At 45.9% G+C, this 72,089-nt stretch overlaps 1 protein-coding gene across 2 annotated transcripts; it reads left to right on the top strand.

The window, feature by feature from the left end:
* The first annotated feature begins 19,098 nt into the window (after positions 1-19,098).
* On the top strand, positions 19,099-34,089 carry LOC143983114 (SERTA domain-containing protein 1-like). Of its 2 annotated transcripts, none has more exons than XM_077482421.1 (2): positions 19,099-19,255; positions 32,065-34,089. In XM_077482421.1, the coding sequence occupies exon 2, from the start codon at positions 32,069-32,071 to the stop codon at positions 32,840-32,842; it is 774 nt and encodes a 257-aa protein (XP_077338547.1). In that variant the 5' UTR covers positions 19,099-19,255; positions 32,065-32,068; the 3' UTR covers positions 32,843-34,089. The 2 variants fall into 2 exon arrangements, with proteins under 2 accessions (XP_077338547.1, XP_077338537.1); XM_077482411.1 differs by lacking the exon at positions 19,099-19,255 and adding an exon at positions 25,347-25,473.
* Positions 34,090-72,089: the final 38,000 nt, after the last annotated feature.

The following is a 72,089-nucleotide window of genomic DNA, read 5'->3' as shown; positions in this document are numbered from 1 at the left end:
TGCATCTAAAATTTTTGAGAAAAACAGATGCAAAAATACATAATCATGACAATGAAATATTTAACAGGCAATGATTGAATATATCAATAGGTCTACATTTAGATATTAAACATACAGTAACTCTGCACATTGCATGAAGATTTGCCACAAATTTTTGCATCCAGATTTAAAAACAAATTGTGTATCTGCTGACCTCGAGGGCGACCATATAAGCTCGAATGGAAAAAACACACACGTGATGGAAAGAACCAAACTACTCACAAAGCACATCAATTCACAAAGGGGCGCCCTTGGCAGCACCCCCAAAAAACCCGGGTGCCGGGCTCAAAGGATGGCTTGAGATGTTAAGGATAAAATACAAAAGGAAAAAAAATATAACTATAGATAATGATATCACGTTAGGGATGTAATAAAAATTTATCTAAGACATCTCCAGAAATGAAACCAAAATTACCAATGATTAAACATGAAGTTATACAAATACCTACCCGGCCAGAGCAGGCTACGGTGTATAGATGGAGGAGGGACCTGACCACTCTAAGCCCTTGTACACATGGTCGGACATTCCGATGGAAAATGTCCGATCGGACCGTGTTGTCGGATAATCCGACTGTGTGTGGGCTCCTTCGGACTGTTTCCGTCGGAATATCCGACGGACAAAGTTTTAGAGCTGGGCTCTAAAACTTTCCGACAACATGATCCGATCGGACTTTGTCCGATTGTGTGTAGAGAATTCTGATCGGACAAAGTGCCACGCATGCTCAGATCAAATTACGAGACCAAAGCTATTGGCTACTAGCCTGAACGTAGTCCCGCCGTAACAAAATAACGTCATCACGTTACGTACGATCGGATTTTCCGACAAGTTTGTCCGACCGTGTGTATGCAATACCAGTTTCGGACAAAATCCGTCAGACAAAATCCGACGGATTTTGCTGTCGGAATGTCCGACCGTGTGTACAAGGGCTTAGACATAGAGGGGTCACGGAGACCAAACAAAGGAAAATCCCTACTTCACCAGAGGCAAATGAAAATAAGCACTTCAAAAAGTAAAATATATATATAATAATACTAGTGAGTATTGGACTAAGCAGAGGCATGTGACTGCTCAACAGGAAAAATTACCCCATGAATGGTCCATATAATTTTATCTGAATGAGGATCGCCTGCTGTATAAAAATATACCGGGGTTATGGCAGCTATCTGCTATTCTTCATGATTTCCTATAGAATATAATGTGGATCATTTACTTATTCACATTTTTGTAAATATTTTATTCTATCTTTTCATGTGACAACATTGAAGAAATGACACTTTGCTACAATGTAAAGTAGTGAGTGTACAGCTTGTATAACAGTGTAAATTTGATGTCCCCTCAAAATAACTCAACACACAGTGAGTACATCCCTAAGTGAAAATGTCCAAATTGGGCCCAAAGTTTTAATATTTTGTGTGGCCACCATTATTTTCCAGCACTGCCTTAACCCTCTTGGGCACGGAATTCACCAGAGATTCACAGGTTGCCACTGGAGTCATCTTCCACTCCTCCATGATGACATCACAGAGCTGGTGTATGTTAGAGACCTTGCGCTCCTCCACCTTCCATTTGAGGATGCCCCACAGATGCTCAATAGGGTTTAGGTCTGGAGACATGCTTGGCCAGTCCATCACCTTTACCCTCAGCTTCTTTAGCAAGGCGGTGGTCATCTTGGAGGTGTGTTTAGTTCTATTATCACGCTGCTTCAGTATGTCACAGTACATGTTGGCATTCATGGTTCCCTTGACGAACTGTAGCTTCCCAGAGCCGGCCACACTCATGTAGCCCCAGACCATGACACTCTCACCACCATGCTTGACTGTAGGAACTTGTCTTTGTATTCCTCATCTGATTTCCGCCACACACGCTTGACACCATCTGAACCAAATAAGTTTATCTTGGTCTCATCAGACCACAGGATGTGGTTCTAGTAATCCATGTCCTTAGTCTGCTTGTTTTCAGCAAACCTTTTGCAGGCTTTCTTGTGCATCATCTTTAGAAGAGGCTTCATTCTGGGGCAACAGCCATGCAGACCAACTTGATGCAGCGTGCGGCTTATGGTCTGAGCAATGACAGGCTGGCCCCCCACCCCTTCAACCTCTGCAGCAATGCTGGCAGCACTCATATATCTATTTACCAAAGACAACCTCTGGATATGACGCTGAGCATGTGCAATCAACTTCTTTGGGCCACCATGGCGAGGCCTGTTCTTAGTGGAACCTGTCCTGACAATTCTCTCTTTCTATATATATATATCTGCTTTATGTATGTTTAATATAGAGCGCTGTAATGTGTTAGGAATATTCCTACAATAAAGGAGAATCCACCCCTATGGTCAAAACCACTTATCAAGTGCTGCACCATCCATCCCACTGATTCTCACAAGCAGATAAAAGTATTTTATAATACTTTCTAGGCTCTGAGGAAGAAGAAATTCCTTGAAACTAACTATCCATTATTTATACCTTGTATGGGCAGCTAACCATTAACTTTTTTGGGGGATATTTATTATAGCAAAAAGTACAAAATATTGTGTTTTTTTTCAAAATTGTGGCTCTTTTTTTGTTTATAACGCAAAAAATAAAAACTGCAGAGATGATCAAATACCAGCAAAAGAAAGCTCTATTCGTGGGAAAAAAAGGACGTTAATTTTGTTTGGGTACAGCGTCGCACGACCGCGCAATTGTCAGTCAAAGCGAAGCAGTACAAAAACACAAAAAATGGCCTGGTCATTCAGCAGCCAAATCTTCCAGGGTTAAAGCGGTTAAGGAAATTCTTTAGGGATCCCCAAGTCACCAGAACTAGTGTCCCCATTGGAAGATGTCGCCCTATTACTTTTCTGGGGACAACCCAAAAGTTGTGATTTTCTTTTACTTTCAATGATAATGGTAAACAGGACACATAGAGAGGGGGAATCTCCCAAATGGGGGCACAGACAGGGGTTCTAATTCCTCTCCACTCCATCCAAATAAATAAAAAAAAAGTTTTTCCTGCTATACTTTAACCTGACGTACATTTACTGCGGCAGTATGGCAGTTCTGTGCAGAATCACGTACAGTTACGTGATTCTGCAGTTCCGTGTCTGAAGCACGCACGCACGCCACCAGCGACCCGCTTCCACTGTTATTGGACACAGCAGGAGCCAATCAGCGAGTCCTGTGGACGCCATGTCTGCCAGGACCCACCGATCGTCCGAGGCACAGGCAGAATGCCGATCTGCCTATGTAAACAAGGCGATTCAGGAAGATTGTGCCCGCATATGAAAACAGTGGTCAAACCACACATGTGAGGTAGCGCCACAATCGGCAGGGTAGAGCGAGAGCAATAATTCTAGCCCTGGACCTCCTCTGTAACACAAAACATGCAACCTGTAGAATTTTTTTAACGTCGCCTATAGAGATTTTTAAAGGTAAAAGTTTGACGCCATTCCACGAGCGGGCGCAATTTTGAAGCGTGACATGTTAGGTATCAATTTACTCGCCATAACATTATCTTTCATAATATTAAAAAAATTGGGCTAACTTTACTGTTGTCTTATTTTTTTTTATTCAAAATTTAATTTTTTCCAAAAAAAGGGCTCTTGTAAGACCGCTGGGCAAATACAGTATGACAAAAAGAATTGCAATGACCACCATTTTATTCTCTAGGGTGTTAGAAAAAAAATGTATAATGTTTGGGGGTTCTAAGTCGTTTTCTAGCAAAAAAACTTTTTAAACTTGTAAACACCGACTATGAAAAAGAGGCCTGGTCTTTAAGTGGTTAAAGAAATTTCTAGCAAAAAATGCTAATTTTAATCTGTGTGCAAAGGATTAAAAACGCAGCAGTAGAAAAGTGAGTAATGTGTGCCAGAACACGTGTTAACGCGTCTGCATTACCGCAACACAAGTGTGAATGGGCCCTCAGATCATTTTTACATAAGGTCCAATAGTTGGTTCCTTAAGTGACAAGACCACTTTACAATGCTGCACCACAACATAAAGTATGTTCTTTGCTTTCTCACAAGGACAGGTCAGGAAAAAAACTGCAACAATAGTTACACAATCCTTAATCAGAATAAATTATAATGGCATGATTCAAGGTCACATGTGGAGGCTTACAAAAACCCCGGTCCTCCACATTCCTCTTCACATAGGACACATTCTAAACCCACTAGAAATTACACAGATTCATAAAACTAATAAGAATTAACTAAAAGTAGAACTAAAGGCAAACATTTTAAAAAAAATTTTTGGATGGAGTAAGGGAGGGTTATAACCCCTATAAGGTTTATTTTTGCCATCTGCGTCCCACTGTGGAGATTTCCCTTCACTTCCTGTCCCATAGAAAACAGGAAGTCAGGTAAGGGAATCTCTGGTTGTCACCAGAACTACTGGCCAAGGCTGTATCCTGGCCTAGGCCGACAAGGCCCAGGCCTAGGGCAGCACTTTGCAGGGGGGCATCATGGACAGAGTCCCTGCTGACTTGCGCTACACTGATAGTGTAGTGCCAATCTTATGGGGCGGACTGGGCTGAGAGGCAGATAAGTCTAGCGCCCTCATAAAGCGGCCGCACTGCTTCCTGTATGCGGGTGGCCGGCATTCCGCAACTGTGGGGGGGGGGGGGCTTCTCATTTTGACTGTCCTCTCATCCTGGACCACAAACCTTCCTCACTGTGCTATATGTTTTCTGCTGCGCCATTGGCATGGTTATATCCTCTTAGTCCTCTCCATAAAATTATTAGAAATGTGTGCTTAAAGTAGAACTATATTTTTCATTTTGGATAGAATAAGGGAGGGTTATAGCCCCTGTCAGTTTATTTTTTTACCATCCTTGTCCCATTGCAGAGATTTTCCTTCACTTCCTGCCCCATAGCCAAACAGGAAGTGAGGGGAAATCTATGCCCCGGCCCTCAGAACTAGTGTCCCCACTCAAAAATTTTAGGGCAGGTCTTAAACAGCAAGGGGTGCGGCCTTGGCAGGAAGGGACGGTCATATTTAAATTAGGGGGTACACGATTTTAGTTAGGCCTAGGGAGGCACAAAAACGAAATACACTACTGCTATTGGCCCTGTTGGAAGACTTACCCTCTAATACAGTACAGTTCTGCGGATAACCTAAATTTGGAGTTTTATTTTACTTTCACTTTTGTTGATAATAGTAAACAGGACAGATAGAAAAGGTGAATCCTACTAACAAGGACACAGACAGCAATAAAAACCTGACAGGTGTTCTAATCCTTCTCCACTTTATACAAGACTATAAAAGGGACTTCATTGTTGCCAACATTGTCCACAAATTTATAGGGTCACTTTTTTTGTCTGTAGGTAGAGTCTTATTATAATTAGGGACGGGGCATTTTTTTTTAGGCGTGGTGTCGCGGGAAAAGGAAAATGCACCGAATAAATCAGCGTGGCATAAACAAAATAATGGATGTGGCTTAAACTGGGTGTGGATCAAAGGGGGTGTGGTTTGAGTCTGAGATGAACGAGGGATGGAGGGACAGCAGGCCCAGATCCTACACCACAATAGCAATATGTGTATTCCTTAACCACTTTGAGACCACCCGCCCTTGTTTTACGTTGCTACTTTGAAGAGGAATACTGTTGTTATGGCAGCAGCTACTATAACCCCGGTATCCTCTTCTTCAGCGGGTGGTCCGCTTCAAGATAAAAATGGTCTCTGCAGCGGATTCATTGCAAGATCACTTTTATTGGCAGCGGGAGAGGAAGTAGCCCCCTCCCCGCCACTCTCTGATGCCCTCCGCCGCTTACAGGAGCTGCTCGGCAGCGCCTGAGGCGATCTTGTCCTGTCCCTGGCTTGGCATGGAGATGAGTGAGGGGAAGATGACCCCCACCCGCCTCCATGCTACTGCAGGGCGGAAGCGATGTCAAAACGTCACTTCCGCCTATAGCTCTTAAAGGGACATTTTTTTTCTTCAAATGGCATAACATTTTTATTTATTGTTTTATTGCAATTTAGTGTAAATATGAGATCTGAGGTCTTTTTGACCCCTGATCTCATATTTAAGAGGTCCTGTCATACTTTTTTTCTATTACAAGGGATGTTTACATTCCTTGTAATAGGAATAAAAGTGACACCAATTTTTTTTTTTTTTAAAGAAATTTTTTTTAAATGTCGCCTATGGAGATTTTTAAGGGTAAAAGTTTGTTGCAATTCCACGAGTGGGCGCAATTTTGAAGAGTGACATGTTGGGTATCAATTTACTCGGCGTAACATCATCTTTCACAATATTGGGCTAACTTTACTGTTGTCCTGTATTTTAACTCAAAAAAGTGTATTTTTTCAAAAAAACTTGCACTTGTAAGACTGCGTAAATATGGAGTGACAGAAAGTATTGCAATGACTGCCATTTTATTCTCTAGGAAAGAGATCTCGCAGCCGCAGCCATCTTTTTGTAGCCCGCTGCGGTATATGCCAAAAACAGTCCTGATTCCTGGGACAAAAGCAAAATCCTGGGATTTTCATTGGGGTGGACTGATCGGGACAGGGGTCCAAAAATCGGGATTGTCCTGGGAATATCGGGACCGTTGGCAAGTATGGGACATGCTGATCTGCTGTGTCCAATCAGAACCCAGTGCCCTGTGTTGACAATCAATACAGGCCTCTGAACAGAGAGAAAGATTGCAGAGCAAAGAAACAAATGGATCTGTAGTCAAAATCAGCACACATTCCACATAGTACACAATTAGGGTTGCCACCTGTTCGGGATTCACCCGAAAAGTTCGGGTTTTAAATCATGTTTTGGGTTTCAGGCAGACTGAAACCCAGACACATTATTCAGACCGGGCTATGGCTCCCCAAGTAACCAAAATAACCACACTGCGGGTGGCTGTCTGGGGGCAGGTTCGGCATCACTGAGGGGGCAGGGCGATGATGTCAGCAAGAGCATTTTGGCCACACCCACTATTCGCTATGACATGCTATGCGCACCACATTATTACTCTAATTGGGGTCCCAGGCCGCTTCAGTGTTTGGGTTTGGCTTGACAAAAAGGTGGCAACCCTATACACAATGTTAGCCTCACAGTTAATTTCTTGATTGCCCCTAGATGTTAACCCCTTCCCAGCCTGTGTCATTAGTACAGTGACAGTGTATATTATTAGCACTGATTACTATATTAGTGTCACTAGTGATATCAGTGTCAGTTAATCAGTTCCCACAAAGTGTCAGTTAGGGCTAGTTTACACTTCACAACATGGCTTCAAACATGCTTTGGTAAAATTCTGAACGCCAGCCAAAGCTCCTGTCATTGAATAAAATGATTAGCTTACAGTGCTGTTTACACCCTGCTTTTGCTTGGTGCTTCGATGAGGCTTTGGTGGAGCTTTGATGGGGCTTTAGTGAGGCTTTCTGGGGCTTCAAAGAGGCTTTGTGGGGCTTCAGTGGGGCTTCAGTGGGGCTTCAAGTGTGTTTTGCCATAGACTTCTATGAAGGCTTTGAAGACGCTTTGAAGCACCACTAAAGCTACATGGGGTATCATTTTTGAAGCAAAGCCGAAGCAAAGCAAAGCAAGGTGTAAACAGGACTGTAAGCTAACCATTTTATTTAGTGACAGGAACTTTGACTGGAGTTCAGAGAGCTTTAACCACTTACAGACCGCCCGCCGTCGTTATACGTCACTATTTTGAAGAGGAATATCATTGTTATGGAAGCAGCTAGCTACCATAACCCCAGGATCCTCTTCTTCAGTGGGCAGTCTGCTTTCAGATAAAAGTGGTCTCTGCTGTGGATTCACCGCAAGATCACTTTTTTCGTCGGCAGGAGTGGGGCCCCCCTCCGGCCACGCTCCGGTGCCCTACGGTGGCGGCAGAGGTAGTTGGATCCTTCTTCTGGCTTGGTATGGAGATGAGTGAGGGGAAGATGGCCACCCATCTCCATATCATTGCATACCATAGCTCTTAAAGGGCCATTTTTTTTTTCAAATGACAAAACTTTTTTTTTTTATTGCATTTTAGTGTAAATATGAGATCTGAGGTCTTTTTGAACCCAGATCTCATATTTAAGAAGACCTGACATGATTTCTTTCTATTACAAGGGATGTTTACATTCCTTGTAATAGGAATAAAAATTACACAATTTTTTTTATCTTTTTAAAAGGACAGTGTGAAAATAAAAAATATAAGGTAAAATAAATAAGAAAAAAAAGCTTGCGTGTGGCAGCGAACGCATACGTAAGTAGCGCCTGCATATGAAAACAGTGGACACATCGGACATTTTTGACACATTTTTGGGACCATTGTCATTTATACAGTAATTACTGCTATATAAATGCAGTGATTCCTGTGTAAATGACACTGGCAGTGAAGGGGTTAACCAGGGGGTGGCAGTGTAGGGGTTAAGTGTTCCTAGGGGTGTGTTACTAACTGTGGGGGGGTTGGGCTTTCATTTAGTGAACACTGATCTCTGCTCCAATCACATGGAGCAGAGATCAGCGTCACTAGTTGCTAGGCAGAATGGAGAAATGCTGTTTACACGGCATTTCCTCCATTCAGCCGTCCCGTGAGACGATCGCGGGTATACCCGCGGCGATCGAGTCCGCGGGTCCCGCGACCGGACTCACGGGGGTCCCGACCAGCGCGGGAGTGCGCCGCCAGCGGCGCGCTCCCGATGGCAGGGCGGCATTGAAGATTGGATGTACCTGTACGCCAATATGCCTGCCCGTGCCATTCTGTCGACGTACATCGTCGTGCGCTGGTCGGGAACCAGTTAAAACATGCAACTTGTAGAATTTTTCAAATGTTGCCTATGGAGATTTTTAAGGGTAAAAGTTTGTTGCCCTTCCACGAGCGGGCGCAATTTTGAAGCGTGACATGTTGGGTATAAATTTACTCAGCGTAACATTATCTTTCAAAATATAAAAAAACAATTGGGCTAACTTTACTGTTCTCTTGTTTTTTTATTTAAAAAATGTTTTTTTTTCCCCAAAAAAGTACGCTTGTAATTTGTTTGGGGGTTCTAAGTAATTTTCCAGCAAAAAAAAATGTTTTTAACTTGTAAACAACAAATCTCAGAAAGAGGCTTGGTCCTTAAGTGGTTAACAAAGCCTGTCTGAAGCCTTGTTTTGAAGCAAGTGTAAACTAGCCGTTAATGTGTGGTGGAGACGAAGCAAGTGTAAATGAGCCCTTACACTTGCTTCAAAACAAGGCTTCGGACACGTTTTGTTAAAGCTCTCTGAATGCCAGTCAAAGCTCCTGTCACTAAATAAAATGGTTAGCTTACAGTCCTGTTTATGCCTTGCTTTTGTGTGGTGCTTCGATGAGGCTTCAGTGAGGCTTCGATGAGGCTTTGGTGGGGCTTCGATGAGGCTTTGGTGGAGGCTTCGGGGAGGCTTCGATGAGGCTTCGGTGGAGCTTCGACGAGGCTTCTGTGGCACTTCGAAGAGGCTTTGGTGGAGGCTTCGATGAGGCTTCGTGAGGCTTCGATGAGGCTTTGGTGGAGCTTCAATTGGGCTTTGGTGAGGTTTTGGTGGGGCTTTCGATGAGCCTTTGGTGGGGCTTCCATGAGGCCTTGGTGAGGTTTCGATGAGCCCTTGGTGGGGCTTCAATGAGGCCTTGGTGAGGCTTTGATGAGGCTTCAGTGGGGCTTCAAGCGAGCTTTGCCATAAATTTCTATGGAGGCTTTGAAGATGCTTGGAAGCACAACAAAAGCAACATGGGGTATAATTTTTAAAGCGAAGCCGAAGCAAAGCAAAAGCAAGGCGTAAACAGGACTGTAAGCTAACCATTTAATTAAGTGACAGGAGCTTTGACTAGCGTTCAGAGAGCTTTAACAAAGCCTTGTTTTGAAGCAAGTGTAAACTAGCCGTTAATATGTGTTGAAGCCGAAGCAAGTGTAAATGAGCCCTTATGCCTCGTACACACAATTGGAATTTCAGCCAGCAAAAGACCGATGAGGGCTTTTCATCGGAAAATGCGACTGCGTGTATGCTCCATTGGAATTTAGCTGGCCGAATTCCCGCCAGCAAAAATTTGAGAGCATGTTCTTAATTTTCCCAATGGAAAAACGTTCTATCTGAAATTCTGATCGTTTGTATGCAATTCCAACGCACAAAAACTCACGCATGCTCAGATTCAACTACAAGATGGAATCTATTGGATACTGGCTATTGAACTTCCTTTTTCTAGTCCCGTTGTACGTCACCGCGTTCTTGGCGGTCCGAATTTGTTGTGACCGTGTGTAGGCAAGACAGCTTGAGCAGAATTCCGTCGGGAAAACCATCAGACCTTTTTCCAACCATAATTCCGATCGTGTGTATGCAGCATTAGTGTCCCACATGTCTGCCACAGTATCACAGTCCCACTATAAGTTTATGATTACCGCCATTACTAGTATAGAATAAATAATTAAATAAGAATTAAAGTATATATATATAATCGTTTGTTGATGCTATAACTTTCACACAAACCAATTAATATACACTTATTGGGATTTTTTTTTTTTTTACCAAAGACATGTAGCAGAATACATTTTGGCCCCTAAATTTCTGAAGAAATCTTTATATATATATGTATATATTTTATAGCAGAAAGTCAAAAATATTGTTCTGTGTTTTTCTTTTGAAAATTGTTAGTATTTTTTCTTTTATATAATAAAAAATTAAAAACACAGCAGTGATCAAATACCACCAAAAGAAAGCTCTATTTGTGTTAAGAAAATGATATAAATTTGTGTACAGCGTCGCATAACCTCGAAATTGTCAGTTAAAGTAGCACAGTGCTGGAAAGCAAAAAAATGGCCTGGTCATGAAGGGGGTAAAATCTTCCACAACAGATGTACTTTCACATGTAGCAGATAACAATATGAAACAATTTGATTTTATTGGATATGTTTTATAGCAAAAAGTAGAAAATGTTGTTTTTTTTCCCCGCAAATTTTCGTTTTTTTTCCGTTTATACAATAAAAAATGAAAACATTTAGGATTGGTGCTGTAGTGTAGACATCATTCTAAAAATCTGAACATGGAGAAGATCCACTAAACCACCAAAAGGGGGGGACTATTATGGGCTACCTTCGAATACACATTGGTACAATGTAATAGCAAAATACATAAATGTTATTTATACAAAGGATAAAAACAAATGCGAGTGGAGTATAATAAATTGCACAGATAGCTCAAAACATGCATTTGGCCGTGTTTTCGTTTATAAGCGTTTTTAAAGGTGCCCTATTTTTTGGACATTAAAAATCTCAAAAATAATGGCAAATGATGAAAAACCATTAAAAAATATATTTAAAAAAATTGCAATTGCTTGCAGTGATTCATAGACCATTTATATACCCTAATGAGCCCATGATCCAACACAATACACCACTTGCATTGCTGTTATCCGAAGTATAATTGCAATTTGACCCATACAGTGGTGTGAAAAAGTGTTTGCCCCCTTCCTCATTTCCTGTTCCTTTGCATGTTTGTCACACTTAAGTGTTTCGGAACATCAAACCAATTTAAACAATAGTCAAGGACAACACAAGTTAACACAAAATGCAATTTGTAAATAAAGGTGTTTATTATTAAAGGTGAAAAAAAATCCAAACCATCATGGCCCTGTGTGAAAAAGTGATTGCCCCCCTTGTTAAAACATACTATAACTGTGGTTGTCCACACCTGAGTTCAATTTCTCTAGCCACACCCAGGCCTGATTATTGCCACACCTGTTCACAATCAAGGCATCACTTAAATAGGAGCTGCTTGACACAGTAAGGTCCACCAGAAGATCCTTAAAAGCTACACATCATGCCAAGACCCAAAGAAATTCAGGAACAATTGAGAAAGAAAGTAATTGAGATCTATCAGTCTGGAAAGGGTTATAAAGCCATTTCCAAAGCTTTGGGAATCCAGCGAACCACAGTGAGAGCCATTATCCACAAATGGCGAAGACATGGAACAGTGGTGAACCTTCCCAGGAGTGGCCGGCCGCCCAAAATTACCCCAAGAGCGCAGCGACGACTCATCCAAGAGGTCACAAAAGACCCCACAACAACGTCCAAGGAACTGCAGGCCTCACTTGCCTCAGTTAAGGTCAGCGTTCATGCCTCCACCATCAGGAAAAGACTGGGCAAGAATGGCCTGCATGGCAGAGTTCCAAGGAGAAAACCACTGCTGAGCAAAAAGAACATCAAAGCTCGTCTCAATTTCTCCACAACACATCTTGATGATCCCCAAGACTTTTGGGACAACATTCTGTGGACCGATGAGACAAAAGTGGAACTCTTTGGAAGGTGTGTGTCCAAGTATATCTGGCGTAGAAGGAACACTGCATTTCATAAAAAGAACATTATACCAACAGTAAAATATGGTGGTGGTAGTGTGATGGTCTGGGGCTGTTTTGCTGCTTCAGGACCTGGAAGACTTGCCGTGATAAAAGGAACTATGAATTCTGCTGTCTACCAAGAGATCCTGAAGGAGAATGTCCGACCATCTGTTCGTGTACTCAAGCTGAAACGAACTTGGGTTCTGCAGCAGGACAATGATCCTAAACACACCAGCAAGTCCACCACCGAATGGCTGAAGAAAAACAAAATGAAGACTTTGGAGTGGCCTAGCCAAAGTCCTGACCTGAATCCTATTGAGATGTTGTGGTATGACCTTAAAAAGGCCGTTCATGCTCGAAAACCCTCTAATGTAACTGAATTAGGACAATTCTGCAAAGATGAGTGGGCCAAAATTCCTCCAGGACGCTGTAAAAGCCTCATTGCACGTTATCGCAAACGCTTGGTTGCAGCTGTTGCTGCTAAGGGTGGCCCAACCAGTTATTAGGTTTAGGGGGCAATCACTTTTTCACACAGGGCCATGATGGTTTGGATTTTTTTTCACCTCTAATAATAAACACCTTCATTTACAAATTGCATTTTGTGTTTACTTGTGTTGTCCTTGACTATTGTTTAAATTGGTTTGATGTTCCGAAACACTTAAGTGTGACAAACATGCAAAGGAACAGGAAATGAGGAAGGGGGCAAACACTTTTTCACACCACTGTATGTTGTTAGATTTGAACAAGCAAATTGTAGCAGGTGATGTGGCAAATGACAATCCGCAACTTGTGGCAGGTGACGTGGCAAATGACATGGCAAGTGGACAATCCACAACTTGTGGCAGGTGACGTGGCAAGTGGACAATCCAAAACTTGTGGCAGGGGACGTGGCAAGTGGACACTCCACAACTTGTGGCAGGTGACGTGGCAAGTGGAAAATCCACAACTTGTGGCAGGGGACGTGGTAAATGATGTGGCAAGTGGACAATCCACAACTTGTGGCAGGTGACATGGCAAGTGGACAATCCACAATTTGTGGCAAGTGACATGGCAAGAGACATAGCAAGTGGACAATCCACATCTTGTGGCAGGTGGCGTGGCAAGTGGACAATCCACATCTTGTGATAGGTGGCTTGGCAAGTGGACAATCCACAACTTGTAGCAGGTGACATGGCAAATGACAATCCACAACTTGTGGCAAGTGACATGGCAAGAGATGTAGCAAGTTGAAAATCCACAACTTGTGTCAGGTGACGTGGCAAGTGGACAATCCACAAATTGTGGCAGGTGACGTGGCAAATGACATGGCAAGTGGACAATCCACAACTTGTGGCAGGTGACGTGGCAAGTGTACAATCCACAACTTGTGGCAAGTGACGTGGCAAGAGACGTAGCAAGTGGACAATCCACATCTTGTGGCAGGTGACATGGCAAATGACAATCCACAACTTGTGGCAGGTGACGTGCCAAATGACGTGGCAAGTGGACAATCCACAACTTGTGGCAGGTGACGTGGCAAGTGACACGCTAAATACAAGTACACTGCTGCTTTCTCAGCTGCTGCTACTCACTCTGGTCTCACAAAATGGCTGAAATAGTTAAATAATAATGTTTTTTGAGCTTGGGGAGGGTCTTATGATGTTATCTTAACTAAACGCTTCTAGACGCAAACACGGTAAAACGTAGCTAAACACGGCATGCAAGTGCTGCTAAACAGGTCAAAAAAATTTGTTCAGAGGAGTTTGCCTCAGTGTCCCGTGTACATGGGGCTGTATAGCAGAGATTATTCCTGACCTAAATGTGCAAAAAGGCATATAACTACCGCCGCAAAGTAATAAACATTAAGAGCAGTTCAGTGCTATTACGACAGTCCAATGAGAGTGGGGGCCAAATGACAGTTCAGCGGGTGGGGGGGGCACCAAAGAGGTAGTGGTGGTCAAATACCACCTAAAGAAACCTCTAAGCGGCTTTCCTCGGTTCACGCTGACAGGGAGAGCCAATCGGTGGCTCTCCCTGGCAGAGGGGGGTCAGCACATTGATTAACAGCACAGCCCCCAACAAAAGGTACCCATCAGCTGCCAATCAGTGCCCAACACCTGCCAGCCTGTCCCCATAATAAACGCCTGTCAGTGCCCATAACAGTGCCGATCAGTGTCCACAACAGCGCCAATCAATGCCCAAAAAAGTGCCAGTGCTCCATCAGTAATGCCTGTTGGTGCCCCATCGAAGTGCCACTCAGTAATGCCTGTCAGTAGCTCCGCATCAGTGCTGCCTATCCAGTGCCACCTATCAGTGCCCATCATTTTTTTTTTCAAATTTTCGGTCTTTTTTCGTTTATAACGCAAAAATTAAAAACCGCAGAGATGATCAAATACCACCAAAATAAAGCTCTATTTGTGGGAAGAAAATTATATAAATGTAGTTTGGGTACAGTGTTGCATTTCCGCACAATTGTCATTAAAAATGTGAAAGCGCTGAAAGCTAAAAATTGTCCTGGGTGGAAGGAGGGAAGTGCCCAGTATGGAAGTGGTTAAAGTAGCGCCGTGCTAAATAGCAAAAAATGCCCTGGTCACGAAGACGGTAAAATCAGGGCGAAGCTGAAGTGGTTAAAGAAGAGTTCCGGGTATGGATATAGTATACTTTGTTACACTAACCCTGCTTGGACCAATGTAACTATGTATATACCATAAGTGGCTGATGCCCCTGGAAGTTGGAAATCACTTACGTAGACACCACTACTCCAGTGATCTCCACTTGCCTCCAGGTCCTGTGATTGGCTTCTCTGCACGGGCACCATTCAGAGAATGCTTTGCACTTTCTGAATGAATGCAAAGCATTCTCTGATTGGACAAGATGGAGAGTATGATGTCACCACACCGCCTGGATTCAGTGAGACAGGCTCTTTATCCCGAGGTGTTGAAAGCCCTTTGACACAAGTAGGGGACGCTGAAAATGGATCTTCCAACATCCAGATACAACAACATACTGGATGAGTTTGTCTCCAAGGAAGCTCAGGCCTTCACAGTGGACACTATGGTGACTTTGTGGGATCAGTTCAACTTGATCTGCACCTTTCCTCCTCCACAGTTCAAGATGGAGGGCATTCCGGTGGCTCGCATTGCACCCAAATGGCCAGGGAGGATGTAGTACTTGTACTCAGACTCCTGGCAGACATCGTAAACCCTTCCAGATCGCCCAGACCTTCTGTCCCAAGGACTGCTCCACCATCCTGCTTCTTGGTCACTTACTTTATAGGCATGGCTCTGGAAGCTCAGGTCCTCAGTGACAAGGACCTATCAGGTTGCAGTGCATGCGGTTTCAGCATGGCTGCACTTACTTGAAAGGGTTGTGCCTAGTACAGGGGGTATAATTATTGCCGTTGGATGTGTACATCCCCATCCGGAGTTTCACCCCTTTCCTGCCCAGGACAGTTTTCAGTTTCCAGTGGCGTCACATTTAGAATGACTATTAGTCCTGCAAAACATGCCCAAATCATTTTTTTCTCATTTTTCTTTTTTGAGACAGATAGAGCTTTCCTTCTTCGGTGCCCTGGCTCTGGTCATGCAGGGAACCCTGGTGCCCTGGTCGTGTAGTGAACACTGGTGTCCTGGTCATGTAGAGAACACTGGTGCCCTGGCCATGTAGTGAACACAGGTGCCCTGGTAATGCAGTGAACCCTGGTGTCCTGATTGTGTAGTGAACACTGGTGTCCTGGTTGTGTAGTGAACCCTGGTGCCCTGGTCGTGTAGTGAACACCGGTGTCCTGGTCGTGTAGTGAACACTGGTGTCCTGGTCATGCAGTGAACCCTGGTGTTCTGGTCGTGTAATGAACACTGGTGCCCTGGTCATGTAGTGAGCACTGGTGACATGGTCATGTATGTATTGAACACTGGTGACCTGGTCGTGTAGTAAACCCTGGTGCCCTGGTCGTGTAGTGAATACTGGTGTCCTGGTCGTGTAGTGAACACTGGTGCCCTGGTCATGGAGTGAACACTTTTGCCCTGGCCATGTAGTAAACACTGGTGCCATGGTCATGCAGTGAACCCTGGTGTTCTGGTCGTGTAGTGAACCCTGGGGCCCTGGTCGTGTAGTGAACACTGGTGTCCTGGTTGTGTAGTGAACCCTGGCGCCCTGGTCGTGTAGTGAACACTGGTATCCTGGTTGTGTAGTGAACTCTGGCACCCTGGTCGTGTAGTGAACCCTGGTGTCCTGCTCGTGTAATGAACCCTGTTGTCCTGGTCGTGTAGTGAACCCTGGTGTCCTGGTCGTGTAGTGAACCCTGGTGTCCTGGTCGTGCAGTGAACCCTGGCGCCCTGGTCGTGTAGTGAACCCTGGCGCCCTGGTCGTGTGGTGAACACTGGTATCCTGGTCGTGTAGTGAACACCGGCGCCCTGGTCGTGTAGTGAACACCAGTGCCCTGGTCATGTAGTGAACCCTGGTGTCCTGGTCGTGTAATGAACCCTGGTGTCCTGCTCGTGTAATGAACCCTGTTGTCCTGGTCGTGTAGTGAACCCTGGTGTCCTGGTCGTGTAATGAACACTGGTGTCCTGGTCGTGTAATGAACACTGGTGTCCTGGTCGTGTAATGAACACTGGTGTCCTGGTCGTGTAATGAACCCTGGTGTCCTGCTCGTGTAATGAACCCTGTTGTCCTGGTCGTGTAGTGAACCCTGGTGTCCTGGTCGTGTAATTAACCCTGGTGTCCTGATCGTGTAGTGAACCCTGTTGTCCTGGTCGTGTAGTGAACCCTGGTGTCCTGGTCGTGTAATGAACCCTGGTGTCCTGGTCGTGTAGTGAACCCTGGTGTCCTGGTCGTGTAGTGAACCCTGGTGTCCTGTTCATGTAGTGAACACTGGGGTCCTGGTCATGTAGTGAACACTGGTATCCTGGTTGTGTAGTGAACACCGACGCCCTGGTCGTCTAGTGAACACCAGTGCCCTAGTCATCTAGTGAACCCTGGTGTCCTGGTTGTGTAATGAACCCTGGTGTCCTGCTCGTGTAATGAACCCTGTTGTTCTGGATGTGTAGTGAACCCTGTTGTCCTGGTCGTGTAGTGAACCCCGGTGTCCTGGTCGTGTAGTGAACCCTGGTGTCCTGGTCGTGTAATGAACACTGGTGTCCTGGTCGTGTAATGAACCCTGGTGTCCTGCTCGTGTAATGAACCCTGTTGTCCTGGTCGTGTAGTGAACCCCGGTGTCCTGGTCGTGTAATTAACCCTGGTATCCTGATCGTGTAGTGAACCCTGTTGTCCTGGTCGTGCAGTGAACCCTGGTGTCCTGGTCGTGTAGTGAACCCTGGTGTCCTGGTCGTGTAGTGAACCCTGGTGTCCTGGTCGTGTAGTGAACCCTGGTGTCCTGGTCGTGTAGTGAACACCGGGGTCCTGGTCGTGTAGTGAACACTGGTATCCTGGTTGTGTAGTGAACACCGGCGCCCTGGTCGTCTAGTGAACACCGGTGCCCTGGTCGTGTAGTGAACACTGGGGTCCTGGTCGTGTAGTGAACACTGGGGTCCTGGTCGTGTAGTGAACACTGGGGTCCTGGTCGTGTAGTGAACACTGGGGTCTTGTTCGTGTAGTGAACCCTGGTGTCCTGGTCGTGTAGTGAACACTGGGATCCTGGTCATGTAGTGAACACTGGGATCCTGGTCATGTAGTGAACACTGGGATCCTGGTCATGTAGTGAACACTGGGGTCTTGGTCGTGTAGTGAACACTGGGGTCTTGGTCGTGTAGTGAACCCTGGGGTCCTGGTCGTGTAGTGAACACTGGGATCCTGGTCATGTAGTGAACACTGGGGTCTTGGTCGTGTAGTGAACCCTGGTGTCCTGGTCGTGTAGTGAACACTGCGGTCCTGGTCGTGTAGTGAACACTGGGGTCCTGGTCGTGTAGTGAACACTGGGATCCTGGTCATGTAGTGAACACTGGGGTCCTGGTCGTGTAGTGAACCCTGGTGTCCTGGTCGTGTAGTGAACACTGCGGTCCTGGTCGTGTAGTGAACACTGGGATCCTGGTCATGTAGTGAACACTGGGGTCCTGGTCGTGTAGTGAACCCTGGTGTCCTGGTCGTGTAGTGAACACTGCGGTCCTGGTCGTGTAGTGAACACTGGGGTCCTGGTCGTGTAGTGAACACTGCGGTCCTGGTCGTGTAGTGAACACTGGGATCCTGGTCATGTAGTGAACACTGGGGTCCTGGTCGTGTAGTGAACCCTGGTGTCCTGGTCGTGTAGTGAACACTGCGGTCCTGGTTCGTGTAGTGAACACTGGGGTCCTGGTCGTGTAGTGAACCCTGGTGTCCTGGTCGTGTAGTGAACACTGCGGTCCTGGTCGTGTAGTGAACACTGGGATCCTGGTCATGTAGTGAACACTGGGGTCCTGGTCGTGTAGTGAACACTGGTGGTGTAATGAACCCTTGTGTCCTGGTCGTGTAATGAACACTGGTGTCCTGGTCATGTAGTGAACACCGGTGTCCAGGCTCCTCCATAGCACATCTTTATGACTTGGCACAGCTGACCACTAGAGGACTCTGCTGAGGTGTTACCCTGACAACACAACCCGTGCCGCGCCTGTCCATCAGCGCAGCCCCGCCCCCGGCACCCATCGTGACGTGGACACGTGAATCATCCCCCCTCTCTCTCGCTCTCCCAGCCCACGCCCGCTTAGTCACACACACTCACACACACACAGGCAGCGAAGGGAGGCGGGTGCGGCACGCGCCAACATCTAAAACCACGCCCTGGACCCGCCTTCATTGGCCTCCGCTTCCGAGAGCCGACCAATGCGGACGGGCGGTAGGCGAGGCCTGGGGGAGGCAAGAGCTGTAGGAAAGCTATCGAAGCCGCATTCGCTGACAGCTGTGCGGAGTGTAAAGCTGTGCTGCTAGGGCTCCGTGCGAAGGGGGTGGGATGCTTCCCTGTGATTGGCCGCTGACCGTCTCTCGGAGGAGTCTGATTGGCTGCTGAGCAGCTGGGGCAGGTGAGCTGCGTGGGTAGGAGGGAGGGTAATGGCGGACGAAGGCTGAGGAGGTCTCCGTGTCCGGAGAGAGTGTGGACTGTCCGGAGACCTCCTCATCTGCCTCCGCTGGAGGTCCCAGCATGGGGGAGGAGGAGGGAGAGGCATGCTGGGGGTTGTAGTTGCAGCAGATGAGCAAGAGTGCCGGGGGTCACTGGTTCCCTGTCCATAGAGGTGACCACACACACACACCATACAATCTGATCGTCCGATCTTCTGTACATCAGACATGTAGTGTGAGGACCGGTCCGATATCAATGTACAAAGAGCTGTGTACTTCCAACAACACCTGAGATCGTTCACAAATTCTAAAATCAGATTGTATAGTGTATGACCAGCTTGTTCTATGCAATCTGCATGCTCTCCATTGGATCTGCTTACTATGCAATCTGATTGTACGATCTCCAGTAGATCTGCAGGTCATACACTATGCAATCAGATAAGCGGCTCATACAATCGAAATGCATAAGGAGATCCAATGGACATGATGCGATCAGATTGTATGATCTGCTGGCCATACACTATACAATCGGATTGTATGATCTCCATGAGAACAAGCATGTCGGGGTTGGCCTGATACCAAGGGTTGTGTAGTTTTGGTAAAGCCAAAAGAGGTTGTACAATCCGATTTGTATGACCAGTATAAAGGTGACCATACAATAAGCAATCTCCTTCAGATCTGCCATCGACTATGTAGTAGAAGGCATGGCCTGATTGGATACACATTGATTGTGTGCCTTAGGTAGGTCCTCCTTAAGCTGGAAAAAAAAGGAGATTGTACAATCGGATAGTAATGGTGTATGGCCAGATTTATTAAGCCTCCAGTGGCAGATCTGATTGTAAGGTGGAGATGACTATTTCCAGGACAATCGTATTATTAGGGAAATGTTACAGTCGAAAGAAATCTCTATAAAACGGTTATTGTGTTGCCAGTCCGGTGAATGTTACAAAGTGTGGTGCGGTGTCCCCCTTAGAGGGGGAGGGGCTCGGAGATCGGTGAAATGTACTGGATACAATGTTTTTAGAAATATATAGAAGGAAAAAGGATAACAAGTATAAATGACAGGAAGTTCTCCTCCCATTGGCTGGCTTTCAGGTGTGATCACCAATCAGGACTCAGATCTGATCTCTCCTCCCCTGGGGGTGGGGGTCACTCCGTACTCCCCCAGAGATCGGAGCAGATAACGGGGGGGGGGGGGGGGCACTCACCTTACAATCTCCTTTACAGCGACCAGATAAAACCGAAGTCCGTATGCAATTTGACAAAACGATTGAATCTGATGTAGATGGAGCGAGACATGAACAGCCGAGCGACCGCTTTCATCAGCCCAGGTTGCTCAGTCATGGTGGACAAAAAGTGTTTCTATTTATTTTTCCTTACATTTAGATTGTATTTGATTCCCAATGGTATGAAAAAATGCCATCGATGTGATCAGAACGATCGATTAGGCTATTTGTATTTTTTTTTTTTTGATAGAGTGGGGAGGGATTAGAACCCCTGTCAGTTTTTATTGCTGTCTGTACCCCCATAGAAAAGACTTGTCCTCTCTATTTGTCCTGTTTACCATCATCTCTGAAAGTGAAAGTAAAAGAAAATCCCACATTTTGGGTTGTCTCCAGAAAAGTAATAGAGGGGAAATCTTCCGACGGGGACACAAGTTCTGGGGGGTCCTCAAGATATTCCCTTCTCTAGGGATTTTTTTTTCTCACTTCCTATTTGGCTATGGGACAGGAAGTGACGGGAAGTCTCCGCAATGGGACACAGATGACAAAAAAAAAATCTGACAGGGGTTATAACCAATACTATTCAAAGGGGGGGGGGGGGGGAAGTTTTGCCTCTAGTTCTACTTTAATGGCACAACTGATTGGCTGGGGTCAGCAGAAGCCTGCCGCGATCTGTCGCTCGGTAATGCCGGTTTTGTCTCCCTCAATCGATGTCTGAGTCAATCGTTTCGAGTCCGTTTTATCCAATCAGGCAGACACGTACTGTGTACATAGCAGATGGCAGATCTAAAGAAGATTGTACAATCAGATTGTATGGTGTGTGTGTGTGTGGTCACCTTAAGGCTCACCATATCCGTTACAATCTGTGTGCAACTTTGGATTTACTTTGGATGTAATATGGGGACCTACCTGATCAATGCAATCAATTTGTAGTCAATCAGGCAGGACCTCGTACTACGTAGCTGTTGGTAGGTCATGAGAATATTGTACAATCAGATTGTAACGTGTGGTGTGCCAAATGGACAAACATGATTTTTGTTTTAATGAGTAGTTTTCATTCAGGAAATACTTGACATCACTTCCCAATTTTATTTAGAACTTTCAAATTTTAGTAACCTTCATTTTCGATATGGAGACTAGTATGTGGGGGGAAAAAAAAAAAAAAAAAAAAAAAATGGACGATCGTTCATCCAATAATCTTATTGTGTATTAGGTTTTAAGCTCAAAGCACACGTTACAATCTGATTGTACAATCTCCCTTGGATCTACCAACAACCTATGTAGTCTAAGTACCTTCCTCATTGGATAGATTAGGTTGACCCCCATATTGCATAGTTTTGGTAAATCTAAAAATTGTAAGGTGACGTTTAACCTACCCATACACTATACAATCTACTTTAGCTCAACTATAAAACAAGGGGATGTGCAATTTTAATAGAAAAGTATTGGATTGCATACATTTATCCCCCTATATATTGCATTGTTTTGGTAAATGTGGATTGTACAACCAGATTGTAATGTGTGTTAGAGCTACCAAAACTATGTCCAATGAGGACACAGCTGCCTGTCCCCATAGAAATGAATAGGATGGCGGTACGGGAATACATGGCACACCTGTGCCAGGAAAACACAGACCTGCACGGGGCTCTGTGATTGGACCCTTTACATTCATATGCCGGTGCAGATGGAGCAATCTCCCGCCGCGGTCTGTTGTAAGTACCAAAAGAGCCTGCATCTGATTGGATGTTGGTACTGTTTGGCGGATGGTTTTCCACCTTTTCAATCAAGAGATGTCGGGCAGGAGGCCGCCCACAATTCACCCGCTGAGCGGATTTCAGCTGGTCCATAAGAAACTGGCCAAACTCCAGTCGGTGTGTGTGACCAAATCTACACATTTCCAGCAATATAAATTACCGGGTTCTAACCCTTCCCTACTCTAGTCAGAAAAAATAGACATTTTAGGACTTATTAGGTGTCTCAGTTACTTGAGTCACCAGACCGAGTTTTGGCTTTAGGTAGTCGTTAGGTGGCTCTTTTCTTTAAGAGCTACTAGACCCAAGTTTTGCCTTTTTAGATACAATTTTAATTTGTATTTTACGACCTATTTTGTGACTTTACTTGAAAGCCACCGGACCAAGTTTTAGCTTTTAGATACATTTTCTTAAAGCGGAGGTCCACCCTAAAGTGGACCTCCGCTCATCGGAACCCTCCCCCCCTCCGGCGCCACAATTGGCACCTTTCAGGGGGGAGGGGGTGCAGATACCTGTACAGTACAGGTATTCTGCACCCACTTCCGGGATAGCTCTCTGCGGAAAGGGGCGTAGATTACGCCCCTTTCCGCAAGTGCCCGCCCCTTTCCGCAAGTGCCCCGCTGCCTGCTGGGAAACACACAGATCCCAGAGGCAGCGGGGACCGTCCTTATTGCACAGCGCGATTCGCGCATGCGCAGTAGGGAACCGGGAAATGAAGCCGAAAGGCTCCATTTCCTGATTCCCATACCCAAGATGGCGGCGGCAGGACCCGACAAGACGATCTAGAGATCGGCTTCGGGTGCCGACATCGCGGGCAGGTAAGTGTCACTATTAAAAGTCAGCAGCTGCAGTATTTGTAGCTGCTGGCTTTTAAAAAAAAAAAAACGCGGAGTCTCGGCGGACTCCCGCTTTAAGTTTTTAGGAGGCCGTTTACTTTGACAGTCAGGCCAGGTTCTGGCGATACATTCGAAGAAGTTATTAGGTGGTTCTTTCTTTTGAAAGCCACCAGACCAAAGTTTTGTTTTTTTTAGATACATTTAGGAAGTTAGGCGGCTCTTTTCTTTGAAAACTACTAGATCCAATTTTTGCCTTTTTTTTTTTTTTTTAATTAGTTTTTTTAGGACGTTATTTGGTAGCTTTGTTTGAAAGCCACCAGACCAAGTTTTTGGGTTTGGATACTTTTTAATTCACATTTTAGGAAGTTGTTAGGTGGCTACTAGACCCACATTTTGCCTTTTTTAGAGGCACGTATTCATTTCTAATTTACGACTTATTAGGTGGCTCTGTTACTTGAAAGCCACTAGACCAAATCTTGGCGTTGGATACACCTCTTCTGTATTTTAGAACATTATTAGGTGGCTCTTTTACTTAAAGGGGTTGTATACCCACAAAAAAATAAATAAAACCCTGTAAGGCAAAGGCATAATGAGCTAGTATGCTCCGCATACTAGCTCATTATGAAATACTTACCTTAGAACGAGGCGTCTGTATCTAATCCCAGTCCACGCTGAGGGAGCTGACGTTTTGCCCTCGGCGTGTCTTCTGGGTTCGTGGTTCCAGCGCTGTGCGTGTCCGGAGCCGCGATTACGCAGGAGTCTTTCTTTTTTTCCTGGCAAGGTCCACGAGCATCTGAGTTGATGTTAGCGGCTGCATGCAAAGTGAATATCTCCTAAAGCAGAGATATGCAATTAGCTGACCTCCAGCTGTTGCAAAACTAAAAGTCCCATCATGCTCTGCCTCTGGGTGTCATGTTTGTGGCTCAGAATCTTGCTATGTCTCATGGGACTTGTAGTTCTGCAACAGCTGGAGGTCCGCTAATTGCATATCCCTGTCCTAAAGCATACAGGTTTAGTAGATATACATTTTACCTACAGGTAAGCCTGTACAACCACTTATACAACCTATACACCTAGCCACCAGACCAAGTTTTAGCTTTAGATGCTTTTTAATTCGCATTTTAGGAAGTTTTTTTCTTTAAAACGGCCACCAGACCAAGTTGCTTCAGATGTACTTTTTAAATCCTTATTTTAGGAAGTTATGGAAGTTTTGGATACATTTTAATTAGTTGTTAGGGGGGCTCTTTTTTTTTTTTTTTTTTTTTTTGTTTGCAGGCCACCAGACCAAGTTCTGGCTTTAGATTCACCTTTTATTCACATTTTAGGGCTCATTGGGTGGCTCTGATACTTCAAAGCCACCAGACCAAATTTTGGCTTTAGATACATCTTGGGTAGTTAAGAGGCTCTTTTCTTTGAAAGCCACCAAACCCAAGTTTTTTTGTCTTTTTAGATACATTTTTTTTTTAATTTTTGTATTTTAAGCTCTATTAGGCGACTTTGTTACTTGAAAGCCTTCATACCAAGGTTTGTGTGTTTTTATTTATTTTTTAAAGGAAGTTGTTGTTAAGTAGCTTTTGTCTTTTAACTGCTACTAGATCCACATTTTAACTCGTATATTTTAGGACTTATTAGGTGGCTCTGTTACTTAATAGCCACTAGACCAAGTTTTTTTCTCTTTAGTTATTAGGTGGCTTTCTTCTTTGAAAGCCACCAGATCCAAGTTTTGCCTTTTTTAGATTTACTTTTTTTTTTTTTTTTTTTTTTTTTACATTCTCATTTTAGAAAGTTATTAGGTGGTTCTTTTCTTTTGACAGCCATCACACCCAAGTTCTGGTTGTAGATACACTTGGATTTCCATTGTAGGAGGTTATTCGGCTTCTCTTCTAATTGAAGGACACCAGACCGATGTAGGAATCAGTGACAAAAAAGGTCCTCAGCAGGCTCCTCTTGTGTAATACCCTTTGTAGAAGCTTCGAAGTGCTTCGAAGCTGGTTGATGAGTCATCGGGGGTCTTACACGGAAGCCGTAACAGTGATTGCTGGAGGAAAAATAGGACGCCTGTCTTAGAGCGAACCTTTCATCATGAGTCTCTTCCTGGTCTCCTATATACAAAGCTGCCTGTATGTTGTGCCTTTTACAGATGAGTAACTAGCAGAGGCAGTGTGGAGTAGTCTTGTGTAGGGAGGGGGAGCTGTTGGGCGCTTACAGGGAGTCCAGTTGAGTGTAGATTTGAGTGTGTGTGTGTGTGTGTGTGTGTGTGTGTGTGTGTGTTCCGTCGCCGTCCCCTGATATCATGGCTTGTGACACCAAGAGAACACCCTTCTCCGTCTTCATGATCAACTGTTCTATGGATGACCTTTAGGACTGGTGGGTGAGTATTAGAGGTGAATGGTGGTCTCTTTTGTATAGAGATAGTTTGATCATCCTAGATAGGATAAAGAAATCTGACTTCTACTATAGATCTATTGCCAGGGAACGTTCGGTCTGATGGCGAAGGAAGACTTGTGCAATACAGTGTGTAGAATCTGAGGTCAGCCGGGGATACCAGATACAGGTTATACAAGCCCAGCCAAACACACCGATACATGTGTAGGATGAGGCATAAATGAAGTATCAAAAAAAAGTTAATATCTCAAAGTGTAATAAATCCATAGTGATAGTTTAAAATATGTTATTGCGCTTATGGCGGACCCTTAGAACTCACTACATCGCACGCCATGTTCTACCCATGCATGGACTAACTGATGTGATAGTCATCTGTTGTCCAAATGATTAGAGATCCCTATGTTGATCTTTTGCTTCAACGAGCTTCATTGTAAGATATAAAAGCAATGATAACAAATGTTATTACGAGGACGATTGTTAGTATTTTATTGTAATTTATTTTAATATGACAATGAATATTCGTATTTTATTATTTACTATTTTTATTAGTAATAAAACGCATGTGATATTGCTGTGGTTTTATTTTTTTTTTTTACCACTGTTTTACAGTGTGTGTGTGTGTGTGTGTGTGTGTGTGTGTGTGTGTGTGTGTTTGTTTTTTTTTTATTTTTTTTTTCATAGGTCATGTGACTCAAAAATTGCATCAAAAACATAACATGGATGCGTTCTTGCCGCATTTTCCATGTATTTCAATGGGGAGGTGTGTTTTTGGTGGCTATTTTTATTTATTTATTTTTAGACCATAATGGAAGTGCAACAGACCACTGTGAGGACCTAGAATTTAAAGGGGTGCATTTTTGTTGCGCTAAAGGTGGCAATAATGGCCGATCATAAATTCATGATCTAAAAAAAAAAAATCGAACTGTGTGTGTGTGTATGTGTATATATGTGTATATATTCTGTATGATTATTAACTATTGTAATGTTACAACAATTAGTATTATTAATAATTGAAATAACATGAATGACTTAATATTTATTTAACAAAATGGAAAACCACTTAGCAGAGGATACTGCACAGTATAGACTGAGATGAGGGATGGATGAATGGAGTGTGCTATGCATTGTCTTATGCTCCCCAAATGCCCTCATTCCCTTGGAATTTGAGTCCTAGAGAAGCTCTGGCACGCTCCGATATATCCCCCCCTCCAGTAGACACAATTGCAGATCGGGACCTAGGTGATGGAAGCATTTCAGGTTAGGGATTGAAGTTGATGCAGAGAAGGGATTTAGTCTTGTGTGTGTGTTAGATATCTATCCATCTATCTCACAAAATTGTGTGCACCCCTCACATTTTTGTAAATATTTTATTATATCTTTTCACGTGACAACACTGAAGAAATTATACTTTGCTACAATGTAAAGTAGTGATTGTACAGCTTGTATAACAGTGTAACATTTGCTGCCGCCTCAAAATAACTCAACACACAGCCATTAATGTCTAAACCACTGGCAACAAAAGTGAGTACACACCTAAGTAAAAATGTCCAAATTGGGCCCAATTAGCCATTTTCCCTCCCCGGTGTCATATGACTTGTTAGTGTTACAAGGTCTCGGGTTTGAATGGGGAGCAGGTGTGTTAAATTTGGTGTTATCGCTCTCACTCTCTCATACTGGTCACTGGAAGTTCCACATGGCACCTCATGACAAAAAACTGAGGATCTGAAAAAAAAAATGTTGCTCTACATAAAGATGGCTTAGGCCAGTGATGGCGAACCTTGGCACCCCAGATGTTTTGGAACTACAATTCCCATGATGCTCATGCACTCTGCAGTGTAGTCGAGCATCATGGGAAATGTAGTTCCAAAACATCTGGGGTGCCAAGGTTCGCCATCACTGGCCTAGGCTATAAGAAGATTGCCAAGACCCTGAAACTGAGCTGCAGCACGGTGGCCAAGACCATACAGCGGTTTAACATGACAGGTTCCACTCAGAACAGGACTCGCCATGGTCTACCAAAGAAGTTAAGTGCACATACTCAGCATCATATCCAGAGGTTATCTTTGGTAAATAGATGTATGAGTGCTGCAGAGGTTGAAGGGGTGGGGGGTCAGCCTGTCAGTGCTCAGACCTTACGCCTCACGTTGCATCAAATTGTTCTGCATGGCTGTCGTCCCAGAAGGAAGCCTCTTCTAAAGATGATGCACAAGAAAGCCCACAATCAGTTTGCTGAAGACAAGCGGACTAAGGACGTGGATTACTGGAACCATGTCCTGTGGTCTGATGAGACGAAAATTAAACTTTATTTGGTTCAGATGGTGTCAAGCATGTGTGGCGGCAACCAGGTGAGGAGTACAAAGACAAGTTTGTCTTGCCTACAGTCAAGCATGGTGGCTCCTCTAGCTTCCTCCACCACCGTGTGTGTCTCCTCTTCCGCCAAAGCCTCAGTCATCCAATAGGATCGCCTGATGCTTTGGCCAATCTGGAAACGGGTCTCCCAGATCTGCCTCCTGATTGGCGGGGAGGAACTTTAATGTGATAATAGTGAAAATCACCCCGTTAAAAATGCCCCGCGGCATTGGAATCCATGGTCTAGTGCCACTGATGTGTAGATCAGTGGGTCGGACGCATGGACAGGGGAGGCCCGTGCACCCTCTATGGATGGGCCACCACAGACTGAGACATACTGAAGTGGAGCATGAGCCCCTCCTCCCTTCGGAGACTAGACCGCAGGGCAGTATTCCAACATAACGACCCCAAACACACCTCCAAGATGACCACTGTCTTGCTAAAGAAGCTGAGGGCAAAGGTGATGGACTGGCCAAGCATGTCTCCAGACCTAAACACTATTGAGCATCTGTGGGGCATCCTCAAATGGAAGGTGGAGGAGCGCAAGGCCTCTAACATCCACCAGCTCTGTGATGTCATCATGGAGGAGTGGAAGAGGACTGCAGTGGCAACCTGTGAAGCTCTGGTGAATTCCATGCCCAAGAGGGTTAAGGCAGTGCTGGAAAATGTTGGCCACAAAAAATATTGACGTTGGGCCCAATGTGGACATTTTCACTTGGGGTGTACTCACTTTTGTTGCCAGCTGTTTAGACATTAATGGCTGTGTGTTGAGTTATTTTGAGGGGACAGCAAATTTACACTGTTATACAAGCTGTACACTCACTACTTTACATTGTAGCAAAGTGTCATTTCTTCAGTGTCGTCACATGAAAAGATAGAATAAAATGTGAGGGGTGTACTCACTTTTATGAGACTGTGTGTGTGTGTGTGTGTGTGTGTGTGTGTGTGTGTGTGTGTATATATATGTATATATATATGTATGTATGTGTATGTATATATATATATATATATATATATATATATATATATATATATATATATATATATATATATATATATATATATATATATATATATATATATATATATATATATATATTTTATATTTGCTTTGTGATTTCTGAATGGCCACCAAATATTCCTGGGGACAGGCTGTAGTCTGTGCGAATGCTTTGTCATTGCGGCAGTGAGTGAGCCATCTGCTTCCAATCCTTTTGTATCAGTCCTGTAAGATATCTATTATTTATATAGCACTGACAGTTCTATGTGGAACTTTACAGATTATTCATTGATATTAGTCCCTGCCCTCCAAGGAGTTTACAATCTAAGGTCAGTATTGTACATACACATAGGGCCAATTCAGACAGGAGTCAATTAATCTAGTAGCGTGCCTTTGAAATGTGGGGAGGTATTCGGAGTACCCGGAGGAAACCCACACAGGCACAGGGAGAACATGCAAACTCCTCTGGTGCAGGGATTGTAAAGCATGGGGGTGAAAGTGAACTGCTCTGTTATAGGGAGCCATAGGGATTAACTTGCTGTATGTAGTAGTGCACAATGCATGCACTGGTGCATTGCTGTGCCATTCTTTTTAAAAGTCACCCCGATATGCGAACCGGCATACACCACCTGTGCTGCAAAGCAGAGCAACACCACACCATGATCAACATGCATTGTGATTGCTGTATGGCCCATTCACACAGACTGCATTGTCTTACGGTACCATAAATTTTGAATTGTACAGCAACTCTCCCCCAAACACATACTACCTTTTTTTTATTTTTTTTTTTATTTATTTTTTTCTTTTCTTTTTTTCACCTTGTGATCTGGGTAAGAAGTCAGGTTTTTTATTTTATTTTTTTTTTTTTTTTTTTTTTTCAAAAGCACAAGCTCTCCTGCAGATGTAACAGTGATGAAGGATGAGATAAACCATTTAACACTAGCAGGGGTGCTTATAATCCGCTTTTATTTATGTAAAATCTTTATCCCGAAAGGGTAAAAAAAAACCTGTTGCTCTAATTGCTTTTGGCCTCCTGTTTGCACCAAATCCGACCTTGAGATCGTACAGTTTCAAAGCCACAGGTCCGTGTGACTTGGCTGATATGTCTATGCAAGTCGCACATGAAATCACAAAAAAAGTGCAGAAACTTTTTTATTTATTTTTTCCCCCATGCAATTTGGACCTGTCAAATTACAGGACAAGTCGCACGAATGAAGTGTAGTGGAGATTTACTAAAACTGGATCATTCCAAGTCAGTTCAAAATCACATGCCAAGGCACACCACGTTTTGTGGCAATGGAACAGTTCAAATCACAGCGACTTTGAAAAAGGTTCCTGCGCTACTTTTCTGTGTTTTTTTTTTTTTTTTTTTATTAAATTTTTTTTTTTCTTTGCGACTTGCAGTGACCTCTGTTAAATGAAATCACACATCTAAATCGCACGATCTGTGGTTTTGTAATTGCCCGATTTTTCAGTAAAGCTCTCCTTGTTGCCTAGACTTGAATTGGACAGCGATGGTGTCTGTGAAGAGGTGATCAGTAACGGAGGTATCACTTTCATGTGGTTGGAAGAGGTGGTAATGTTTTGTTTGCCACGGTGTGTGTGTGTGGCCAGGGACTTGTATTTCTCTTTGTTACTCATCATACAGAAAATGAAAGAATTTGAACCATGTCATCCATGAGTCACTTTACAAGACATACACAAGATCAGTGTCTAGCGTGTAGCTCTTGCCTTTTCTGCTCCCTGTTAACGCAGAGCGTTGACTTCATTACAAATTGCGGCAGATTCTTAGAATATAAAATGGTTCATATGTTCCTTTTTTAAAGCGGGAGTCCGCTAGGACTCTGCCTTTTTTTTTTTTTTTTTTTTTTAAAGCCAGCAGCTACAAATACTGCAGCTGCTGACTTTTAAAATAGTGACACTTAACTGTCCAGCACGCCCGTGATGGGAATCAGGAAGTGGAGCCTTTCGGCTTCATTTCCCGGTTCCCTACTGCGCATGCGCGAGTCCCGCTGCGCAATGAGGATGGACCCGCTGCCTCTGGGATCTGTGTGTTTCCCAGCAGGCAGCGGGGGACTTTCGGAAAGGGGCGTAATCGACGCCCCCTTCCGCAGAGAGCTATCCCGGAAGTGGGTGCAGATACCTGTACTGTACAGGTATCTGCACCCCCCCCCCCCTGAAAGGTGCAATTGTGGCGCCGGAGGGGGGGAGGGTTCCGATGAGCGGAAGGTCCACTTTAGGGTGGACCTCCGCTTTAAATCGGACTTTCTCAACCTTTCCAACACAGAGGAACCCTTGGGAAAAACTTTCAGGGATCTACTAAAAATGACTAGATCTACAACTCATGATACATTAGTGTGATGGTCACTGGGAAGAATGGTCCTTACACGTGTGGTCACTGGGAAGAGTCTCCCCCTTACAGATGGATAAAAAGATCAATGGTATCATTGGGGACTTATCTGAGAGGCAGAAGCTTTACATTGCCCAAGGAACCCCCTAGAAACCTCACTAGCAGGGGTCTCCAAACTTTCCAAACAGAGAGCCAGATTACTGTCCTTCAGACCTTTTTTTAGGGGGGGCCAGATTTTGGCCAGTGGGAACAGAAAATGCTCCCGAAGTCACTGGGAGTAAACCATGCCTCAGGTTTGATTGTCAGCAGGAGTAAATAAGTTAAGTAGTGACTTTGGTCAGTAGGAGATGAAATGGTGTACCATCATTGGTATAGTTGGGAGAGATGGTGCCCCATCCCAATTGTCATTTGGAGGTACAGGAATAGTGCCCCACCACTGGTCTTGGTGGGCAGAATAGTGCCCCACCGCTTTTGTGTCGGGTGGGATAGTGCTCCAAGGATCGGGTAAAGGCAAGCAAATGTCCACAGTTTGAAGACCACTGCTCTAGAGCAGTGTTTCTCAACTCCAGTCCTCAAGGTGCCCCAACAGGTCATGTTTTCAGGATTTCCCTCAGATGAAACAGCTGTGGTAATTACTAAGGCAGTGAAACTGATCAAATCACCTGTTCAAAATAATGGGAAGCCAGAAAACATGACCTGTCGGGGTGCCTTGAGGACGAAATGAGAAACTCTGCTCCAGAGGAACCTTAAGGTTCCACAAAACCCTGATTGAAAAAAACTTGTTTAAATACTACAAATACTTAATTTTTTTTTTTCTCTAAATGCTTATCAATTCTTGATTAGAAGCTAAGATTTATCCCAATTTCTTATTTTTGCAGACCCATGTTGGCCAAAGGAATCAAACGTAAATACTCGGAGGTGGAAGGGGAAATGGGCAGCGGCCTGGAATCGGAAATGCCTGGGCGATACCAGAGCTCGTTGCCTGCAGTGCAGTCTAGATGTTTAATGAACATATCCCTACTGAAGCTCCGTCGCAGCCTGCACCACGTGGAGCCTAACCTCAGACATCTTGTACTGGTGGCCAACACCCTACGTCGCCTTCAGGATAATATGCAGGCAGAATCGAGCACTCTAGTAGGGTGGAAACCCATGGAAGACAACTCTAGAAAAGACTCTCCATTGTTGGTCACTGAGAACAAAAATTCATCTTCGGATATTCCAGGAGACGATGCCTTGATTTCCACCATGGATGCTTCTTTATACTCCTCCATTTCCACCATACTTGAGGATTTAAATAATTTTGAGGGGCTGAGCTCCTCTCCGCTGCCTCAGACAGAAGACGAACAGCTCTGCTCTCCTAGGGACTTCATTAGAGATGGGAGTCGGGAGGAATCTGTGAAGTTGACGCCTTCCTCCTCATTTTTAAGTTCCTCTACCTACCTTCTTGGTGACAACCTTGAGGATATTTTTGAAGACATTGACACATCTATGTATGACAGTGATCCTTGGGCCAGTAGCAATCTTTTAAACTTTAAAACATTTTCTACCATCAGCGATTCTGAGGAGAAATCCTTGTCAGATGGACAAGATTCCATGCTGGAGCTTAGTGACTTGGACTATCTGATGGATGTTCTGGTGGGAACTCAAAACTGCTGATGGTCTCAGTAGGACGTTTGAAGGACCCAAATTGTATCTTGTAACAAGACACTATTGTAAATAACAGACTTTTTAATTTATTTTGAGCAGATGAACTTAACGGTTTTCATTGGGGTGGGAAAGAGGAGGGGCATTAATGTCCGCCGTAATTTTCAGAGGATCCAAAAAAAAGTGTATGTGCAGAACACAAGTTGAGTTGCATCAATATTGGCCAAGATCAAATGAGTTATAACTGTAGCTACAGTTTTTATGCCTAAAAACTTCACCAGTTTAAGTTTTTTTTTTTTATTTTTTTTTTTTATTTATTCCCCCCCACTTTTTATAAATTTCTGCACCGGGTAAATACTTTTTTATTTTTTTTTATTTTTATTTTTTTTTATAAATTCTACAACACAGTTTGTAAACCGCCGTCTTTTAAATGAAACCACAAGTGGAAGCCAAGACCGTTTACCCCTTCATATATACAATGTATATAAAAGGCATATATATATAGAGAGAGAGAGAGTTAAAAAAAAATATATATAAATCTATATTTTTAAGACTAATTTTAAGTGTAATGTTTAAAATTGCCTTAATCATTCTTCATTTCTATAAATCGCTTTTTAGGCTCGCTTTGATTTTCTCCCACCATAACGGTGATGGTGTGCATGTGTTTGTTTTAATAGATATGTCCAGTAAAAGCCATACATTTTTTTTTTTTTTTATTTATTGAAATCTCTGAATAATTGGAAGCTTGGCTACTTGCTACAAACACAAGTTGTCAAATATCATGGTTTTCTAAATGACAAAAAATTGTGCAAAAATAAAGCAATATTTTATATTTGTGCAGCGTTGGATTACAAAGCCATATCTGTCTTTCGCCAACCTCTATTCAGGGCACCGCTGGTCCAAATGATTGGTTTCCTGAAAAACGACTGCAAAGGCCAGTGCTGTTACCTCATTTTAATGTTTTTTTTTTTGTTTTTTTTTTTCTTGGTATTTATTTAAAAAATTTGACTTGCCTTTCAAGTGTTTAATGAGGTATTAGCAAGGTAAGTCCCCCATGCACAGTCTGGGGGGCTCCAGGACACTGGGATGAGTATTGTACATTTTTTGTCCATGTGTCTGCCTCGGAAATATTCGGTGATGGTATTTATTGACCTTTACTTTTGTGAGAAGTGATTTTGTTTGTAATTTAATGCCTGAATTATCTCTATTATTTATCCTTTGGTGAATATTTATGATTGGAATAAACCCGAATTTCTTAATTAGATTTGTTGATTGTTTGTTTGACTTTGTTCTTCTTACTCCCGGAGACACTGTGAGCAGAATTATTTAAATTGCTCATGCACATAGGGCTTAAAAAGGCCTCCTTTTTTTTTTTTTTTTTTTTTTTTTTTTTAATTTTTTCTGGGAGAGGCTGTTGCTGCCCCTCTACTTGCTGCTCCTCACTCCAGCTTGCCAAGGGAAGAGCCGGGGCTGTTGCTTCTCGTCCTGGCCGAACAGGAACTGGGTTCTGAGAGCCAATTGGCCGGGAGTCCTAAGACTCCCTGGCCAATCGGGTCTCAGGGCCCGCTTCCTGATTGGCCAGGAGGCGAAGCAGGAAAAACACTCTGCGCCCCGAGCCCATGCTTCCTATTTTTTTTTTTTTTTTTTTTCTTTTTTGCCACTTAGAGCCTCGGGCATTAATCATGCACTCTAAAAAAAAAAAAAAAAAAAACACCCCACAGGTGCCAATGAACCTACCAGCATGTCTTTGGGGTGTGGGAGGAAACTGGAGCACCCGGAGGAAACCCGCACAGGAAGAACATGCAGACTCCAGGTAGGTAGTGCCGTGGTTGGGATGTGAACCGACCAACAACAAAAAAAAATTATATACCGTATTTGCCGGCGTATAAGGCGACTGGGCGTATAAGACGACCCCCTATTTTTCAAGTGAAAACATAGATTTTGGGCAATACTCACGGTATAAGACTACCCCCCTTCTGAGGCAAGAATGCCAACTATTCATCCGCCATGCTGTGATATGTCATAAAGTAAATCAAACAATAATAACACAAACAGAGATCTATTGAATGCCACAACTCTGGAAAGTAGAATTTTTCACTAACCAAACCTATACCACTTTTGGGTTACATTCTATGGGAATTGTCCACCAAAATGCATTTAATAAACCCCCTGTCGTATGTCCCAGATTTACCTGTCCCTCTTGGGTGCCTGGGACCTCAAAGGCAAACAGCAGGATGTATAATAGTAGGAGATCAGTAAATGGATTTACCCAGGGAAGTATGGTAAGCGGTGTATTATTAATAATGAATACAACGCCTGCTTGGATTGGCAGAGGCTGTAGCATTATCAGCCCTTTCCTCTCTTTCTCTCAAAGCCAATTCGAGCAGGCTACTCTATGTAGCCTGCTCGGATTGACAGAGGTTGTTACTCCAATCCAAGCAGGCTCTGTATTCATTAATAGAATACATCGCTCACCGGGATTGGCTCAACGGCGTATACTGTTTGTAGTTGAAGCCACATACAGTATTAGCAGACATTTGGGGGCTGACATCCATTGGTCAGCATTGTATACCTGGCGTATAAGACGACCCCCAATTTTTGGCCATTTTTTTTAAGTGTAAAAGGTAGTCTTATATGCCAGAAAATACAGTGTATATATATATATATATATATATATATATATATATATATATATATATATATATATATATATATTATAATAATATATTTTTGGCCTGTAAAAGCACCTCTCTTGTCCTATGTATTCATGCACACATAGGCGTTGATGGGCAGATTACAAGTTGAGTGTTTTAGTTTTTCATTCTAATGGCCATGAAATGAATATTCTGGCCAATGGAATCCATAAACAATTGGTGCCTTTTCCTTTGGGTACTTGTTCCCATTTTCCTTATTTCCTGGCCTAGAAAAGAATGACTGTGTACTGGAACCAGGTTAAAGCATCTCTAAATTAAAATCCTAAACATCTCCTACTTGCCTGCCCTGGGGAATGGTGAGTGGCTCCTACTTCCTCTTCTGGGTTCCGGACGGCGATCTTGGCTCCTTCTCTTCTGTCACCATAACAAGCTGCTTGCTATGGGGCAGATGTGCTGGTTGAATCCCAAGCTGTGCTGTGTGCATCCATAGACTCACGTAATGTGGCTTGCCTCTCCCTCCTCACAGCATGTGATTGACAGCAGCAGGAGCTAATGGCTCCCGCTGCTGCCTCAGTCCCTGTGAGTGGAAGGAGAGATGCAGCCGGGCACAGTGCTGGAACTACTTTTTGCAACTTGCATTGATATCTGTGCAGGTTTCTACCTGTACAGATGTAAATCGCAGCCCAAAATTGCAAAAGGTAGTACAGAAACAACTTTTTGAAATGCAGCTTCGCACCGATTAGGACTGCGCAATTGCCGCCAATTTGACACGTCAAATCCGTACCAATGTGAACCAGGGTTTAGACACATAATACCCTTACAGAAAATTTGATAGAAGTCCAGTATACAGCAAGAGCTTGGAATAGATGCTGCCTACATAACGCAGGAATTTATTAAAAATTGCAAATTTACATTTAATGAAGTTGTACTTTGAATATACCCCCTCCCCACCCTCTCAATGTAGCTGGACCACTGAAATGCCTATACCATTGTTTACTTTGTGGACCAGCACAGCCTTTGAAAGTAAAGCATGCCGGCTGGTTGCGCCGTAGCCTCGTACCATTCTATGGATGGTTGGTACTTTTGGCAGCCCTCAGCCATCTAATGGAGTCCAGACTACGGATGAGCTCAGGAGTCTGAACCCACCTGAGAGATCCCACCGGGAAGCTAACCAAGCAGACAACCGATCAGATCTGCCTGCAAGGAATGCCTCTATAGCCTATGATTGGCTCTCGCTCTCGGCTTTCACAGCTTCCCGGTGGGATATCTCAGGTGGGTTCAGACTCCTGTTCAAACACACCTGAGCTCATCCCTGGTACAGACCTTTCAAAGAAAGAAATGGGGCCATGGCTGAGTCGTGGGTCTGAGGCACAAGACTTGGCAGAGATGTTTTTCTTGCAAAAGCTTTGGGGCACTGAGCGAGGATAAAGGTAAGTGCTGTATTTTAGTGTGCAAGCTACACTGAGGTGGGGGTATTTTAAAGTGTTTTGTGTTAAAATTGTAAAATCCAATATATATTTCCGTGTTGTTTTTCAATTATTTCTAGCCTAGAAGTTTGTAAACTTACATTGTGAATATCCCCCCACAGCTACTTCTTGGCGTTCTGTGACACATAGTCATTGTGGCCTTTGAGTGGGCACTGCTGTGTCACACATTTACCAGAGCCTGCTTTCTGAACTAGAGGAGGAGTTTCAGGAGGTGGAGTCAGTACAGGAATCACTGCTTGCAGGTAGCAAGGTACCATGGGATATGTAGTCCTTAAAAACCGCAAACGGCAGAGCAGAAGCTGCAAAACATGCAGGGAATGAAAGAGATGGCCAGCAGACAGGCAGAACTTGATACATGGAAGGAGATTTTTCAAGTAAGCTTACTGTATATTGGATTGGCAAAAATAACTTTCTTGGTGCCAACATGGCAGCATACATGTGGTAGTATGCTGCCATGGATTGGTGCCAGGAAAGCAAAATTATGGTAAGTATTTAATACACTTTTCTGTTATTGAATGAAATACAGACAGCATTTGCTCCACCTTTTTAATATAAAATACCGCTGCTATGATGTATGCTGTGACACTATTACGATACCAATAGTGTTATATAACACACATGAACCAATATTATATTGTGTGCTAGAAAATATTAGAAATAATCAATTAATTTCTTAAAGTGACAAATATAGTGCACAATATCGCACATAGATGACGAAACGCGTCAAGGTGAATCACCCGTGCACCATTTCCAGCCCAGAGAGTGGAACGCACGACAGGTAAATGGTAGCGACCATTATTATTACACTTATAGAGGCCGTTTTTTAATTGTGACGCTCAGTCCTCAGATTTTACACCATGAGGAGTTTCTCCTCTCCATTCATTGCATACCTGCACAACCTGACTTTGGAGCCATCATTGGAGGTAATGTCCATCCGTGGGAGTCACCAGAGGATATTGCAGTGGGATAGGATAAGGGAGTCCATATCTGGTGAGTGCGGAGAGTCCCCATTCTATGAACTATATTTGGCACTTTAAACCATTAATTGGTTATTTCTAATATTTTCTAGCACGCAATATAATATCAGTTCATGTTTTTTTTTTATTATGTAACATTATTGTTATATTAATAGGTTCACAGTATACACATCATAGCAGCTGTATTTTATATTAGTCTAAGGTGGAGCAAGCACTGTCTGTATTTCATTCAATCACATTGGCTCACCTAAGAAGATAACATTTACAGCAGCAGCTCAACCACACAGTTAACAAATTTACCAACACTTTTTATTTATTTATTTATTTTTTCGTAATTTTTCTGTCGATTTCCTTTAACCAGCTAAGGACCAGCCCCCGCAGTTGTACTGTGGCCGGTTGGCTCTCCTGGACGAATTGCCATCAGTGTATGCCGGCTGCTTTAAGACCACTAGGGGGCGAGTGCCCGCGGCACGATGCTGGAGCCCATGCGCATGGCCGGCAGCCACGATGTCCGCCGGCCACCTGCGATCGGTCCTTAGAGACACAGAACTGGGATCTGTCAATGTAAACAGACAGATCCCCGCTCTGTCGGGGGAGGATAGACAGATCTGTTGTTCCTAGGTAGGGATGAGCTTCGTGTTCGAGTCGATTGTATGTTCGACTCGAACATTGGCTGTTCGTCCGTTCGGCGAAATCCGAACTCTTGGTCCGTTCGCGTCAAAATTCGTGTGGCGCGCACGGCCCACAATGCACTGCGATGGCGCAGTGCATTGCTGGCTCGTGATTGGCCAAGCATGCACTGTGACCCCGCATGCTTGGCCAATCGCATCGCCAGCAGCGAGGAGAGCCATGATTGGCCACAGGCATCCTGCCTGTGGCCAATCATAGCTCAGGCTGTGTAGTGCACGCCCCACACTATATAAGGCCGCCTTTGAGGCGGCCTCGTGTAGTGTGTTGGCGTCTGAAGCAGTGGGTGTTCTGTGTACCTTCAACACAGTTACACACCAATCGTTTTTGGCTGATTTCCTATCTTGCTGCTGTGTAGTGGTTGTTGTCTGTGCCCTGACCGCAGTATACACCACTATATTCACCTCACCTATATAGCTAGTGATCTAGCTTTAATAATAGAGCTTGCAGTCAGTAGTGTCAGGAGATAGTGCGTGCTGTCTGCGTGCTCTGTACCCAGTACATGCCGCTATAATCCACCTACATAGCTGTTCTCTATTTGAGCCCAATTGCCATCTGCAGGAGTTATTGGAAGTTGTGTGTGCTTCCAGCACAGCACAGTATACATCTGTATATACCCCTTTAAAGAGGAAGTAAACCCTGATGGGTTTACTTCCTCTTTTTTTCCCTGCAAAGGTAAAGCACAATGGACTACTATGCATCGCATAGTAGCTCATTATGTGTCACTTACCTGACACAGGAGCCAGCGAAGTCGCCGCTGTCCCCTGTAGTCCGCCGCATCCATCTTGCTGGTGGCGTCTCGCAGCTCCGACGAATGACAGCGGCGAAGCCGCGATGACGTCACTCCCGCGCATGCGCACGGGAGTCGCGTCTCGCAGCTCCGCCGCTGCCATTCGGCGAAGCCGCGATGACGTCACTCCCGCGCATGGGAGTCGACAAATTAGGCAGATCCATTCTTGGACTTGCCGCATTTAGTGCGCCTGCGCGCCGCTGTCTACGGCGCATGCGCCGTAGACAGCAGTGCCCATTTTCGGGCAAATATCTCCTAAACCATATAGGTTTAGGAGATATTGCTTGGACCTACAGGTAAGCCTTAATCTAGGCTTACCTGTAGGTCAAAGTGGTTTGAAAGGGTTAACTTCCTCTTTAACTCTGCTGTTTTCTGGTTATTGTCTGCGTGCCCTGACCGCAGTATACACCGTGATATTCACCTCACCTATATAGCTAGTGGTCCATCTTTAATAATAGAGCTTGCAGTCAGTAGTGTCAGGAGATGGTGCGTGCTGTCTGCGTGCTCTGTACCCAGTACATACCGCTATAATCCACCTACATAGCTGTTCTCTATTTGAGCCCAATTGCCATCTGCAGGAGTTATTGGAAGTTGTGTGTGCTTCCAGCACAGCACAGCACAGTATACATCTGTATATACCCGTTTATCTCTGCTGTTCTATAAAAAAGGCATCTGCAGGAGTTAGTGGGTGTTGTGTGCCTCCAGCACAATATAAACTACCCAACTACTGTTTTACCCAACTCCCTTCAGGCCATTACCATGTCTGGAAGGCCAGCAAGGAGAGGCAGACAGGCGCGAGCCGATAAAAGAGGGCAAGCAGGCTCTGTGTCTAGAGACAACAGTGCTGGTCGTGGACGCGGTGCATTGTCATCAGCACGTGGCCATGGGACATGCTTGTCCTTCTTTTCTGCAGCTGGACATGTTGAACCGCAACATGCCAACGACTTGGTAGAGTGGATGACCAAGCCCTCTTCATCCTCCTCATCCTCTCTCACCCAGTCTCAGGGTAGTAGCAAAGCAGCTGCCAACGCATCGTCTTCCCTCCTCTCAATGTCATCATCAGTGACTCCTTCCCTAGACCCACCACGTCCTCCTGAGGAGTCTCCTGAACTCTTTGAGCACAGTGTTGGGTACATGCTCCAGGAGGATGCCCAGTGTTTGGTGGGCTCTGATGATGACACTCAGCTAGAGGAAGGCAGTAGCGTGAGCGCAGAGAGAGGGGATGCTCAAGAAGGACAGCAATCTGGCAGTCATGTTCCACAAGCTGCAGCATACTGCCAGGTTTGCTACAGCGATGAAGAGGGAGGGGATGATGAGGGCACTGACTCCACGTGGGTGCCTGGAAGGAGGGAGGAGGAGGAGGAGGAGGAGGAGGAGGCGGCACATGTCCAACGAGGCAGGATGCCCTCCGGGGGCCAGCTTAGGGGCAGCACACCGACTGAATCACACCGCAGAGCTCCGCCTGCGCAGAGCGCTTCCTCTGCGCGTTATTCTAAAAGTTCTTTGGTGTGGGCCTTTTTTGAGACGAGTGCATCAGATCGCACCGCTGCTATTTGCAACATATGTCTCAAGCGTATCTCACGTGGCCAAAACATCAGCCGCTTGGGCACCACATGCTTGACCAGACATATGTTGACCTGCCATGCAGCTCGTTGGCAAGCGTACCTCAAAGACCCACACCAAAGAACAAAGCGGGCCTCTCCTTGCTCCTCATCAGCTGGCATCTCCAACCCCACTAGACCTTCAGTCCTCTCTGAAACCTGCACTGAGAGGAATGAAGGTGTAGAATTAGGTGTGTCACAGCCAAGTGCTTCCGGGAACTCTGCTAGTGGTACATCCACATCCGATTATAGCAGGCAAATGTCCCTGCCCCAGCTGCTGGACCGGCGGAAGAAGTTTACTCCCAGCCATCCACATGCCCAGCGGTTGAATGCTAGCTTGGCTAAATTGCTAGCACTTCAACTGCTGCCTTTTCAGTTGGTAGACTCGGCCCCCTTCCGTGAGTTTGTACAATGTGCGGTTCCTCAGTGGCAGGTCCCCAAACGCCACTTTTTCTCACGGAAGGCGATTCCGGCTCTCTACCGGCATGTGGAAGGCAATGTCCTTGCCTCGCTGGACAGGGCGGTCAGCGGTAAGGTGCATATTACCGCTGACTCATGGTCCAGCAGGCATGGACAGGGACGTTACCTGTCTTTCACGGCCCATTGGGTCACTCTTCTGGCTGCTGGGAAGGATGCAGGACAAGGTGCAGTAGTGTTGGAGGTTGTTCCGCCACCACGCCTCCAAAATGCTACTATTGGTTGTGACACACCTCTCTCCTCCACCCCCTCCTCTTCTTCTTCCTCCATGGCCTCTTCCAGTGCTCTGTCCTCAGAACCAGCGGTGCTCCGTAGGCGTTCCAGGGGCTACGCAAGTACGCAGGCAAAACGATGCCATGCCGTGCTTGCGCTGGTTTGTTTGGGGGACAGGAGCCACACTGGGGCGGATGTTTTGTCAGCTCTGCAGGGGCAGGCCGAGAGGTGGTTGACGCCACGCCAGCTTAAGCCAGGAATGGTGGTTTGCGACAATGGCACCAACCTCCTCTCCGCCCTCCGACAGGGACAACTGACCCATGTGCCCTGTGTAGCTCACGTCCTTAACCTGGTGGTGCAGTGGTTCTTGGGCAGGTACCCCGGCTTACATGATGTCCTGAAGCAGGCCAGGAAAGTCTGTGTGCATTTCCGCCAATCATTTAATGCCTGTGCTCGGCTGGCTGAGCTCCAAAAGGAGTTGAACCTGCCCAAGAACCGCCTTATATGTGACATGCCCACCAGATGGAACTCAACATTGGCCATGCTGCAGCGGCTGCACACGCAGCAGAGGGCTATCAATGAGTACCTGTGCGACTACGGCACCAGGACAGGGTCAGGGGAGCTTGGTTTTTTCTCACCATGCCAGTGGGGTATGATCAGGGATGCATGCACTGTCCTGTCACCGTTTGAGGAGGCCACAAGGATGGTGAGCAGTGACAGTGCATGCATCAGTGACACTGTACCTCTTGTCCACCTCTTGGAGCATACGCTGCGTGGAATAATGGACAGGGCACTTGAGGCAGAACAGAGGCAGGAAGAGGAGGACTTCCTTGCCTCTCAAGGCCACCTTTATCCAGACAGTGTTCCTGCTGTGCCACCCATCACACAGGAAGAGGGTGAGGAGGAGGAAGAGGAGGAGGAGGAGGATGATTGTGTCAGCATGGAGGTGGAGGCTGGCACTCAGTATCAGCATCAGCAGCAGCAGTCTTATAGGGATGATTTACAGTCCCAAGAAACACGTGGACTTGTACGTGGCTGGGAGGAGGTAGCTGCGGATCATGTTGTCCTTAGTGACCCAGAGGACTCCGGACCGAATGCCTCAGCTAACCTACGCTGCATGGCCTCCCTGATCCTGCAAAGCCTGCGGAAGGATCCTCGTATTCTTTGGATCAAGGAGAGGGACCATTACTGGCTGGCCACTCTCCTTGATCCACGGTACAAGGGTAAGGTTGCCGACCTTATCTTGCCATCGCAGAGGGAGCAGAGGATGAGACATCTCCGGGAGGCCTTGCAGAAAGCTCTGTGCAACGCGTTCCCAGAGACTGGGAGGTCACAAACTCCTGGTCCTGGACAACGTGTTGCTGAGGCATCAGTCAGAAGGAGCGGTGGAGAAGGTGGCCGTCTGACTGATGCTTTCAGACAATTTTTTAGTCCGCAGCCCCAAGGTATGATTGGTTCCAGCACCCATCGCCAGCGTCTAATTTACATGGTGCAGGAATACCTAGGGGCAAGGTCAGACTTGGACACCTTTCCCACTGAAAATCCTCTGGCTTACTGGGTCTTGAGGATGGATCACTGGCCAGAGCTTGCACAGTATGCAATTGAGCTACTGGCCTGTCCTGCATCCAGCGTTCTTTCGGAACGCACCTTCAGTGCTGCTGGTGGCTTTGTTACAGATCACAGGGTGCGCCTGTCCACCAAATCAGTTGATCGACTGACCTTCATCAAGATGAATCAGTCTTGGATCACCCACAGCTACCAAGCACCTGAAGCTGATGTAACCGAATAATTTTTTTTGAAATACCACATCCCTTCAAGACTGCCTATGCTGATGCTGAGTGACTGTCCTGTTATGTTGATTGTCTATCCTCTTCCTCCTCCGCTGATATGTTGGAAGAACATTTTTGGTTCTGGGTGATGCCAGCAGCCCAATTTTTCTGCCCCTGTTTAACAGGGGCATTTAATTACAATTTTTGATGCAATGCTTTGCAGCAGGGCTAATTCCTGCAATAAAACTAGAGTATATGGCAGAGGTTGGAGTGTGGTGGCACCAGCACCAGTGCCTAAGGCCCAATTTTTCTGCCCCTGTTTAACAGGGGCGTTTAAGTACAATTTTTGATGCAATGCTTTGCAGCAGGGCTAATTCCTGCAATAAAACTAGAGTATATGGCAGAGGTTGGAGTGTGGTGGCACCAGCACCAGTGCCTAAGGCCCAATTTTTCTGCCCCTGTTTAACAGGGGCGTTTAAGTACAATTTTTGATGCAATGCTTTGCAGCAGGGCTAATTCCTGCAATAAAACTAGAGTATATGGCAGAGGTTGCAGTGTGATGGCACCAGTGCCTAAGGCCCAATTTTTCTGCCCCTGTTTAACAGGGACATGTAATTACAATTCTTGATATAATATTTCACAGGAGGGCCCCTTCCTGTGCCCACCCAGAGTAACGGTGAGGACTTATAGTGTTGTGGCACCAGCACCACAACCACCAAAGGTCAATTTTTCTACCACTGTTCAACAATGGCATGTAATTACAATTCTTGATATAATCGTTCACAGCAGGGCGCTCCAGCGCCCACCAAGAGTCACTTTGAGGGCTTACAATGTTGTGGCAAAACCAACACCTTGTTCCGCCATTTCTGCAGAGCATATAGGGCAGGCTCCTACTTTCAAACATCCAATTTACAAACATCTCCTACTTGCAAACGGAAGGAGACAACAGCAAGTGAGATGAAAAAAGATGGACGACAAAACAAATTATACAGGGGTGATAACCCTTCCCTATGTTTTCCAAAAAGCTTAAAAATAGTTTTTTTGACTGGAGCTACACTTTAAAAATGTACCAGTTGAAAATTACAAACAGATTCAACTTAACACAACAAACCTACATAGTCCCTGTCTTGTTTGCACCGCCTGTATACTGCTGTTCTGAGTATATAGGGCCTGGGGGCCACACGCATTTCCTTTTTTTAATATGGGTACAGGGTTCCCCTTAATATGCGTACAAGACCCAAATAGGCTGGTAATGGGCAGGGAGGGCTACCCATGCCATTTTTCTCAATGATTTTCAACCATATTGCAGGAACCAGATATAACATTAAAACCGCAAGCAGTTTTAAATGGTGTTATTTCCGTTTAATGTCATTTTGTGCAGGGACTGTTCTAAACACGGGAAACACGTGGCACTTCACAGGCATACTACAGACACCCCCCAGGCACCATATTTAAAGGAATATTTCACTTTTTTTTTTCACTTTAATCGTCATTAAAATCAGTGCTCCCGCCAAAACGGCCATTCTTAAAAACATTTTAGGCATTGACCCATGTCCCCTGGGGCAGGAGCCAGGTCCCCAAACCCTTTTTAGGACAGTATCTTGCATATTAGCCGTTAAAATTAGCACTTTCCATTTCGAACGTTCGAGTCCCATAGACTTCAATAGGGTTCTAACGTTCGTAACGAACGTGGGGTCCGTTCGAAAGTTCTGGTGCGAACCGAACTGGGGGGTGTTCGGCTCATCCCTATTCCTAGGTTTAAGAACAGCCAGTCACTACAGTCCCCCCCACAGTTAGAAACACTTAACCCCTTGACCACCCCTAGTGTTAACTCCTTCCCTGCCAGTGACATTTTACACAGTAATCAGTGGCTATTTTAACCACTTGCCGACCAGCCGCCGCAGTTGTACTGCAGCAGAATGGCACAGCTGGGCAAAGCAACGTTATGTTACGTCACTTTTCCCTGTGGCCATTAGGGGCGTGCCTCTGGAGCCAGGCGCATGCCCAGCAGTCAGGATCACCGCCGGGCTGCCGCGATCGCTGCTGACACACCGTAATCTGGGATCTGTGTGTGTAAACGCACAGTTTCCGGTTCTCTGAGGGGAGAAGAGATAGATCGTCTGTTCATATAGAGTATGAACAGTGATCTGTCATCTCCTTTTCAGTTAGAACATACACTAGGGAACACAACCCCTTGATCACCCCCCAGTGTTAACCCCTTCCTTGCCAGTGACGTGGTTACAGTAATCAATGCATTTTTATAGCACTGATCGCTGTATAACTGCTAATGGTCCCAAAAAAGTGTCAAAATTGTCCGACATGTCCACCATAATGTTGCAGTCCCGATAAAAATCGCAGATCGCTGCCATTACTAGTAAAAAATAAAACAAAAATTAATAATAAAAATGCCATAAATCTATCCCCTATTTTGTAGACGATATAACTTTTGTGCAAACCGATCAATACACGCTTATTGCAATTTTTTTCTTTTTTTACCAAAATATGTAAAAGAATACAAATCTGCCTAAACTGATGAAGAAATTAGTTTTTTACATTTTTTGGGGGGCATATTTAATGTAAAAAATATATATATTTTATTTTTTATTGTCAGTCTTTTTTTGTTTATAGCGCAAAAAAAACGCAGGGGTGATCAAATACCACCAAAAGAAAGCTCTATTTGTGGGGGAAAAAAAGGACGTCAGTTCTGTTTGAGTACAACATTGCATGACCGCGCAATTGTCAGTTAAAGCGACACAGTGTCGTATCGCAAAAAATGGCCTGGTCATTAAGGGGACAAATGCTTCCAATCCTTAAGTGGTTAAAGCAGCGCTCGGCAACCAGTGGTCCATGAGAAAATTTTTGGTGGTCCCCAGGAGTTCTGCCGCATGCTGTTACCAGTGTTATTCTCAATGCGTGTTAAAGCGGAGGTCCACCCTAAAATGGACCTTCCGCTCATCGGAATCCTCCCCCCCTCCGGCGCCACAATTGGCACCTTTCAGGGGGGAGGGGGGTGCAGTTACCTGGATAATCCAGGTAACTGCACCCACTTCCGGGATAGCTCTCTGCGGAAAGGGGCGTAGATTACGCCCGTTTCCGCAAGTGCCCGCCCCCTTCCGCAAGTGCCCCGCTGCCTGCTGGGAAACACACAGATCCCAGAGGCAGCGGGGACCGTCCTTATTGCGCAGCGCGGCTCGCGCATGCGCAGTAGGGAACCGGGAAATGAAGCCGAAAGGCTCCATTTCCTGATTCCCATACCCAAGATGGTGGCGGCAGCACCCGAGTGACGATCTAAAGATCGGCTTCGGGTGCCGACATCGCGGGTGCGCTGGACAGGTAAGTGTCACTATTTTAAAAGTCAGCAGCTGCAGTATTTGTAGCTGCTGGCTTTTAAAAAAAAAAAAAAAAACGCGGAGTCCCGGCGGACTCCCGCTTTAACAGTCAATTCAAACTTTTTTTTTTTTTGCAAAAAAATTCAAAACCCAGCGGTGATTAAATACCACCAAAAGAAATCTCTATTTGTGTGAAAAAAAATGGTACAAAATTCCAAATGGGTATAGTGTTGAATGAACGCTCAATTGTCATTCAAAGTGTGACAGCGCTTAAAGTAAAAAATTGGCCTGGGCAGGAAGGGGGTAAAAGTGCCCGGTATTGAAGTTGTTAAAGGACTTCTTCTCTGTTGACCTACATACACTTTGTTTACTTGGCAGGTTCTCTTTAAAAGAGGAAAATGAACACTTCCCATACTTTGTGCTAAAACAAAATTCACAAAAAGTTGTGAGAAGTTTTATTTTCTCATCCTCTTATATAAATGAACCAAATGCAAAGGGAAGGAAGATACCAAGCAGGATTTAGATCTCTTAAATACGAGAAAAGAACCAACTTTATGTATCTACCTCCTAATATTCCTAGAAGCCGAGAGAATGAAGCTCCGTGCAATGTGACCATCGGTCCTCTGACAGGAGGAGGTCATCTACTCGGCAGCCACAGCTGTTGGTACATAGCTGGGTAAGAGTGCTATTTTAGGAACCTTTGCCCAGAAATATGTATGCCCCTGTATTTCTACCGTGAGACTATTTCACCCATTCAGGACTTACTTTCCTAATCCATTGCTAATTGCACAGAATGCATCCCTCCCCAAAGCCTCCAGGGACTACAAGTGCTCCATGCCCACTTACCTATTGGAACCTTTGTTATCAGACAATAAAAAGCCTAATCCGATATTTGGTTTTAGCACCCAGAAATACAAAATATATTGAGATAACAAAGAACATTCTAGTGAGGTCTACATTTTTGGAAATTAAGGTAAAAAGAAGGTAAAGTTCAACTAAATGCTCATGTATGGGAGGCTACACAACAAAAACCTTCTTTAAAGCAGAGCTCCACCCAAAAGTGGAAGTACCCCCCCCTCCACTGCCGCATGGGGGGGGCGAGCGGGTACCTAGTTTTGATAGGTACCCGGTTTTGATAGGTACCAACTTCCACTTCTGGCAGAGTTCTCTGCGGCAAGTCCTTTCACAGAGTGCAGCACGCTTTGTACATGTGCAGTAGGGACCTGGTTGTGAAGCCGAAAGGATTCCTGTAGTGAAGATGGTGGCAGCAGCACCCGATAGCCGATTGAAAAATCGGCTCGGATGAGGACATTGCTGGATCAGCAACTACAATATTTAAAGCTGCTGACTTTCAATTTTTTCTGAAGTAGCCTGGAGCTCCTCTTTAACTTCCACGAGTGAACAAAATCCTCCTTCCTTTGTATCTCACGTGCTCCCCCTGGCAGACGCTGCAGCTCACAGCGGGAGGGATTCAGCAACAAAGGCAGTGCTGTCCATAGCGTTGCCACCTGTCCAGGATTCACCCGGACCGTTCGGGTTTGGAATTATGTGTCCAGGTTTCAGACTAACTGAAACCCGGACACTTTATTTAGACTGGACTATGGCTTCCCAGCAGGGTTGCTGGCTGCATTTGTCTAAGCCGGAAGTGTCTATTACATTCTCTTTCGCACTGCCCAAAGCCATCACTAACAACCCCCCCCAACACACACAGACGGGAGAGGAGAGAGGGCTTTATCTGCACCTCTTCCCTCCACACCTACCCCTCTGTATCTGCCCACACTCCAATCCCCAGGCATGTGCCTCATAAAAGGAAAGTGGGGGCCAGAAGTTTGAAGTCCAGCAGCCTCTGATACATCTGGATGAGTGGTGCCACGGAGTGAGTGAGCTCACCATCCATCCCTGTCTGTGACTGAAGTCTCCCCCCTTCTCTCTCCTGCATCTGAGTAAGTACACAGTAATCAGGGTTCTCAGAGCACCCCTTACCATCAGAGTTCCCCTTTACACCAGAAGCCACAGTGTTCCCCCTTACATCAGAGTTCTCAGTGTTCCCCCGTAAATCAGGGTTCTCAGAGCATCCCTTATGTTAGAGGCCCCAGAGTTCTCCCTTACATCAGAGTCTGTAGAGTCTCCCCTTACAGTGAAAGGGAACTCTGCGAGTTCAGATGTAAAAGGGGGACTCTTGTTATTAACTTCATATGATTAGAAATTTTATTTAATAGTAAAATATAAAAATATATGTATAGATTATACTATAAAAAAAATGCTGTGCTATGCTAAAGCGTTAGGGTTTGACTTGAAGGAAAAGGTGGTAAGCCTAGCTGTCCATCCAGAAAGCAGTGGGGCCAGGTGATGGGCTACAGCAGTGATGGTGAACCTTGGCACCCCAGATGTTTTGGAAATACATTCCCCATGATATCTCGTGTACTCTGCAGTGTAGTTGAGCATCATGGGAATGTAGTTTCAAAACAACTGGGGTGCCAAGGTTCACCATCACTGGGCTACAGCCTTAAAATCTGCATTGACAATGCTGACTGCCACGCCGCCCCCCCCCCCCCCCCCTGCAACATCTTTTCCTCCCACTGTACACTGCACAGCCCACATGGGAGTGTCAACTATGCTCTGAATTCAGGAGCAGTGCAGCATCCTTGTCAGACCATCACAGGAAGCTGCATTAAGTGAACTTCACTGGCAGGATCAACAGGAATTTGAAGGCCTTTCCAGGGGGTCTAAGGCTCCATTCACACCTGAGCATAGCGCAGCGAGAGCTGTTGCAGCACGTTTTTCTTTTATCTTGGAGCGTTTTTGGAGCCTCACTATTCATTTGAATGGGCCTCCCTCCGCTCCAAAAACGCTCATGTACCAAATCCTGGCACAGAGCCAAGAGTGTTTGCTGTTGCAATTTTTCATGGCAAAATCACACCACATTTGGAGTGGCAGTATGAAATAATAGTGTCGCAATTGTGTCCCACGTTTGGCCGCGATTCAAATCGCCTAGGTGTAAATGGATGCATCTATGCCAAAGTGCTGTAGCACATAGAGTATTTGTGATGGGAGGCCACTGTTTTGCTTTAAAATTAAAACCATTTTTTTTTTTTTCGTTTGGATAGAACGAGGGAGAGTTATAATTCCTGATGGTTTTTTATGCCATTTTGCCATTTGTGTCCCATTGGGGAGATTTCTCTTCACTTGCTGTCCCATAGACACAACAGGATGTGAGAGTAAATTCCTCCAAAGAGAGAAAATTCCAGAACTGGTGTCCCCGTTGCAAGTATTTTTCTTAATTCCTGTTCTGGGGCCAACCCAAAATTTGTGATTTTCTTTCCATTGTCCAGTGATGATGGTACACATGACAAATAGATGGGGGGGGGGGGGGGCGAAGTTCCGTACAGACCAATACAAACCTGACAGCGGTTCTAATCCCTCCCTGCAAAAGTTTTGCCTTTAGCTTGCTGCTGTGAAATAACTGCATTCATTTGGTTAGGGAAATGTCCTCCAGCAGCTCAGACTGAATGTATTGTACTTTCTTGCTTTCAGCTTTGCTGCAGATTTCTACGTTCAGATGTTTCTTTGCATTGCATTCAGGCATATCATTTGTAGTTTATCCCAGCCCACTATTTATATATTTTTTGGATACTCTGATTTCAGATCATTAGTATTTTTTATGTAGGCGGCACTGCATTTATCCACTTCAGCTCCAGAAGGTTTTACCCCCTTCATGACCAGGCCATTTTTTGCTATTTAACACTGCGTTACTTTACCTGACAATTGCGCGGTCATGCAACACATATATATTCACACAAATAGAGCTGTCTTTTGTTGGCACTTGATCACCACCGCGTCTTTTATTTTTTTGTGATGTAAACGAAAAAACACAAAAATTTCTTTTAACCACTTCAGCCCTTGGAAGATTTACCCCCCTTCATAATTAGGCGATTTTGTGTGATACGGCACTGCGTTACTTTACCTGAAAATTGCATGGCCATGTGACGCTGTACCCAAATAAAAATGATGTACCGTATTTATCGGCGTATAACACGCACTTTTTTCCCCTTAAAAGCAGGGGAAAATCGTGGGTGCGTGTTATACGCCGATCCCCCGAAATCCTGAGCCTCTGGGCGTCTTTCAGCCGCCTTCGGCTCTTCAAGGCGACTTTCGGGCCGCCTTCGGCCGTTCTCGGCAGCTTTCGGCCGCCTTCGGCCGTTCTCGGCAGCTTTCGGCCGCCTTCGGCTGTTCTCGGCAGCTTTCGGCCGCCTTCGGCCGTTCTCGGAAGCTTCCGGCCGCCTTTGGCTCTTCTCGGCGGCCGAAAGCTTCCGAGAACGGCCGAAAGCTGCCCGAGAAGAGCCGGAGGCCCGCCGAGAACTACCGCACGCCGCCGAGATACACATCCGGCTCTGTATCTCGGCGGCGGCATTTAAAAAAAATAAAATAGACACGGCTGCAATGGGGGACAAGACTGCAATGGGGGACAAGACTGCATAAGGCTGCAATGGGGACAAGGCTGCAATGGTGGACAAGGCTGCATAAGACTGCAATGGTGGACAAGGCTGCAGATGACACTGATAGGCATATAAATGTAAGTTGTTTTTTTTCCCTTAAACTTCTCTCCTAAAAGTTTTTTTCCTTAAAATTCCCTCCTAAACTTGGGGTGCGTGTTATACGCCGATAAATACGGTAATTTCCCCACAAATAGATCACCTCTGCAGTTTTTATTTTTTGCGCTATAAACAAAAAAAAAGCGACAATTTTGATAAAATAACAATATTTTTTACTTTCTGCTATGAAACATCTCCAATAAAAAAAAAAAAAAAAAAATTTCATGAATTTTGGCCAAAATGTATTCTGCTGCATGTTTTTGATAATGTTATAACGCCTACAAACTATGGTATATAAACTGGAATTTAAATCAGTGCTAATAATATGCACTGTCGTACTAATGACACTGGTTGGGAAAGGGTGAACATCTAAGGCGATCAAGGGGTTAAAAGTGTGCCTAACAATGTGTAAAGTGTGCTGCTTTTTCCAAAAATCTCTCAGTTTTTCCTCTCTGCAAAACAGAAACTGACAGATCGCTCCCCCTGCACAGAGCCCTGTGTTGTTTACCAACACAGAGCTTTGGGCTGTGACGATCAGCAGGTTCCAGCCATGAATCATTGGCTGGGACTTGCTGACAGGCTCAATCAAAGCGGGATCCGGGTGGGGGGTGCCCTCTAAACCCAGAAGTAGGCAGCAATGTACAGGTACGTCTCTTTGCCTACAGCGGCCGCCCTAATATGTGATCCAGCACTTACGGGTCTTGGGCACGCATGCTGCCCGTGACCCGCTCCCGCTGTGATTGGACACAGCCGGAGCCAATCAGCAGGCCCAGTGGACTTGATGTCCACCAGGACCCACCGATCATTTTGGACACAAGCAGAACAGCTGTCAGCCTATGTGAACAAGGCAGATTGCCATTCTGTCAGTAGGAAAGGTAGTGATCCTGTGTTTCTGCAAAGCAGGATCAATGCCTTCCCCTAGTACAAGTACCTCCCACACAGTGACCAAGCACTGGCGAGGCACACAGTTAACCCTTTGAAAGCCCCGATGTTAACCCTTTCCCAGCCATTGTCAGTACAGTAACAGGGCATATTTTTAGCACTGATCACTGTATTAATGTCACTGGTTTCCAAAAACCACTGGGTGTCAAAAGTGTAATTTAGTGTCCGATTTGTCTGCCGCAATATTGCAGTCCTGCTATAAGTTGCTGATTGCCGCCATTACTAGTAAAAAGAAAAAAAAAAAAAAATATCCCATAGTTTGTAGACGATATAACTTTTGCGCAAACCAATCCATATATATGCTTATTGGGATTTTTTTCATAAAAAATATGTAGCAGAGTACATATTGCCCTAAATTGGTGAAGAAATTTGATTTTTTTACTGGATATGTTTTTTAGCAGAAATTAAAAAAATATTGTTTGTTTTTTTTTTCAAAATTGTTGGTCGTTTTTTTGTTTAAAGCGCAAAAAAAAAAAAACTGCAGATGTGATCAAATTCCACCAAAAGAAAGCTCTATTTGTGGGGAAAAAAAGGACATTAATTTTATTCGGGCACAGCATTGCACGTCAAAATAACACAGTGCCATATCGCAAAAAATGGAATGGTCATGAAGAGGGGTAAATCTCCCGGAGCTGAAGTGGTTTACCCACCCCACGCACTATATTTTTGTAGATCTTGTACATGTGCTTCACGTCTGATCATGCTCAGCCACGGCACAGGTCGGGGTTAACAGACAAACTAATGCATGTTTGTGACTAAAGTCCTCAGCAACATTCTCAGAGTTTTTCGAGCATGAAGCAGGGACATGTCTGTGTCATCTGTTCAGGATGGTGACAACCAGGAGGAATATTGTCTAAGTTTTGGAACCTATGGCCCAGGCTCTCGTAGTGATGATGGGCAGATGATGGAGGCATCAATCCATCGCAATATATGACCAGCCGAAAAGTTTGCACACTTTCGAGAAATGGTCTGTTCGAGCTGGGATGGCAAGATATGACTGGCCTAGAGGTTCAGCGCTCAGGTTCATGAAGTATGCAAACATGTCAAGACCGGTAATTTTGGCATTTGCCATATGAGTGGGTGTGCCCGAAAGTATTTGTGGGCTGATGAGAACTGGCAAACCCTAACTGGATGAGATGTCCTTATTAAAGAAATGTGTATTATGAACAAGTGCCTTGTTTTTAGAGGTGAAAATATTATTGTTGTTTTACAACTTGTATAAGAAGGAATACAGTAAATGAGAATCAAGAATCGAGACCACTGCTAGATATAGGTCACATGTATAACATATGTAGCGGCAGGCTCCTGTCGAGCATGCGCTATGCGTTTTTTAAAATTAAACTTTGCCTAAACTGCAGTTTGGTTTGGGTTTATTTGTCTAAATTTGACTTCTGTATCAGTCTGACTGGACTGTGAGATTTCAGCCAGGCCACAGGGGGCACTGTCTCTTCTGGCAGGCGTGGAGCTATGGTCTGGTCAGGCGCTTAATTTACTCTCTTTCGGAGCCAGGTCAGTGGGAGTGGCCCTCTCGCTGTGACCTCTGGGAGAGGGTATTTAAGATACGGACGTCCGTTGTTTCGGGGTTCCGGTCCAGTTTGATGTGTTGATTACATGGTCCTGGTCCTCCTGACCAGCCCCCAGGAAGGCTATGGCCTGGGGTGCGGATCCACCCGACTTTAAGGCCTCGGAGCTGGCTAGCCCAAGGCGGGGAAATTAGAGGAGGATTCCAAGGTGGTTGGGTGCCGTCTCCAGATCGGGAGAGACCCAGTATACTTCAAGCATTCCAGGGGAGGACTCTTTAGAAGAACACCACTCACGGGTTGGTTTTCTTAACAAGAGCCTGGAAGGGCTGAAGTTTCCGAGAGAATCCGGTGTTGTGGATATCGCCAAGCAGGCTGAAAGATCCAGGTATCCTACAAGTGTTCTAAAGCTTAGTTTCCCTACATGTTCTGCAACAACGTCTGTGACAAAGACTTTGTTCCTGAGTAAGCACTGTGTTGGCTGCGAGGCCTTGTGAGAGAGGGACTGTCCAACCTGAGTGTTCATCTAGCTGCGAATGGCTATTCTTTGGGTGGAGTCAAAGTAAGCAAGTTTAACGTTTTTGGACTTTGACATTGAGAATAACTGAACTTCCTTTCCAACCCTCTGATCCCAAGTTAAAAGACTGTTCAATGGTTTAAGTTTGTACTGGGTCATCTACCATGGGACATCCCCTAGACATGCAACAAGGAGAGCGGAAGGTAACGGTAAGCCCAAAAATAACCAGCAGCTCCTTCGGGGGTTAGTGCTACACATACAATCTTAGTGGGCCAGTTGTATCATTGCGAGAGACCAGACATAGTGGATATATGGTGGGCCCCTTGTTTGTGTAGCAAAGTTCTAGTGCCCACCTGTCCTCCTCCTGTGGCTACTGATCCCAGCACCACCTTTTCAGGCACTGCCAGTCCACCTGGCCACAGCTGCCCCTTTCACTAGACCTCCCAGACTGACCTCTTGTGACTAACACTCACCTGCCCACCTGGCTGTCTTCCTCCCTTTAGATTTGCCCGGCAGTGTTCTCCTGCTGTCCTCACACCTGCTCCTATGCCTATGGTCAGGACACCTCTGTATGTCGTGAAGAGGGTCCCTCCTGCACCCGAGCGCAGGCTCAAGGTCACCCCCCTAGACTTGGGAGCTACCCTCAAGGGCCACCGGCAGCCTACCACTCCATCTCCATCTTCCACCCAAACTCCACTGCCCCAGCTGGGCTGACCCAGATACCAACCCATCTGTTGGGGATTGGTCAGGGCCCTCAGAATACTCCAGACAGCATCTCCTCACCTACACTCCCATTCTTCTGGGAGTTTCGAGCAAGTTCCAGAAGTAGGGGGAGGTATCGGAGATGGTGCATGTGAGTCATTCAGCCCTCCCTGAGTCACTCATACCCTGACCCCGCCAGCCAAGCCAAACAATTTACCTACTCTAACACAAATCTCTGCCACACTACCTCACTGGTAAGGACAAATGATGCAAATGTTGAATAACAGATATAAAGAACAATAAGGCACTAATTGCCCAAACTTATGGTAAAAGGAATATTGCCATGGCCTGATAAAAAAAACAATGGGGAGCAAAAAAAGAGAGAGAGGCAAGAAGTCGAGAGAAAGACCAAGGGTGGTCAGGAAGAGAAGAGAGATGGACCATGCCTGCACAATGTGTGTTGGTACAGCAGCTTGTAGTCTCCTCCAGCGGTGCATGTGACAGTGTGACAACGCAGGTGCTCAACCGGAAGAAAGTTTTCATCCCGAAAAGGAAGAGCCTGAAAAAGGACATCAGGGCCACCAGGTGTTCTTGTAATAAAACTTGCAGATTTAACCCCTTCCCTTTATAAAGTTCTGAATGCCTGAAAGGGAGGGGGGGGGGGGGGTATCAGTGATTACATGACCACTGTGATTGGCTGTTACAGTGGTCACATGACCAGGAGATGTTAGTCTTTGATAGCTCAGTCTCTGTGCTGGGAGCATCCATCCCCCACATCAAGTTTTGATTTTTTTGGGGGGCGTGGGTACCAGATTTTGACGGGTACCTGCTCCCACTTTCACCTGGGTCACCTTTGTAAACCGAGTGGAAGTTTGGCCCCCACCTCCCCCTCTACCTCACCTCTTGCTCTTGGAACATGTCACAGGTCCTAGAAGGCTGCAGGTCCATTCACACAGCACAGCGTTGCTCCTGCATTAGCAGTTTTGAAGTAGACTATAAAGGTGCCACAGCCGAATTCCCATAGTAAACATGGTAGCACATGGTAGCACTTGGGACCAAAGACTGATGAAGAACAGCACTGGATCCCTGTACAGGTAAGTGTCCTTATATTAAAAGTCAGCAGCTACATTATTTGCCGCTGCTGACTTTTTATTTATTTGAAGGAGATTGAAGAACTGCTTTAAAGTGGGTGGTTATAAAGGCACAATGTTTTTTTACCTTAATGCATGCCCTGCATTAACCACTTGCACACCACCCCATGCACATATACAGTGACAGCGTGGCCGCTCTGCACCGGATCACATACATGTTCGTGATCTGGCATCTCCAGGTAGGGGGCACAAGCTGATCAGCAGGTCCCAGGCAATGATTTATTGCCAGGACCTGCTGACTGGCTTAGCAAATCACAGTACAGAGCCCTGTGTTTACTAAAAGCACAGGGCTCTGTACACGGAGCAGAGATGTGGCTGATTTTTTTTCCTTCCCCCCCTCCACACCCCTGAACACTTAACACCATTCTCGATCCAGTGCTGTTCCCAGCGACAGCCCCGCTCTCTTCTTTTCTCATGCTTCACTCAGGGCAATGGGAGCCATTGGCTCCTGCTGCTGTCAGTCAAATCCTATGAGACGGGACCGAGGCGCGTGTCTATGGACGCACACAGACTGGCTCAGAAACACGCCTAAGAAAAAGAAGGAGCGAACAGTGCCAGTGGGGGGCTCCAGAAAAGCTATGTGGTCACTCTGCAATACCATTGCAAAGAGCAGGTAAGTATAACTTCTTTTTTATTTTAATAAATATATCACTTTAACCAGATGCCGACCTTCCCACGTACATTTACTGCTTCTGGTCAGAATCACATACCTGTACTACCTGGTCTAGGGAGCGCATGTCCACTGGGAGCTGCCGATCATTCAGGAGACAGACAGAATGGCCATCTGCCTATGTAAACAAGGCGGATCGCCATTCTGTAAGAAGGGGAGGTAGAGATTCCAAGAGAATAAAATGGCGGCCATTGCAATACACTTTGTCACACCGTATTTGCGCAGCGGTCTTACAAGCGTACTTTTTTGGAAAAAATTCTGTTTTTTAATGGAAAAATAAGACAGTAAAGTTAGCCCAATTTTTTTTGTATGTTGTAAAATATAATGTTATGCCGAGTAAATTGATGCCCAACATGTCACGCTTACAAGTTGCGCCCGCTCATGGAATGGTGACAAACTTTTATCCTTAAAAATTTCCATATGCAACGTTTAAAAAATTCTATAGGTTCCATCTTTAGACTTACAGAGGAGGTCTAGGGATAGAATTATTTCTCTCACTCTAACAATTGCTGCGATGCCTCACATGTGTGGTTTGAACACCGTTTTCATATGTGGTGCTGCATGAGTATGCGTTCGCTTCTGCGCGCAAACTTGGCGGGACGGGTGCACGTTAAAAAAAAATGTTCTTATTTATTTTACCTTTTATTTTTGATTTTTATACTGTTCTTTAAAAAAAATGGGTAACTTTTTTTCCTATTACAAGGAATGTAAACATCAATGTAAACATCAATAAAAAAATAAAATAAATTTAATGACATTTAAAAAAAAGAAAAAAAGAAAAAAAAATGTCCCTTTAAATGTCCCATTGGGCATAAATGACGTTTTGACATCGCTTCTGCCCTGCAATGATATGGAGACGGTGGGGGCCATCTTCCCCTCACTCATCTCCATGTCAGGCTAGAAAGAGGATCTGATCACCTCCTTTTTTTTTTTTTTTTTTTGAAAGCCCATGGCATGTGAAACACACTCAAAAACTTCACCCGGTGCCAAAAAAATGTGCACACACATAAGGAGTGAAACACAAAAAAGTGCAATGGGTACACAACCCTCTGAAATCAGAGGGCCTTGCCCTGAATCCCCCAGGGCGTTAGGCTCCTGACAGGGACAAGAGTACTTACACTTGGTCCATCTCACCGAAACCAGATGGACCCCTTTCTCTGATCTGTACCCATGCCGGTAAGCGGTGGAGGGCACCGTAGAGCATTGGGAGGGGGGCGGGGCTCTCTCCTGCTGCCAATTACAGTGATCTCGTGGCAAATCCACTGCAGAGACCACTTTTATCTTGAAGCGGACCGCCGGTTGAAGAAGAGGATACTGGATTTATGGAAGCTATCTGCTGGCAAAAAATTGGTATTCCTCTTCAAAGTAGCGATGTAAAACGATGGCGGGTGGTCCGTAAGTGGTTAACCTCTGATGTGCCTCCTGCCTTCCATTGCAGCTCTCCCTGCACTACCTTCTTGGAGTAAGAGACACTAGACATGTACGGAGCTATATTGAAAAGGAAGCGCAGGACATACATGACAGGGTGCAAGGAAATTACTGGGCAAAGGAAAAGCAGCGTGGGGGTGGTTAAGAGGCAGGCGTACTTACCCCATTGGTGGACGGTCACAAGGGGGAGGAGTGTGGGTCCTCTGTCCATGTGCCAGGGTGGGGCAGGTCAGCAGTTGGGGTCAGCAAGCGAGGAGAGACGTTGTGTCCTGCAAGCAGAAGGAGATATAGAGACAGTTAGGATGAGTGGGTTGCAAGAACTTTGGGCACAGCTTAAGGAAGCAGCGGAGGTCCATGGCAAGGAGTGGCTTCAGGGCCAGATTGCTGCCACGCTGCAGGGGGTAGGACAGGGTCCTTCCACGACCGGGCCTGTCCAGCGGCGTGCTCGGAGGTCTAGACCCCCGGAGCGCCTGAGCCCTGACAATACCCCCCGGACTCGACGCCGTTATGGGAGCCCCAGCCGGGACCCTTCAGCCACCACCGCCGAACGGACACTCCGGCCAGCCAGCGGTGGGCCTGGAAGGAATCCCCGTCCACGGCAAAGTCCCAGGGGGGGGGAAGTTCGGGGGGCCGGCGGGCCCCCACCCCCTCCTGCCGCCTGCGAGATCCGTTCGGCTGCTGCCTCCGGCGAGGTTCCGGTCGGGGGGGCAGTCCGCCGTGGGAGTCACAGAACACCGGGCACCAGTGCGGGATTCGAGGCAGCTGGGGGCCTACCTCGTGGAAGCGCCATCTTGGCTGTTGGCAGGGAGCAGGATCGCGCTCTTGCCTCACGTCGGTCGGGAGGCCCCGCCTCCAGGCTCAGTGTGGGTCCTGGGAGGGCTGGCCAGAGGAATGCCTGCGCGGTGGACGGGACGGCGGCGCGGCTGGATGACGTCACCGGCGCGGCGCCAAATTTGAATCCGGAGCTGCTCAACTTCTCTCATCTGCCCAGCGCTGCAGTGCCCAGGGGAGGAGGAGGAACTGAAGGCCTTCAGCGTGATCCGATGGCGGTGGACCGGGCTGGCAGCAGCAGTGAGGAGGGAGAGCTGACTGAAGATCCCCAGGAGGCTGCAGGAGTATCCAGTGGGGCGGCTGGAGGTTCTCATCGCCTGGGACAGCCTGGTGAGTGTTCACACTCTTCTTGTCTTGTGGGGTGGGGGAGGGTTGATGGGGGGGGGAGTGGGGACGGGGGGGCCTCTGGGGGGGGGAGTGTGGGGGGGAGGGGGTTGGGGGAGGGCAGTGCCCAGGCCGGGCAGGGGGTGGGGGAGGGGTCGCAGGGGTTATTGGAGGCCCTTAGGGAGCTGTTACGGCGCTTGGACGGGGGGGAGGTGAGACCCCCGACTCCGGTGACGCCGTGGGTTTCGCCGCCGGCGGCAGTGGGGGGACAGTCTGGCGGGGGGGGGGCGGCTCAGAAGGTGTCGGTGACGACGGAGACGCAGACGGAGAAGGACGCCGGGGGTACCAAGCCGAGCTCAGAGACGGGGGACAAGGATTTGGACAAGGTACGTTTGGCGGATGCAGCGCGCTGTGAGGTGTATGTGTGTTTTGAGGGCCCATTGGGGGCCCACTTGAAGAAGGAGGTGCGGGAAAAGATATGGAAGGACGAGTTTGTGGAGATTTTTTCCCTGCTCCCCTTGGAAAAATTTAATTTAGATCGGGTGAAGCCGGATGAGAGTAAAAAGGATGAGGAGGAGAAGAGGAGGTATAGGTTAATCCCGCGCACATTTGCAAACTGGCTGCAGGCGTTTGCGATTTTTGCAAGTGTGATCGGGGAAAAGGCCCCCGAAAATTGCTCCGCACTGTTTTGCTATTTGGAAGCGATCAGTGAGGCGCATAGGGTTTATGGGGGCCTGGCATGGCTTCGATATGACGAACAGTTTCGTCAGCGGAAGGCTGTTCGCCCCTCCATTAGATGGGATCACAAAGACATTAGTCTTTGGATGAAGTTGATGACATCTTCGAGGGGGTCGGGGCAGTTTTTTCCAGGGGGGGCCGGCGGCGCTTCCTCCGCGGGATCGCCGGCCCCAAAAAAGAAAGGGGTCTGCTGGCAGTTCAATGAAGGAACTTGCCGTTTCGGATCGGCGTGCAGATACAAGCACGAGTGCGCGGGCTGCAGCGGGAGCCACCCCTTCCTGCGTTGCTTTAAGCAGGGCAAAGGTCGGCCAGGGGACAACGCTGGAAAAAGGGATGACGCCGGTGAGTCTGGTAAGGATGCTTCCCTTTCTAAGTAGGTATCCGGACAGGGCGGCGGCGCTGTTTTTGGAGGCTGGCTTTAGGGAGGGGTTTAGGATTCCGAGCATGGTGCGTGAAGTGCCACCGCTCTCGGATAATTTGAGGTCGGCCCGTCTCCATCAGGAGGTGGTGTCGGCCAAATTGGCCAAGGAGGTGGCGTTGGGGCGTATGGCGGGCCCGTTCGTGGAGCCTCCGCTGCCGGGTTTGGTGGTTTCCCCGTTGGGAGTTGTTCCAAAAAAGGAACCGGGTCAGTACAGGATGATTCATCATCTGTCCTACCCTAAGGGCGGCTCTGTTAATGATGGTATTGACCCGCAATCCTGTGCGGTTACCTATACATCATTTGATGCGGCGGTAGCATGGGTTAGGAGATATGGTAGGGGATCTCTGATGGCGAAGACCGATGTGGAATCGGCCTTTCGTTTGTTGCCTGTACACCCCGAGAGCATGTGTTTGTTGGGTTGTTGCTGGCTGGGAGAGTACTTCGTGGATAGGTGTCTCCCGATGGGGTGTTCTATTTCTTGTGCGTTTTTTGAACGGTTCAGCTCATTTTTTGAATGGGCGGTGAGGGAGGTTGCGGGGGTGAGTTCTATTATCCACTATTTGGATGATTTCTTATGCATAGGCCCCCCGGATTCTCGTTGTTGCGGCATATTGCTCGGGACGGTCCAACATTTAGCGCACAGATTTGGGATCCCCCTGGCGGCGGATAAGACCGAAGGCCCCACATCGGCCTTGGTTTTCCTGGGCATCACAATTGATTCGATGGCCATGGAGTGTAGATTGCCGGAGGACAAATTGGTGGCATTGCGGCGGGAGGTGTGTCTGGCCAGCGGCAAGCGTAAGCTTCGCTTGAAGGAAGTGCAGTCCTTGCTTGGCAAATTGAATTTTGCTTGCAGGATTATCCCTATGGGGCGTATTTTCTGTAGACGCTTGGCGGCGGCGACGGCGGGGGTGCGCATGCCGAATCATTTTGTGCGGTTGACGAGGGAGTTACAGGATGACATGCAGATTTGGGATTCCTTTCTGGCGGAATTCAATGGGCGGGCCATTTGGCAAGTTGGGCCGGTCGGCAATGCTGATTTGGTCCTGTTCACGGACGCGGCCGGTTCGGGTGGCTATGGCGCTTACTGTCAGGGAAGATGGAGTGCGGGCCCGTGGCCGGAGAGTTGGAGGGAAGCGGGTTTTCTCAAAAATTTAGTGTTGCTGGAGTTGTTCCCCATTGTTTTAGCTGTGGAGTTGTGGGGGGAGGTATTTGAGAATAGGAAGGTGCGCTTTAATTGCGACAACATGGGGGTGGTGATGGCCATTAACAACATCTCGGCCTCTTCCCCCCCGGTGATAAGGTTGTTGCGCCACTTGGTGCTTTGCTGTTTACGCATTAATGCGTTTATATATGCTGTGCATATCCCTGGGGTCGACAATGGCTTAGCGGATGCTTTGTCTCGTTTCCAGTGGGACTCGTTTCGCAAATTGGCACCGGAGGCACGTCAGGAGGGGGAGCGGTGCCCGCAGGAGCTGTGGACGGTTGCATTGGAGTCGCCGCAGGATTGATCAGGCAGTCTCTCAGCGCAGGAACGTGGACGGCTTATCGGAAAGTTTGGCAGGAATGGTTGGTCTTTGTGAATGAGGTAGGAGGTATGGGGGGCCCGGATGGGATGGAGATGTTGGTGTTGATCTTTGTGTGTGCTAATCATGCTAAGGGAGTGTCCGGGGCAGCCATCGGACGGAAGATGGCTGCGTTGGCCTTCTGGTTTCAGATGGAAGGTAGGGTGGATGTCACGAAAGCATTTTTGGTCCGCAGGGCTCTGCGGGGGTACAGAAGAGGTTCCCAAACACGCGACTCTAGGCGCCCTGTTTCTTTTGCGGTGCTGGGGTCAGTTCTGTCAGTTTTGGGGGAGGTGTGTTCCACGGATTACGAGGTGGTACTGTTTAGGGCTGCGTTTGTGCTGGCGTTCTTTGGGGCCTTTCGGATTGGGGAGCTGGTCTCGCCGTCCAGGAGGATGGCTGGAGGACTGCGGTGGAGTGATGTCCTCTGCTCGGGAGGCAAGGTGAGGATCTGGATTAGGAAGTCCAAGATGGATCAGGAAGGAAGGGGGGCCTGGGTGGAGTTGTTTCCAGGGATGGAGGAGCAGCTTTGTCCGGTAATGGCTCTGCAGCGGTTTTTGGCACTCCGCCCGCCGGGGGAAGGGGCGTTGCTGGTGCATCAGGATGGATCCTGCCTGTCCAGGTTCCAATTTTCTGCGGTTTTTCGGAGGTGTCTGGAGGCAGCGGGTCTTCCCTCGGGTGAGTATGCTTCACACTCGTTTCGGATAGGGGCGGCTACTGAGGCGGCTAGATGGGGACTTCCGTCGGAAGTCATTCAGAGGATTGGTCGGTGGGAATCGGCTAGGTACCGGTTATATGTTAGGCCACAACTGTTGTGTTAATTGTTTGTTTCTGTATATCACTGCTGTTGATGGGTTTGCATGGTTTTTCTTTTTCTTTTCAGATCCCCCAAGATGTCTCGTTTGGATAATGGGACATTCTTATGTTTTTTGGGGGGCCAGGAGGGCGGATGTCAGGCCTGAAGGTAGACAACTCAGGGTGACTAGGGAGGAAGGTACAGTCAGGTGGATCGGGATCCCAGGTATGATGTGGCATAAGGTGGTCCCCGAGGTACATCGCTTTGCTGCCCTGGATCGGTCCCCGGATATTTTGGTGCTCCATGTTGGGGGCAATGATCTGGGGATCCGACCTATGCGCCAAGTGATTAAAGATATCCAGTGGGATTTCTTGAGGCTACGTACCGCTTTCCCGGACATGACGGTGGTGTGGTCGGATATTGTGGCCCGCATGTCGTGGAGAGGGGCTCGATCCTGGGAAAAACTAAACAAAACCAGGATTAAGGTCAACAAGGAGGTGGGTAGGTTTGTGGCCCGGAATGGTGGGGTTGTCATCCGTCATTGGGAGCTAGAAGTGGACACCTGGAGGTATTTGAGGGGCGACGGGGTTCATTTGAACCCTGTGGGCATTGATCTGTGGGCCTTAGGGCTAGAGGATGGTGTGCACCGGGCTTTGCTGGCGTGGCGGCGGTCACAAGTGCAAGGTTTCACACTTGTTCCGCGGTGGCGTGGGGTCCTTGGCGACTGCTATATATATATAGGAAAAGATATATGTAGAAATGCATGGGTCAATTGAAAAAGGTTGGGACCCATGCCAGAGATGGAGTCATTGTGTTTGGGCTGGTGTCAGTCCAGATTAATGGCTAACATATGTTGGGGGTCTGTGGTCAGTTAGTGAGTCCTCGAGGCAAGTTTGGCGGCTGGGGACAGATGCTGACAAAGTGGGGATCACAGGCTCAAAATAATAAGGGGTCGTCAGGGACCAGCCAAAAAGCACTTAGGGTCTTTTGGGTAACTGGAAGTTGTTACAAGTTTTTGTATGGTTAAATATTTAAAATAAAGTTTAATTTTTATTGTTATTTAAATAAAGGCCGTTGAGGCCATTTTCATCCAAGCAGGTGTCCGAGTATTTATTTTAAGTTTAACAGTTAAAATTTACATGTATTGGTGGGGAAGTAAGTTATCTGGCTACCCTAGTCAAGACATGTACGGAGCTATATTGAAAAGGAAGCGCAGGACATACATGACAGGGTGCAAGGAAATTACTGGGCAAAGGAAAAGCAGCGTGGGGGTGGTTAAGAGGCAGGCGTACTTACCCCATTGGTGGACGGTCACAAGGGGGAGGAGTGTGGGTCCTCTGTCCATGTGCCAGGGTGGGGCAGGTCAGCAGTTGGGGTCAGCAAGCGAGGAGAGACGTTCCCGCCCGCCCTCCCTAATAATGGATGGTGGTTTGGGTTTGGAAGGGTTATCGTTTTGGGGGTGGCGTGGGGTCCTTGGCGACTGCTATATATATATAGGAAAAGATATATGTAGAAATGCATGGGTCAATTGAAAAAGGTTGGGACCCATGCCAGAGATGGAGTCATTGTGTTTGGGCTGGTGTCAGTCCAGATTAATGGCTAACATATGTTGGGGGTCTGTGGTCAGTTAGTGAGTCCTCGAGGCAAGTTTGGCGGCTGGGGACAGATGCTGACAAAGTGGGGATCACAGGCTCAAAATAATAAGGGGTCGTCAGGGACCAGCCAAAAAGCACTTAGGGTCTTTTGGGTAACTGGAAGTTGTTACAAGTTTTTGTATGGTTAAATATTTAAAATAAAGTTTAATTTTTATTGTTATTTAAATAAAGGCCGTTGAGGCCATTTTCATCCAAGCAGGTGTCCGAGTATTTATTTTAAGTTTAACAGTTAAAATTTACATGTATTGGTGGGGAAGTAAGTTATCTGGCTACCCTAGTCATGAAAACAAAAGTGATGTTTTAGGTGTCTATGTGTTTACATTTTTATGTGTTTTGTCCGGGTTCATTCTAGCTATGGGAGATCAGCGAGTGGAGGTGGGTATGCACAATCCAGGGGTCACAGAAAGTGATTGGGCAGCTATAGAGCTGCTGGATCACCTCCATTAGAAAGCTGACAGCCTGTGAAGGGTGTGTAAACCCCCCACTGCCACAGCCCTAAGCTTCATAGCATGGCAGTAAATGGATTAATATATCTTGGATTACAATCAACTTTCAGGAATTTCAAGACTTTTGAACAAAATTTGTTGACTCTGGGGTGGATTTACTAAAGGCAAATTGTGCACTTTACAAGTGCAGTTGTTCCAGAGCATACAGCACAGTGCTTGTGCTGTCTACTTTGGACCCCTGTAACACTTAAAAAAACTGGCTGATCCTGCCAGTTTCTCCCCTACCCTATGTAAACTGACTGCGATAATCATGGCTGCTGAGCCCTGACACAGTGGTCAGTTTACGCGCCTCCGTCATCCACAACCTGCTCTACTGTGTTTGTCTCCTCTGACCCCCCCCCCCCCCCTCTGCATGTCACCTAGTGGCAGTTCTGCCCCATCACCCACCTGCTGCAGGAATAACCTATATAACTATATACTATCCATTAGGGCTGGGGAAAAAATCTATTTAAATATTTAATTGAGTTGAGAGGTCAAATTGATTTTTTTTTTCACCAGGACCAGCACTGACACCACGCCAGTCCTGAGGTGCTGCGGGCAGGAGTTTTTAGGCGAGGCCGCAGCTTCGGCCTAGTCCACGAGTCTGGACGCCACAGAGTAGGCCGAAGCTGCGGCCTCGCCTAAAAACTCCTGCCTGCAGCTCCCCAAGACCGGTGCTGACACCGCACCGGTCCTGAGGAGCTGCGGGCAGGAGTTTTTAGGCTAGGCCGCAGCTTCGGCTTTGTCCACGAGGCCGGACGCTGTGAACTAGGCCGAAGCCATGGCCTCGCCTAAAAACTCCTGTCCGCAGCTCCTCAGGATCGGCATGGTGTCCATCAAGAAAATAAATAAATCTCGATTCGAATCGTGAATCAAGTCTTTTTTTTAAAAATCGCAGATTTTTTTTTAGAAAATCGCCCAGCTCATTTTGTTTCCTAATACAGTGCCCCCCTGTCTCCTATTTAAAAAATTCCTCCTTTACCGAATCTCACGGCAGCTCCCAACCGGCCGTGTCTCCTCTCCTCCTTGCGTCCCGCTGACATTCGCGGGGGAATCTAAGCCCCAAAAAAAGTGACAAAAATTATTTAAACTCAGTGCTGCACCTATAAGCTACTAATATGCATGTATACATACATCAACATGTGTAATATAATGACATGTATAACAAAATAAAGTGCTCAGTGCCAATATAGTGCAAATAAAGTGCAATCAATAAAGTTCATCAAATGTAAGATACAACAAATGGTGACACGTTGGAATATATTTCTGGTGACTTCCTGTGCCAGTATAGTGCAAATAGAATGTAATCAATAAAGTTCATCAGATGTAAAATATAGGATTGACAACACGTTGGGATATATTTCTGGTGACCTCCTGGGGACGAAGTTGGTATAAAAGCCTGTATATCAAAGTGATATCTTCCGTCCACCGAGTAGGTTGGTGTACCGTGCCTTTAGGGAATAGACTCTCCTATCCTCCATCATTTGGTCAGGGTCCTACACACTTTACACGATCATTGAATGACCGTTCGTTGTGGCAAAGTTTGGACAAATGGAGGAAAAGGGACATAGTGTAATACTGCAAGATTTTATTAAAAGGTTTAAAATCATTACACTTACATCAAAGTCCTAAAAAACTTGCAGAGAGTGCCACCTTGGCATCCAAACAGCCTTCACAGATTCTCCTTACCTTGACGCGTTTCGCCCCTCCCACTGGGCGTCATCTCAGCCCCGCCCACTGCTTCTGTCAGACGGGCAGAGAGGAGACACAGCCGGTTACATGAGCACCAGGAGCCGCCATGAGATACGGTAAAGGAGGATTTTTTTGTAATAAGAGACGGGGGCACTGTATTAGGAGACAAAACGGATTATGTGAACAGGCGAAAGTGGATTAACAACCACTTTAGGTTGGCCATACATCCATCCATCAGTTTGTTCGATCATCCTGCGGGCTGAACAAAAGAAACTGAACGGATTGCCTTATCCACACATTTGAACCGCAAGGGGGGAATCCTCCCAGCTGCTCTATTGTATTCTGACAGTGGGGACTCCTCTGCCATCAGGATACACTGATCAGTGCTACAGTCGATCAGCTGCAGCGCTGATCAGACAAACGTTTTCCATCATTAGGTCGACTTCTCATAAATAGGATCGGCCGTGGATGGATCAAAATTGGTCCAGTCCAATAAAAAATTAATTTAAAAAAATAATAATTTGGTCCAGTCCCTTCTGAACCAGCTGAATTTTAAACCCTGCTGAACCAGCTTAATTTTTTATTTTTTTATTTGCTAAAGAAAATAAGCGCACAGATTCCTCCATCTACACAAATATGGTAGGCAGAGAAATCCCCCCCAGCACATTGAATTCTGACAGCGAAACCTGCCACTGTGAGAATTCACTGATCAGCGGCTGTAGCTGATTGGCTGCACCTGTTGATCGAGGAAAATTTTCCAACATGTCTCTTCAACGGAAGTCAATTAAACCTTCAATCGACATCTGTTGAGCGGGAACAGCCACAGACTGATCGTCAGGAATCAGCCATATTTCAATCAGTGTATGGCCAGCTTTAGGGCTGAGTGCCCTGCGTTTTTCCGCACTGGATAAGCACAAGTCGCTGCTAGGGCGCATAGAAAACAATTGTTTTCTATGTACCCTGTTCACACCACAAATTAAATCCTAATGTAATTTTTATTTGGGAAAAATCATATACATTGTAATGAGACCCAAGTTGTTATTGCATTCTTTTGCACACATTATAATCATTTTAGTTCTGAAGATTAGAAGATTGAAGATGAGACACTGGAGAATAAAATAGTGATAGTTCCAATTTTTTTTTACCATAAGAAACTTTATTAGTAATGCACCAAATTGACATTCAAGATACTGAAATGGTAGCAGAACATACAATAGGAAGAAGCACAATAGCATCAAAACATCTCAACTGTGAGGGTGTAGCGGGTATACTACATTTATAAGCAAAACAATCACATAAACTCAGATGAAGTTATGATTGCCCCAGGTGTCCTGGCAACTACCCCAGTGTCACGCCATCATTCAGGCTGGGTAAATGTACCCGGGCAAAATAATTGTTTCTGTGTACTGTGTTCACACCACAAAGCTGGTGCGGTGCAACCAGTGTTGGATTTTTAAGGGGGCAAAAGGGTCAAAGTCCCTAAGGCCCCCCTGAGCGAAAGGGGCCCCCCTCTATACCAAAAAAATATATAAAGCAATATAAAAAAAATATACAATAATAATAATAAAAAAAAAAAATATTATTAAAAAAGTACTTTTCTATAGGGGGAGGTTTACAAAAACCGTTGCAATCTGGTACATGGTAGCCAATCAGCTTCTAACGTCAGCTCGTTCAATTAAGCTTTTGCAATAAAACCTGGAAGCTGATTGGTTTCTATGCAGAGCTGCATCAGATTTTGCACCCTCCAGTTTTAGTAAATAATGCCCATAAAGCCATTACCTTGTTTAAAGTGGTTGTATACCCCCAATGCGGAAGTTGTACCCATAGGTAAGCCTATAATAAGGCTTACCTATAGGCACTGTAAATAATTCCTAAACGTGTGCTGTTTAGGAGATATTTACCTTGTAGTGTGCTGATGATGTCATCTGGGCATGCGCGGGCTTCGATTGCAGGTAAGTGGCACATAATGGGCTAGTAGGCAATGCCTACTAGCCCATTATGCTTTTACTTTGTAGGGAAAATCCCTTTGCATTTCCCCGTTCTGCCTTGTGACATGACAGGAATCTACTGCTCCCTGTCATCGGAAGCAGTGATCACTGTCAAGTCAGTGGTAGCCCCCCCCCCCCCCCAGTTAGAATCACTCCCTAGGACTCACTTAACCCCTTCATCGCCCCCTAGTGTTTAACCCCTTCCCTGCCAGTGTCATTTATACAGTAATCAGTGGCTATTTATAGCACTGATCGCTGTATAAATGACAATAGTCCCAAAATAGTGTCAAAAGTGTCCGATGTGTCCGCCGTAATGTCACAGTCCCGATAAAAATTGCAGATTGCCTCCATTACTCGTAAAAAAAAAAAAAAGAATAATAAAAATACCATAAATCTATCCCCTATTTTGTAGACGCTATAACTTTTGTGCAAACCAATCAATATACGCTTATTGTGATTTTTTTTTACCAAAAATACGTAGAAGAATACATATCAGCCTAAACTGAGGGAAAAAAAGCTGTTTTATAGATTTTTTTGGGGGGGTATTTATTACAGCAAAAAAGTAAAAAATATTGCTTTTTTTCTTCAAAATTGTCGGTCTTTTTTTGTTTATAGCGCAAAAAATAAAAACTGCAGAGGTGATCAAATACCACCAAAAGAAAGCTCTATTTGTGGGGAAAAAAAAGGACGACAATTTTGTTTGGTTACAACGTCTCACGACCGTGAAATTGTCAGCTAAAGCAGTGGCGAATTTAAAAAAAATGCACTGGTCAGGAAGGGGGTAAATCCTTCCTGGGCTGAAGTGGTTAAATAAAGTTAAGAAAAAAAAAAAAACAACATGTCACAGTCCTGATAAAAAATGCAGATTGCCGCCATTTCTAGTAAAAAAAAAAAGAATAATACAAATGCCATAAATCTATCTACTATTTTGTAGACACTTTAATTTACTTTAACTTTATTGCGATATTTTTTTTTACCAAAAATATGTAGAAGCAGTGCCGATTCGCAAAAAATGTCTGGTCAGGAAGGGGGGTAAGTCCTTCTGGGGCTGAAGTGGTTAAATAAAGTTATTAGAAACAAAAAAACTGAACAAAAACAACAAAGTAACAATTCAACGCACTGAGATGCGCGCTGTGCCCAGGGTTGCCACCTTTTCTTCAAGCCAAACCCGAACACTTTTGTGGCGCAGGGCAATTTTTACATTTTTTTTTGCAGTAAACACTATAGGATGATAAAAGACCTGGGACACATTTGGGTACCCCAAGGGGAGTAATAATGTAGCCCCAGTGGGTGTGGCCAAATTGCTCTTGCTGACCTCATCACCCCACCCTTCAGTGATGCCAAACCTGTCCCCCAAACAGCCGCCCACAGCGGCAACAGATTTGTGTATGACTATTGCCGTGTACACACATTTGGAAATTCGGCAAAAGACCGATGAGAGCTTTTGGTCGGAAAATGCGACCGTGTGTGTATGCTCCATCGGAATTTCGCTGGCCGAATGCCAGCCAGCAAAAGACTGAGAGCATGTTCTCAAGTTTTTGTTCGGATAAAGTTCCGATCGGAAATTCCGATCATCTGTAGCAATTTCCAACGCGCAAAATTCCTATGCATGCTCGGAAACAATTGGACGCATGCTCGGAAACAATTTGACGCATACTCGGAAACAATTTGACGCATGCTCAGAAACAATTCAACACCTGCTTGAAAACAATTCAATGCATGGTTGGAAACAATTAGACGCATGCTTGAAAACAATTAGACGCATGCTCGGAAACAATTAGACACATGCTTGGAAACGATTAGACGCATGCTCAGAAACAATTATATGCATGCTCGGAAACAATTCGACACATGCTTGGAAACAATTGGACGCATGCTCGGAAACAATTAGATGCATGCTCGGAAAGAATTCGACGTATGCTTGGAAACAATTCGACACATGCTTGGAAACAATTTGACGCATGCTCGGAAACAATTCGATGCATGCTTGGAAACAATTCGACACATGCTTGGAAACAATTCGACGCATGCTCGGAAACAATTCGACGCATGCTAGGAAACAATTAGACGCATGCTCGGAAACAATTAGACGCATGCTTGGAAACAATTAGACGCATGCTTGGAAACAATTAGATGCATGCTCGGAAAGAATTCGACGCATGCTCGGAAACAATTAGACGCATGCTCGGAAACAATTAGACGCATGCTTGGAAACAATTAGATGCATGCTCGGAAAGAATTAGACGCATGCTCGGAAACAATTAGACGCATGCTCGGAAACAATTCGACACATGCTCGGAAACAATTAGACGCATGCTCAGAAACAATTAGACGCATGCTCGGAAACAATTCGACACATGCTCGGAAACAATTGGACGCATGCTCGGAAACAATTGGACGCATGCTCGGAAACAATTGGACGCATGCTCGGAAACAATTTGATGCATGCTCTGAAACAATTGGACGGATGCTCGGAAACAATTGGACGCATGCTCAGAAACAATTAGATGCATGCTCGGAAACAATTGGACGCATGTTCAGAAACAATTCAACGCATGCTCGGAAGCACTGCACTTCATTTTCTCGGCTCGTCGTAGTGTTGTACGTCACCGCGTTCTTTACGGTTGAAAGTTGTGTATGGCAGCCAAGCTTGAGCGGAAAAACCATCCAAGATTTTTCTGACGGAAAATCCGCTCGTGTGTACGCAGCATATCTTGGTTACTTGGGGAGCCATAGCCTGGACTGAATATTGTGTCCGAGTTTCAGGACTGAAACCCGAACTGTCCAGGTGAATCCTGGACAGATGGCAACCCCAGTTGTGCTGCTCCATGCCAAAGCTGACTTTGACAGTTGCCCGCATGCTAAAACGCGACATTTTACAGATTTAACCAGTAGCAGACATTTTCAATCCATGATGTGGGTATAATATACCCATTCTTTATGATATTTTAATGTCAGCTGGCAGTTTTTTTAACTTATAAAAGGAGAAAAGGGCATAGGGAAGGCATGTGGAGCGGGGTCGTGGCGCACACACAGAACAGGGTTGGTGGTTGTGTATTAGTTGCAGAGAGCCTGTTTCCTGCTCTGTTGGTTGTGAAATGCGCACACAGAGGCCTCCCCCACCCCCACCCCCCCTCACTGGCTCAGGATGTCACTGCTGCCTTTTATGGGTCCAGATTGCAGGAGCAGAGGCGTGGTCCTGGCCTGGGCGCCCTGACAGACACAGACGTGCTTCGAATTCTTCATGGGAGACTTTTT

The sequence above is a fragment of the Lithobates pipiens genome, unplaced genomic scaffold (assembly GCF_037356315.1).
Source record: "Lithobates pipiens isolate NorthernLeopardFrog02 unplaced genomic scaffold, aLitPip1_a1.2 Scaffold_1, whole genome shotgun sequence".
NCBI classification, from domain to species: Eukaryota; Metazoa; Chordata; class Amphibia; order Anura; family Ranidae; genus Lithobates; species Lithobates pipiens.
The sequence above is the reverse complement of the archived record's forward strand: the minus strand, read 5'-3'. Positions and strand labels throughout refer to the sequence as shown.

Excerpts from the sequence above, each read along its gene's own strand:
- LOC143983114 (XM_077482411.1), top strand. The coding sequence starts at position 25,454 with ATGACCTTTAGGACTGGTGG. Across the intron at positions 25,474-32,064 it reads ATGACCTTTAGGACTGGTGG|ACCCATGTTGGCCAAAGGAA; the intron begins GTGAGTATTAGA and ends TTATTTTTGCAG.